Here is a 60,948-nt window from a genome sequence, read left to right on the forward strand (position 1 = left end):
GCGAAAGAAAGCAGGGAGAAATCAAGTGATTTGCACACAGAGAAGGAGCGCATCAACGATGGGGTGCAAAAACTCAAGCCTCAAAAAGTGGCTCTGGAGGAGCCAGAAGTGAGGCTGCAGCCTTGGGCACTGGATGTACTTGTGTGCTGAGGTCTCCCTCTTGGCGTGAATGAGGGGAGGCCACAAATACACCAGTGCTCACAGCCGTGTGCAGAACATTCCTGTTTCTGCCCCCCAGGCCGTGGGACCAGGTCTGTACCCCTCATCAGGGTGTTTCACCCTCACTGCCAGCTAAAACATCCTGCCACTTCATGTGGGAGTGAGGAGATGGAGCAAGTGCAGCACAAGTGCAGAGAGATGCCTCCACAGCACTGTTTGGAGGTGGAGGGGCTGGACGTAAGACCTCCATCCTACTGCGCTTGGTGAACCCTCCATCTGAACCACCAAGGCTGTTCCTAAATTCTTACCCTGACTCCAGATGTCTCCTGTCCATCTTGCTGTTAGGAGAATCATCTGATTTCTGTGCCTCCTCTGTAAAGGGAGGAAGATGGCATTTTTGTCTAGCTTGTATGCTTTTCTGGGCAGGGAGAGCGGGTCTGTTATGTGAAGGAACAAGCATAATGAGGGTTTTGACTGCAGACCTCACAGCAGCTTGCCAGACCAAAGTGCTAAACACAACACCAAATAACATGTTGAACTTGAAAAGTCCTGCAGCTTTATTAATTGTCCTGGTTTTCAATTGTAAGGCATTTTCTAATAGCAACAGTTAACAAATCAGCAGTGCTTCCAATCAGGGATTGGATCTCAAAAATTCCCCAAGGAAAAGTTTCCATAAAACACCAAATCTCTCAACCACACTCTGCAGTCTCTGCAACACCACTTCTCTAATACTGTTCTTCGACTCAGCGTCTCCTCTCCTCTTCCTTGCCATTCATCCTGCCCCACTGACTGCCCCTCACACCAGACTACCTTCGCTTTACCTTCACCCACAGCACCAAAGCAATGCCCTTACACCACTGATGGTGATCAGCATTCAACTGTGAGTGACCTCGAGGACTCAGAGAGGGCCCTTCCCCGTGCCCTCAGTGGCACGGTCCTTCATGCCTGGCTGCGTCGCTCTGACACATGAAACAAAGCCACAGCCAGTTTGCACCAGACGCACTCCTGCCCCAGACCCACATGGCGACTATGGCTACAAAGACCTCACCCTTCTCCCTGCTCTGCTGTGTAGCACTTGCTGGGGTTGCTATAATTAAGGATCTTTGATAAGATCTGCTTATATAACCGTGGCAATTAGTGAAGTATAGGCATGGAAGTAGATTAGATGAGATTACTAGCTACAGCTCTGGTCTAATGTACACAAATTGCCTTCTCTGATTAATTTTTTGATGTTACATCTTAAATTGGTTCTCTTTTCTTACAGTTGTGCCTTGTTCCAAGAGATGTCAAGCACAGAGCTGGCAAAATGGTTCAAAGGGCTTGCTGGCTGTGCGTTACTAATTACCCTTACACACGCACTGTTTGCAAAATCCCTTTAACCTGAGAAGCCAAGTCCTACGCACTGGCCTGGAACTCCAGGTACCTCTTTAATTAACAGAGAGTTCTGGGCACCAGAAACAAGAAGGTGCTGTTTTCCAGTGAATGCGTTAAGTACTTTATGTACCGACCCCCAGGATGTGTTTCTGTGTTTCAACCTCTTTTTTTTCTATATCCAAGCACTGCAGTCTTTTGTTTCACAACTATTTTTTCCTCTCCTTTCACCCTTGCTCTGCCTCTCTTAAAACTGGCTGCTTCCCTACTGCCTTATTTTTTCTCTCACCTCTTTGTCTCCAAATCAAATCTGGGTGACACCATTTTCTCCTCACCATGTGTCATTGGTATCCAGTGATGGTACTGGGCTTAAGAAGACAGACCAAAACAGAGGAGGGTTCGTGGCAGCATTTAACGCAATAGATCTGAGCAAGTTGGGGTGGGGGAGTAACCTGGAGTTAAGTCACTAACCAGAACCCTGTAGCAGTGGAGAGGATGTGTAAAGCCCAGCAAGTCCTGCAAATGTCCTCATTTAGATTTGGGCAAAACGAAATACACAGTAATGAGTAGTTACATGGAATTCTGCCTTTGATTCCTGCTTTTCTCTGGAGACCCTTCACGTTTCCTTTGCTTTGCTGGCTCCTGTTTTCCACCTTTCCGGCTGTGCTGTCAACATTAACTTCAGAGGGTCTTCTTCCTTCTCCCTATCTTCTCACACTCCCTAGTTTCTGTCCCAGGTCCCTCTCTTTCTTCTAAGCTTGGCCCTGTATGCAAGCTGAAGTCACTCAAGGAAGCTGAGAAACAGCCTTTTATCCTCACCGTGACATGTCTACATGATGTTGCCTCCAGTGTCTGTAGGCTCTGTCCACACCGCTGCCCTTCCGTTAGGCAGATGCACCACAGCATCTCTTTCTTCCAACCATGGTTTGGCCACATTGACACAAGGGGAAGATATCCCACTTTTCAGACAATCAGTCGCAATACTGATAATACCTCTAATGTAGACGGCTGTTTGACACTGGATTAATTTCAAGCTCATTGACATCTCATGAACTCACACACAAAAAAACCCATTTTGTTTCATTTCTCGGTTCATTTTTAGATACCTATAGAAGAAAGAAACGTGTGGAAAGACTGGCTGCTATTCCTATGCAAAGCACAGAGATCCCTTCCCCTGATACATCATGGGTACCATGCAGGCCCAGAACCCTCCAGCTCTGGTGTGTTACGGTGACGGTCTTCTTGTCAGCATGCGCATGGCCAGGCTGAGCACAGGAGGGAAACGGGATGCCGAAAGAGGCAGAGGGTTATAAAATTCTGATGGGGATGGACCTCACTGTCCCCAGTGTGAGGGGCACTCCTGGTACACAGGACTGCTGAGAAAATGAAGAGCAAGACATGAGCGGGCTTGTTTTTCAATAGTTCCATGCCCTGTGAGGCATAGCTGGGGTCCTAGGACTACTGTGTCACAAAACTGAAAAAAGATCTTATTAGTCAAGCACTTTCTACCCAGCCAACCATTACTACCACCGTACCAATTCCACAAGCCATGAAGCAGAACTCCGTGCAATTTGCTCTTTCAGCTTGTGCTCCTAATGAGTTATTTTAGGCATCTGCTTTTGCTGGAGGCATCGTAAGATTTCTGCTTGTCATGTACAAAAGCATATTTCCAACACAGGAGCAGCTGTTTTGGTTTGTTTTCTAATGGCATCTTCAGCTCAGGTTACTTCTCTGTAAAACACGGATCCCGGGGTCAGCAGACTTCGGCACAACTGACTTGGAGTGTCTAAGTTAAAGCTATCCTCTGGAAAATGTTTTTTGCCCTCAGCCGCACACTATGCAACCTACAGCAAAAGGAAATCTAAAGTGAACAGGGCATTTACAAGATAAGGAGTAAAAACCCAGTGCATTTCAAATAGTGAAAACAGATTTTAATTCCACAGGAGGAAAACCATATTTCAACGTATTTTAGCTGAAGGCTTTAACAAAAACATTAAAGCAAAAATCAGTGCAATTTTGTTCTGCTTATTATGTAAAGTATATACTCTGCGAACACACATTACAGGCTGCTTTCAGGGATGAATGAAAACCACCAGGGACTTCTGCTTTGACAGAGCTCACTGCAGACCACTGCAGCTGTAGTTCCCTTGAGGACTTGGGATAGGTCAAGACTCACAGCAGGTTCCCACTGGGTGACTGAGGTGACCTAGCAGCACGCTGCTACTGGAATGGGGTTGTCCCACTCCTTCATTGCCCTCGCTCCAAGCTACAACTGCGGCAGTCCTGATCTTCCCTCATGCTAGCTCTGAAACTCCAGCTCAGTGAGCCAGTTCAGTTCACTACCCGAGCAGGAAATCACTCTTTGCAGGGTTTGACTTCCGCTGGTTTAGTGAGTTTAAACTGCAGCGGTACGCCCACAGTGACCAACTGAGGCACAGAAAGTACATCCTCTAACACACAAACCTTATTGGGCACATACACTGCAAGGCAAAGATAAGCAGCAGTATCTGTTCTCTGGCAACAAGATCTTCTCAGACTTTGCCAGGGATTTCTACTTCTAACACCTGGATCACAATTGTGAATTTGAAGGGAAGTCGGTGCAGGAGGAAGGAGCGATGGGAAGTTAATCTGACTGTATGTGGCAGAAGTTCTAGCACAAAGCTTTTGTCATCTCAGCAAGGATGAGAATGGAGAGCAGGTGAGCTTCACCTCCCAAGAGTACGTACAGAAAGAACATGGCAGGGCATACAGTGGTGCCAAGAGGAGTGTCCTTGTCCTGTGATGAGTCACTGTGTCTTTGAGTCAGCGTAAACCAACTGAGGAATTCCAGGGGGTGTCATAAAAAGCAACTAGACCGATCTTGCTGTTAAGTGTCAATTGTCTTGTGTTAGGGCACAGTGCAGTGAGCACTTGTGCTTGAGAGTATCCTACGAACTGGGGCTGTGAACACACTGCACAATAAAGCATAATACTAAATGTTTCAGGAAATTCCAAACTCTCTAAGAGATGTATTTCACTTGTAATACACTGAGCACTAAGTCTTGTTTTCTGCATCAACAAAATGAGTAAGTTCATTTTCCTGCCATGATTTTCAGACTGGAACACCACTTTTGCTGCAAATGTTGATCAGGCTGTATAGTAGCAGAGACTTCTGCAAACATTACCGTTCCATTTAAAAAAAATTCAATTTGCTTTGTTCAAATTTGCAGCTTTTGCCCCATAATTCCATGAAGCTTCCCAGAAACACCAGAAATAATTTGGCCTTACCCTCTGCTCTGCTCTTAATTAAAATGCGTATTTTTCTTTGCAGCTCATTCAACTTTTATTTAAACTCCTGCAGAACCTACACCTCCCTGCCTTTGAGCAATTACTTTATTCCAGCACTTGAAGCTGTGATAACGAAGGCCTAATTCGGATTTCTTGTCAGCGTCTTTTGTACTGATGACTAATTGCAGGAAGACCCTTTCGCTTACAAGCTGCATCCTTATCTTCTCTACAATCATATAAACTTCTGCAAACACAGTGCCCCAGCAAGCCCATCTTTCACATCTGCCTTCATTTTTCACACTGCCATCTTTTGAGCTGTCACACCCTTTAGCCATGTGCTTCCATATCCATCAGGGTCTTCCCAATTTCTTTGAGCCACTGGCTAAGCTGCCTTCCTTCTGCTCTAACTTTATTCTGGCAACACTCAGGCTGCTTCAGAAGTTTGGGAGCTGACTCTTTCCTGCTCTGAGCTTACCCTGGCAACGTTCAGGCTGCTTCAGAAGTTTGTGGGCGACACTCCGATGGCCACGCTGCCACCATGGAATGGGAGGCGGGTGTCATTAGGCAATGTAGACACACATCTGGACATGGAGGCGCAGCGCACCTCAACAATTCCCCCAGCTCTACGTACTGACCCAGCGGTCCCGCACACATACGTGCTTTGCGGGCATACGAGGGCCCCCCGCCTCCCTTTCCCACAGAGCGGCCTCCGTCCCGCCACAAGCCGCTGGCTCCCTCGCTCGGCCCCTGCTCCTCCCCCCCACAGGGAACCGCGCCACCATTCCCCCTCCTACACCCAGGACACCGTCCCGGGGGGTGAGAGAAGCGGGCTGGGGTGATGGGAGCCCCCCGCTGCGGCCGAGCCCGCTCCGCGATAGCGCAACCTCCCCACCAACCCCTGCGCACGCGCGGCAACGGCACCGCGTGGCGCGATCAGCAGCCGCGCGCCGCACTAGCAGGGGGAGCGGAGCGGAGCAGGGGCGGGGAGGAGGAACCCCCGCCGCTCCCCCAATGAGGGGGTCTGGCGGCCCCGCGCGCATGCGCGGTGAGCACGTTCCTCCCCCTCCCCTCCCTTGCTGGGTAGAAGTGTTTCCGGCGCGGCGGCTGTGACGTCCGCGGTCGGCGCCGGGCTGTCCGGCGGGCGGGCCGTGGGAGATGGCGGAGTATCTGGCCTCCATCTTCGGAACAGAGAAGGACAAGTGAGTGGCCCATCCTCACCTCTCCCCACCTTTCCCGCGCCGCTACCGCGGCTTCGGCGCCCCGCGGCGGGGAGGGAGGCGGGAGGCTGGCGGCGGGTTCCGCGGGGACGCGCAGCGCCCGCCCGGGCGGCCTGCACCGACCGCGGCGGTCAACCCGCCCTCCCCCCCCCCTACCGCGGGGGAGGATGGGGGGGAGGCCCGGCCCGTTTCTCCTGCTGCCGCTTCAGGGGCCCTGCGGCATCCCCGGCACCGGGGCGCGTGCTGGGAATGTGCCCTCTCCCCACCCCCCCGCCACCTCCGCGCGCTGGAACGTGGCGGCGCGCGGCCGCGGAGGGAAGAGGAAGCGAGGCGGGCGCGCTCCCTCACACCCCATCACCACCACCCCCCCCGTCCCCTCCCCCCCCCCCCCCCCCCCCCGCGGGCCCGCGGCGACACTCCTCCCCTCCCCCCCACCCTTCGCTGGAGCGCGCCTGCGCGCGCCGCCAGGAACAGAGCGGGAGGGAGAGGGGGCGCGCGCGTGCTCCGCTCGCCGCGTGGGGCCCGCGCGTGCCCGCGCCGCCGGCCACGCCCATGCGCTTCCCTCTCCCCTTCCCTCGCGGGCCGGGCTGGGTCTGTGCTCCACGGGGACCTCCTCTCTCCTCTTCCTTCTCCTGTTCCCCCGCCGCCATGCGGCCGTGCCCGCGCCTCGTGGCGCCTTGCCGGGTCCTCCCCGTCCACCTCGCAACCCACCCACCCCACCCCCCGCCCTCCCGGGACCGCGCTTCTCGGGGGCGGCCGGGTGCCGATCTTCCCGCCGGAAAAAAAGGGCCTTTCTCTCCTTCCCCTTTTGTTCGCGTCCCTGCCCCTCGCAGCAGCAGCCCCGAGAGCTTCCGCTCTGCTGCAAGGACAGCGACTGGTTATTTCTCCCCCCTCCCCAGGGTGCGGAGGATTTGCCCGACTGCTGCATCCTGATCCTCAGGCTTCTGCCTGCAGCCTTCCGCCCGTCGGGAACGTCTCTAGTTTCTCTGGTTGTTGGAAGCGTACTTACAAAGCCCTCCTAACGAGGATTTATTTGGTCACCGTCGGCCTGACCAAACCAACGTGTTTTTCCGCTCCTAAAAAATGAAAGGGGGCATCGATGTGCTGCTGCTGGACTAAATTACTCTTGTCAGCCCCTGGCCGTGAGGCTTGTGTTTTCCTTCTGCTTTGTAGTACTACCTGCCAGTTCCAATTCACTCGACTGTCAGAAAAGCAGTATCGGCAGCCTCTTTCGAGCTCTGTTACCGTAGCATCCTTTCTGATAAAATGCATTGCGGTTTAACAGTATTAGTATATGCCAATACAACACGCATGAAATTCCTGACCTGGTCTTATTTCCTATTCAAAAAGCAAGCAGAACTCTCCAGAAAAGTCTTGAAGTTGGAGGCACTATTGAAACTTTATAGTTAGGGTTTTTTTTTTGTTGCAGGATAGAATTCAGAAAAGACAGTAAGTATTTTGTAATGCTAAGTGTATATTTTTAAAAACGTAATGAAGAGTAAGCATGTCACAATTTTACAGTAGAATGTTTTGCTGCAGATCAGATATGCTTTAGTACTTTAATATTCCTCCTCTCTATGAGTTTATGTTGGTTACACAGGATTGTGGAAAGAATTGGTGTTAATTCTGAGCATGGGAATAATAATCTTTCTTCCAGGAGAATTGTTATGTTTCAGTTACCTATATATAGCTCATAATAGTTTTCTTGCCCTTCAGAATTTTGCATTCAGTTTTCCCAGTCAAGGTAACTAAACTCCTTATGGTTTTCTTCCATCATTCTCTGTGAATTACACTTACATGTGAGAGTTTCGTTGGCATTCCTAAACCAGTATAGTTTTGAAGGTGTCATGAGATGGTAGTTAATTCAAGAAAAGCTTGTGGTTTAAAATAAATATTAAATGCTTCTTTTTAAAATTATTAACTGTGTTCATGGAAATAGCTTAATAAAAAGAACTTATTTTGCTTCTGTGCATTCTCTCTGTAACATGATTTTTCTCTTACCTAAATTATTTCAAATACTGTGTTGGCAGTGGTCTGAGTTACCCTTAAAGTATAACTTTAAACAGGTGGTTTATAAAACATTAGGTAGATGCAACTGTGTCAGCTTTAAAGCAGGTTATATTGCTTAGACTAGGGGATTGCATGAACTAAGACACAACCATATGGCTCATAGCGTACCTTTTCAGACTGTTTTTCACATTATTTCCCATCCCACCAACCAGTGAAACTGATAAAAAGACAAGAGTGGAGAACCAGAAGGGTAAAACAGTAGTGATTGATTCTGTCCATGGTGGTGTCACGAATGCACTTTGGGTTTGAGTAGCAGGTGAAATTGGTTAGATGACTTCCTATAAATTAGGAGTAAAGAGGAATGAATATGAACAGGTTTGCTATAATGCTTTCCTATACTGTTTTAATTTTTTTTCCAATGTTACTTCTGTACATCAAGGTAAAGGCATTTAGGGCATATGTTTTATAGGAATTGCATATTAATGTTCTGTATTCCGATATGTAACTACTTCATGTTTTTTTACTTGCAGAGTCAACTGTTCATTTTATTTCAAAATCGGAGCTTGTCGTCATGGAGACAGGTGTTCTCGGTTGCACAACAAACCAACATTTAGCCAGGTTTGTCTTCCTTTTGTTTTCTCTTTCTTGTGGAAGTATATTCTTACTTTAAAATGTAGATTCTCAGATACAAGTGAATAATTACCGAGCTCCAGATTAAGTAGTTCGCTTTTGGCCCCAGTTTATATGGGTTTTTGCTTTTTTTGGGGGTATTCCATTTACTTCTCCCAGCATTTCTAATTATCTCCTGTCACCCTTAATGGCTGCAGGAAGCGATGCTGTTGTAAGCTTGCCTGTAGTAGAGACCAACCAGTGATAACTCTCAGGTGAGTGTGCCTTCTCAGTGGTGTTTAGGCACTTAAACCATCCCAGATTTTTTTAATCACAAACAATGGCAGCATGTTCTGCCTGTCTCAAAGGTGTGAACTTAAATCCTTTATGCATATAATAGAAGAAAACTAATTAATAAATAAAAGCGACTCTCCTGACGTCATATTTGCTCTCTGACCCAGGCTGCTAAGTTTCAAGAGTAACTTACTTGCTTTGAATGTGAAAGAATTGTTTCTTGAAAACGACTTGCCTGGTTGATGAGGGTGTATACGCCAGTTGACTTGACAAATTATTAAATCTATGGCTTGGCGAATATTTTTAGAGGCATGATGTGTGACTGCCAAAAAAACAAAAGGTGCAGGGAGTGATAGGGTTTTTATTATTATGAGCTCTGTAGTTTTCAGAAGTTACATTCCTTGAGAACGGTGTGCTTTGCCTTTTTCTATCACCGCTGATTGTTAAGGTATACAGTTAAATAGATTTCTTTGGGAGTACCATGTATGATAAGTAGTGGCTATGGAAGTTGTTGCATTATCAGCAGGTTTACCTACAAAGGTAAAGTTTACGTAGTGGAGTCCTCTGCAAGTTCATTTTAGCTGACTTGGAGCAGGATCGATTAGAGTGGTGGACTGGTGTTGGTTTGAGGAGAACAGGGAGGCTAGTACTATCCACATGACTGGAGTTCAGAGCAATGGCACTCATGAAGTTTGCGAGTGCACGAGCGGACAGGGTTAGTTCAAGGGAGCCTGTCTGGGTTACTAATAGATAGGGAGGGGCTACTGCTGGCACTTTATCTACAAAACCAGTTTTCCACTTCTGTGAATGTAATAATTCTTAATGTAAATATTGTATTACAAAAAGAATGTTGTCAATTTTCAAAACTGCTCCATGTTACTGACCTACATGGAAAGTGTGCTGAAATGTGATCGGTTATTTAGAGACCAGAATTTAGGTAATTGGCTACTAGAAAATATTTCTAAATTAGACAACTTCCACAATAGTTGTCTTAAGTTTATAAAAAAACCAACCAACCGAAAAAAAATCCCCAACACTCTTAACAATCTTTTTTTTTTTTTTTTTTACAAAAATCTTTGTGTGCAACAACAGTTTTCTCTGTCAGTGCAGAGTCTTTACCTTCGCTTTAGAAACTGCAGTTAGCAATGCCAGCTGAAGTGGGTCAGCAGTGCATGTCAGATTCATCCAGTGATGTCTGGGACTGCTATGGCATCGCACCTGGCAGATGTGCTGTATTGTAAGGTCTCAAACGTACCTGGCAAGTCTGTAGGGTTCACCACAGAAATCTTTATTTGTATGCCGATTGATAATCAGCTGTGATAGAAGAACAGCTATCTTGCTAATTGGAAGTTACTGGCACAGTATTTTTATCTTATGTTGCTATTGCTGGTGCAGCTACTTTATAGAAGAGCTGTGTTAGGAAAGGTCGTGCAATCCAGGGTGATCAAATTACCGCGAATCAGCAGAAACGCTGTAACTATATGCATGTTTCTGTCTCTCTCCAATTGTAGCCTAAAACATAGATATTTTAAACCTGGGCCACAGAAGCACAAGGCTTTGGTTAGTGTGACCATACCCATGATAAAATAGATGTGTGATTTTTCAAATGTGATGTTACAGACTTAGTTTTTTTTTTTTTACATGTTAAATGGGCAGGATATGTAGGTATGATATTGCTGATCCTGTGACTTCTTTAAGCTCTGAATTCTTACTGTGACTAATAATATGTAAGTTAAAATTATTTGGGGATTGTGATTTGTACTAACTAACATTGTATTTTAAGTAATCAAATTTCAATTTTTGAGCTGCTTACAGTGATGTGGACGTTTGGAATTTTTTTGTAATATTAGTTTACTAACTTAAACATGGTTTGTTTTTTCAGACAACTTGATTTTAAGAAGAACGGTACAAATGTAAGGTTTCAAGTCTGCCTGGGCTAATTCTTCAAGTAAAAAGCAGAAGGGCTAAAAGGATATTGTCCTTATTTGAAGGATCGGAAACATGTGAACCTATGATGCTATTATATTATTTAAACAGAAATTCCACCAAGAAATTCCTGATCCCAAAATGAGATGTAGCTCTTGCCTAAAAACCTTACTGTCTGGTGTAACATTTTAGACTCTGTGGCATTACATATTATATGCTGTGCACATAACACTATTTTTTTTTTCCCCCTAGACTTACAATAATGAATCTGGTCTTGAAAGCTAGGCATGTCCATAATATGTAGTTTCACAGCTTAGGTTCCTGTGCCTCATAATTCCCATTTTGAGGATAGCTGTTGAGACAAGTGCAGCTCTTTCTTGGTGGTTAATTAAAACTGTTTTCATAATATGATGGTCTGGATGAAATTTTGGAAGATACTCTGCAAATACAAAAGGAAGTCTTAAAGAATAAAATATTATTTAGCTGTTTGCAAACAAGTTGTCTCTTTGCAATTGTCTATTATATGCACAGCAGCCAGTAGAATTCCCCTTTTTATTTTTTTTCCCCGCAGACCATCTTGATTCAAAACATCTATCGTAACCCCCAAAACAGTGCACAGACGGCTGACGGCTCACACTGTAAGTCCCACAGTTGGAGAAATTTTTTTAAAGAATGGTGTTAAAGAGCCCACTCCTAATTATGAGAAAATAATGTTGGCTTCTGAGCTGCTGACATAAAGCTGTTGCAAACAGGACAAGTGACGGAACTCTTCTTGCGCATAGATCAAGAACTTGTCAAATGCGTGCGGTTCAGAATGCAGAATTGACTGCATAAATTGGACTTGATGCAGATTCTCATTTGCACTGCAGAGTGAACATCATTTCTTAGTAACACTGCATTCTTTTTAAAGGGTTAATCTGCAGGCATTTCTCAAATTCTTGATTTAACAAAAAATAGGTATATATGTGATGTACGGTAAGTTTCACAAAACTGGATTTTCTCTCATCTTAACGTTTTTAGGAAAATGGAGATTTCATGTTATGCTGTAATTATTGTATTACTTCCTTTCCTGGGGTTTTGCTACTAAGAAAATATTCAGTAAAACCAAATTCAAACAAATTACTATGCTTGTAATTTGAATACTGTGTCTCAATGCCATCTATTACATACCTACCTTAAATCTTGCAAAACTCCTCTATATTAATATTGGTGAATAAAATTAAAAAAGAAAATACAATAATGGAGTATCATGAGATCTCTATTACTTTACAGTGTTAGGTTGATTCAGAAAGGTCACAGATAAGTGAAAGTTCTCCTTCTTAGGAGAGAATAACCACCTCTCTTTTCAGCACAGACTCGGCTAAAGCGACCCTAAAGGAAACCGGTTTCTTGTTAAAATTATTTTCCATAATATAAAGTTGTTGCGTTTTGTATTTCAGACCATTGCCCTCTTGAACATTTACCGTAACCCTCAAAACTCTTCCCAGTCTGCTGACGGTTTGCGCTGTAAGTTCATACAAGTTCCTTCACTGGTTCCCTGGGCTTGATTGTCAGAGCTCAGTGTCGACTTAAGCTGGTCTACCATTTTAGTTTAACAGATCAAACTGACCACGTTTCATTAAATGCGTCCAAAACAAACACACCCCAAAAAAAAAATCCAAAACTTTTTTGTGCTGCTCACCTTCCTCTCTACTCTGAAAACTATGAGGGGAATCTGAGTACCATCTATTAAATCAAAAAGGGTTGAAATTGTACTTCCCCTGTAAAGCAGTCTTGGTTGCACTGCTTTCTTCCCTCCGCCTTTCTCCCTGCCAGTTGCCTGCATACTAGGAATGCTTTTCTGTATGTTTTGTGCCATCCGTTAGGTTCCACTGTCTAAAAGAGCAGGACAATGACACATGTTGACTTCATCCAGAACCAATTTCCTGCTCTGTAAATATAAAGAGAACTTGAATTCGAAACTTTTCAGACTGCATGCAGAAATTTGTCCTAGGTTAATGCAGTTTCCATTTAGAGTCTACTTTGGAAGAATACACTTTGACTGACAAACACTTCCCTTCTGGCAGCTGTCCTTTTTGGATAGGTGCATGTTTAAAATTCCTTCCATGCTTTGAAAATCCAAATTGCAAAACCAAGTTGCATATTTACCTAGGAAAATTCATCTTCAAAAGTACTTTTGAGGAGGGGAAGGCATTTGGGTATGGTCATGAACTAATTTAATGATGCCTGATGAGGTAGGAATGGGTGTAAGAAAACGCACCTACTTTGAGACTGGCAGAAGTTAAATGACCAGGATTGTTGATCTGCGATTACCGATACATCATTGTCATTGAATCATCAATATTAGAATAAGATTTTAAAAAAAAAAAAGTTTTAGGACCAAAAAGGATCGGTGTTATTTTCTAACTAATATTTCTTGTTGAAGTGAATATTGACTGTGTGGTAATAAAGCTTTGTTTGGTTATTCCTTTTTTTGACTGTTGGATTATAGACTAGTTCAGATTAGTTACCAGCATTTGATTAGACGTGCTTTGTGAAATCAGCCACTAACTTAAAAGTCAACACTGTCTCTGCTGCTTCTAAAAGTAATAATGGCCCAATTTCAGTAATTTGAGTTTTTTGTCACACAATCAAGTTAGATACGTAATGAGCTATGTAAGTTTGTCTAGATGCTTAAACAGTTCTATTGGTTTGTAGGCTTTCTTGTTGCGGATGCTGAGTAGTTAATGCTGTTTCAGTAGACCAAAAACTGTACAGTTATGTATTTCCACTCTGTCCCTACATTCTCAATGCGCTGGTAACTAATTTGCACAGAGTTACAGCAGTTTGGTCTGTGGAGCTGTTTAGATTGTACAGCTGCAAGAGTCTTGAACAGATTCTCTAGCGTTCTAAATGCTGGTATCCAACTTTAGTTTTTCTTGACAAGCGGGTAGACACTTAACAGAGCCCAACTGTACCTCTTGGGGTAGAGCTGGAGCTCTGTTATCAGTAGATTTGCTGAAACTCCTGGCTCCCTCTTTTGATATTTGTCCCTACTTAAGTACTGCATGTATTTTAAATGGATAACTTGGGTAGCTATTTAATGCTTTTGTTGTTGTTGCTTAACTGTCTTCCTTTCTATTGCCGTCGTAGAGGATTAACCTTAGTTTTGAACAGCAGTAGTTTTCCTGAGTATTTTGAGTAGTAATTGGGCTTCTCAAGGTTCAGATACCAGTAGCCCTGGAATATGAATGTTTATAAAGCCTGTTCATATGTATGCTTCCCACATTAGAAGGACATTCAAGTAGTCATTAACTAACTGTTGCTTATGATCTCCTGATTTGACAATGGAATCTCCTTATAAGTTTTTAGCACTTGTCCATCTGGTAAAAAGTAGTTATTCCCAGTGTGGCTCACAAAGCCCCTGTCTGATATCTTTAAAAAAAAAAAAAAATCCTTACATATTAGTAAGCTGTTATCAGTGGTGTTGGCAGAACCTCGGGAATATAGTTAAGTATTAAACTGTCTAGAAATACTGGTTTAATGTTTGATATTTGTTTAATTTGCTATATAACCATGGGGAAGAAGAAAGCTCTTAAAAGCAAACATAAATGCAGAAACATTGTTAGCCTAAACTATATAACAGATGCCCCTTAGCCTTCTTCAGGAGGTGAGATGGGTGGAAGAAAAGTAATTAAAGTTCCAGAGCCAAAAATGACCGAGACCATAGCATTTCTTTTTTTCATAGCAGCCCAAAGTGAATAAACTCAGCTTTGTTGGCTCAGTCTCTTTGTCTTTGACATTCTGTGAACTAAAACAGTAGTGTTTGTAATTTAAAGGCTAGAGTATTTTTTTTATAGCATAAAATGCAGGTGTCACTTTAAAACTGCTCCGCTTGATCTTAATAAACCACTTAACTACTGAAGAGCCAGTACATGAGGCTTTAATGTATACAGCTTAATGTAGTTTAAAATGCTGTAGACTGGAAGAAATAAATACATTTTTTTATATTCTTAAAGCTTTGAAAAAATCAGCTAAATTATTTTTTTTCATAGCAGCAGGCAAGCAGCGCTCATTTGTGAAGTCCAGCTTGGAGCATGAAAATAATCTAACCTGAATATACAGCTGGCTTGTCTTGCGCTAAAAGGTGTTCTGCAGGACTATAGAAAAATTGATATTGCTCTCTGTTGCAAAGGATTATGGTACCCTTCTTTGAGGGCACTGAGAAAAGTGTGTCATTTCAATAACTATTTTGAGAAAATTTTTAAAATAGAAAAATTCTGGGTTATGTTACGTTGTGAACTCTGAAATTTTAGTGTGTATGCTGGAGAGGTGGACGTGTTAAAATGAAATTCTGCCTTTAGGAAGAGGAACACTAAATTCTTATCATGCTTTAAAATATGCAAATGTGACAAAGCACTTGCCTTCTGTGTAGGTAAAATTGTTGGTAGATAGAAGGTGGGACTATACATTAAATTTAAGTGATATTTCAAAATAATTCCTTTCCCCTTCCTTCAAATTTGTGGCATACAAGTTTGGTTCTGATTAAAACTTGTTTTGATTTGATCATGTCAATGTAATGTTTTGACATATTACTTTAGGGACTCAAAGCTCTTCATGCATACTTATTTTTAATATTCCTATTAGTTAGCTCCATGCTATATGGTGTCTTTTACGCTCCAGACGGCCTCTCTAGATTGTTTTGTAGTATGATCAAAATCTCTTCTTCCTTATTTATAGACTCTAATTGATATGACTCTTGATTTTTACAGGTGCTGTGAGTGATGTTGAGATGCAGGAACATTATGATGAATTCTTTGAGGTATGTAAAAATGCATTAAAGTGTTTGTGGATTTGTTGACACAAATGAGCTATATTCAGTGTATAGCGCAATTAGGTGAATTCAGAGAAAAGCGCTTGTTTCCTCAGGTGTTCATAAAAAACTCAAAACTTTTGGTGCTAGATATTTCCTGGTATAACCTTTGGTTAGCTTAGCTTCAGCTTTACTGTTTGTAATAGACTTCATTTAAAAATCAGCAACTTAAGCCATGTAGGATTTTGATTCCATAATCCCATTCTTTCCTGTAAATTTAAAATAAACTTAATTATTTGTATAGAAACAAATTAGTAAAACTGTAGCATCAAGGTTTATATGTGGTGTTTTCTAGTGCATTTTATGTATTCTGTAAATACTGAATGCTTACTGTTTTCCATAGCTTTTTATTGTATCCTGTTAGTGTTGTACTTACAGATGGACACAGTACAGGCCAAGCAAGTACTAATTTTAAAATAAGAAATTAAAAAAAAAACTTTCTAATTTTGCTTTTTTTAAGGAAGGCATTCTCTTGTACTTACTAACTGCTAAATGCAGTACTTCTGTGCTACTGTGCTGCAAACTTTTAATGGGTTGCTTTGTGTTTAGGAGGTCTTCACAGAAATGGAAGAAAAATACGGTGAAGTTGAGGAGATGAATGTTTGTGATAACCTTGGAGATCATCTAGTTGGAAATGTATACGTAAAGGTAGGATAGAGACACGTGTTTATATAATCAATAGGGGTGGTATTTATTGATTTATAATTTTGAAAAGCTACCGTATGCTTGTAGACTTTGTGAGAGTAGCTCTTTAGGATATAAGCTCATCTTGCACTTCACAATATAAAGTAGAAAGAGTGAAAATGTGAATAGAACTAAAAGAAATTTTAAGATATGAGAAGCTTTCTTGATAGTCAAAATCTGTGTCATTTTCATAAAGATTAACACTTCTTTTTTTACATTGTTACAAACACAGTCACCACTGCTGGACTGTTTAGTTTGCCAGGATTAATTTGGGGTCTGTCTGCCCACTGCACTGCCTTTTAAGCACTTCATTATGAGAAGAGGTTTATTCGCAACAGGTGTGTTTATTTCCAACAGGTGCATTTGTTTTCTAACTTACCAGTTAAACAAAACATTTTGTAACCAAGTTATATTTGGCAGTAGCTGGGTGGTTTAAGGTGCAAACTGGAGCACTTAGGTTTGGCTCTTAAAAATCATTGGTATCTCTTCAATAATGAGTACAGAGCTGTCACCTGCAAAAATTTTATTGGGTGTACACAGTGTTGGGGGTGTGTGAGTTCGTTTGAATATTTTTACTGTACGTTCCCTTAAGTGGAAACTATTTTCACACCTAAAATTCTCATCTGTGTAGGTCACAGTCAGAAAGAAAAGTTGTTTTTAAAAATTTTCAAGTGGTTAGCTGTGAGAAGGGATTTCAAATTTTAAGTTTTACATTCATTGTAAAACAAGATCAGATTTTTGTAAATTCTGATTTAAGTGAATGAGAGCTTCAGTTCTCATGCAGATTTCTCTTAAGTGTTTGAAAAAATCCATTACATCTAGAGCATATTAGAAAATACTCTTAAGCATTCTCTCTGTTTAAAGCTGTACTGAGAAAACACAATGTATTCTATCATATCTTTTAATACAAGCCACAAAACTTGAAAGACCAAATAGAACATAAGAGAAAATATTGATGTTGTGATTAGCTCTGAGTTCTGATTAATGAAAAGCTAGCATCTTTACCCTTGATTTGAGGGACTGTCCCAGGAACTCTAAAGTAGGTTCTAGTTTGATTACTAGTCCTAAGCCTCAGATATCGCACAACTGATTTGATAAGTATCTTTGATTTACTTCAGTTGCTTCTCTCTAACATAAGAACCTGTTAATTTTGCTTTTAGTTTCGCCGTGAAGAAGATGCGGAGAAGGCTGTGATTGACCTGAACAACCGCTGGTTTAATGGACAGCCCATTCATGCTGAGCTTTCACCTGTGACTGACTTCAGAGAGGCCTGTTGCCGTCAATATGAAATGGGGTAAAGAGCGACTTCCTGTTTGCCTATGACAGTATCTTTGAAACGCATGTGCAGACTGGCTGCTTGCTTGGGTGTGGCTTTTATGTGTAGTTTAGTGCAAGAAGAAAACCACTTCAGGTAATGTTATTATAGAGGACCTGGAGTCAACCTCTTGACTTTTGCCACCTTTTTAGGATTTTGATCTAGGAGTGAGTCAGTGTCAGTAAATGATGCTTGCAATTTACTGGTTTAAGGTTAGGGGTGATTAACTTTTACATGGCTAGAGGTCCACTAGGGCTTAGGGCAAACAGGTGCGGTGTAGAACTGGGAATTTTAACTGAACTGTCCCTCTTGAATTCTGTTTCAGAGAGTGTACACGAGGAGGCTTCTGCAACTTCATGCATTTGAAGCCCATTTCTCGAGAGTTGAGACGTGAGTTGTATGGGCGTCGTCGTAAAAAGTAAGTTTGCTTTTAAACATGATTAAAACAAGTAAATTAAGGATCAGTTTATGAAAATTCTGAAGGGAAATCTTTAAACTTAAGTCCTCTTGTTTTTTTTTTCTAATGCAGTTCTGACACATACCAATGAAAGGGCATCAAGTAAAGCTACCAAGTGGCTAGTTCAGAACAAAGGAATAGGTCTGTCCTTAAAAAAAAAAAAAAGTTATAGTGCTTCTTGCTATGTGGTGCTGGGGATGCTGAAGTTGATGTGGCTTTAAGAGAAGGCAGGCTCCAAGGAGAAGAGTATTCACTAAGTACATAGGACCTGTCTGTGGTTCAGATCTCCAAACTGCAAACTGTTATAGGTGGCCCTTGTTTGGGAGAAGTATTGCTTTACACCTCTTCTCTATTTTATTGTCTTCTAAATGTATTTGCTGGTGGCTTCTGTTAGAAGCAGGCTACTTGGCTAATGGGCATTTTGGCAGGATCAGATTGGCCACTTCCAGCATTATGCAGTCAAGCTTATCTATAGATTATATTCAATACCCAAACTTAGTTGTTTTTAACAGTTAATGGCTAACTCTTCTAGCCAGTATTCATTCCTTAGTGTTAGTAACAGGCAGTCACTGTATTGAGCTCACTTTCTACTAATGCTAGCCTCACAATGTGACCCTTCTTGATAGCAATTCTCAGTAGGGCAAAGGAATGGTAATTTTGCTTAATGGCAAAAAAGAAGATTGTGAGAAATACATTCTATTATTTATATTATTTATTAAGGTACACTGTAGAAAGGCTTATAGAGCTGCTGTTAATGTGATACTTGTCTTGTGGATGGTTCACTTTGAGCTGGATTCAATTTGCTTTCTTTTAGGACCTTGCTATTTAGGATAGGCATACAAAATTGTTGAGCTTCCCTTTATATCAAGCACAGTTTTATAGGTTTCTCTCAATCACAGAAGGAGCCTGGGATTGTGAACATGTTTTTCCTATAAATGTCTCTGGCAGTGTCTTAGAACTTGTGAGGATGAATTTAACTTCGGAAAAATGTAGATTGTGTTGCTTAGGCATGTGTGTTTGTGCCCAAATACTTTCCTAAAATAGCCCAATTAATATTAATTTCAACGAAAATGTAAGCTTTTAAGGTGAATGATGAAAAAGACAAAGTAGGCTCTTGTGTTAGCCTTTTGGTCACTTCCACGAGTCTGAATCTGGATCTCTTGGACTTAGTAAGGCTAATTAAAAGGTACCACCTTTTATGGCAAGAAAGATCAGACTTGTATGTTTGGCTTTGGAATGTGATTGTTTTACCTATAGCCCAATTTCAGTCTGCGGTAAACCAAATGAAATAGCGGAATCCTGCATCCAGTTTTGTCTTTATTTGCCTTATTTAAATTCTTTGTGCAGCTAAAGCTGTCACAGGTTAGGCAGTAAGGCTTAATATAAAAAAAAAAAATCAGTTGTCAGTGGGGTTTCACAGGTAGATTGTATAAACTAGACTGACCTGAAAGTAGTTCTACGTGGAATTAAATACATTGGAGGGTGAACCAGAACTTTTGAATAATAGGTTTATTTAGTAATTCTGGACAGCTCAGTGGTATGCAAGGGTAACGTGTGTGTGTCTGTCATAGTAAAACTTGTCACCACACACACTCCCACCCCAAACTATCTCACCATGAAACAATATTCTGCAAACTTAAGACTTGTAGCATTCAGTTCCCTGAGCGTTTTAGTTCTGCTGTAATTTCTACACGTATTTAAAACTGTACTGTTTACCTGTCTTATAAAATTAACTTTTCCAAAAATGCCTAAAAACATTCAAACCACTCTTTTGCTTGACAAGTGCCATATAAGCTATAAATCCATAATAGCTGTGTTAGCAGTACATTCTGGGTGCTTTTAGCTTTCTTCCTGAATTTTAAGTTATTGACCTCAGAGGCAGGGAAGACTTATTTGCAAATGCTGATGGCTTCTGGAACGGGTGGGGTGTAGGAAAAAAAAAAGAAGGAAAAAGAGTTGTAATTGCTAATTAATGCAGTTGATTTAACAGGAGTGAGCTTACAAACAGCTGTAGGCTTTTGCTATGTGTTTAGAGCAACTCAGAACTGCAAAAGCAGGTGTCCCCTTCTCTTGCTTCTTTAATTAACAGCTGTGTAACTGTATTTGGTTTTTCTACATGCCTTTGCTTAAGGTTTGCATGCCTGTTGGATGACTGGCAGTGAACAGCTGAGTCTTTTAACAGTATGTGTTGACTCCTTGGTATTAAGGTTTTTTTCTGTTTGTGAATACGTGGTTTGGCAGCCTTGAGTGACAATTTACTAATCCTTCTAATACCACATTGTCTTTCTTCTCCCTCATTACTTACATCCTTAAGCATTCCACTGTGTGGTACTGCAAGTGACTTGCTGAATGTGATGAAACAATAAAATATTCACGCTTTCTTTGAAGGCATAGATCCAGGTCGAGGTCCCGTGAACGTCGGTCTAGATCCAGAGATCGTGGTCGTGGAGGTGGTGGTGGAGGAGGAGGACGTGAACGTGATAGGAGGCGGTCAAGAGATCGTGAAAGATCTGGTCGATTCTGAGCCATGCCATTTTTACTGTATGTCTGCTAGAAAGTGTTGTAGTTTGACCAAACAAGTTCATAATGAGATTTTTTTTAAAGATGGGCTTCTGAATAAAAAATTTGTAGTGATACAGTATTCTTTGTGTAACTTGTTTCTTGTGGGGGGAGTCTTTTTAACTGTCATTCCTCTAACTTGACAAATACCTGGATTAACTATGCCTGAGGGAAAGGTGGCAAATGTATTGGAGGAGCGCCAGTTTTGGTTTTGTTTGGTTTTTTTATTCGGGTATAATTTGAACTGTTGATGAAAATGTGTGTGTATATAATATAAAATATTATATACATAGTAAAAATAATATACTGCTTAAGAAACAGTTACTCACATAAGTTTCCCTTTTCTGCTATGCTGTCTGCTTATTTAGGTTAGTTTAGGCACATTTAAAAGGAAGGCTGTGCGAAATGCATTTATTTACCAAGTAGAAACGCTTAGTTACAAAAATGTATGTTTGTTTGTTACCAGAAGTCTGTGCTCTGTCTATCAATGTGACTGTGGCATTTACAATAAATCCAACTTCTTGGTGTAAAATCTAAAGCCTATTTTCTAAGCCCTCTGGAGTAGTTGAGTTGCTACTCCTGGCTGTGCCAGAGTTCATAGCTTAATTTTTTTTTCTTATGATTCTTCACCAAATTCCTTTTCTTTGGCTGGAAAGAAAGTTGCCTAGTGCAGTGTGGGGAAAAAATTAGTATTTTTATTGCAAAGATTCATAATAGGCAGGTGAAGTTTTTAAAAAAAAAAAAAAAAACAAAACCCCAAAACCAAACAACTCATGCTCCATGTACATGAGATACATAGGATCTATTGAAGGAAATGCAAGGTCCTAAATGCAAGGACCAAGCTTCTTAACAGACTGATTTTTCTTTTCAATCTATGTTCTCTTAGTTGTCATTTAAGGAAAAGCATTTCTTTAGTGTTCAAAGTCATAGGATACTAATTGGATGCTAGCGGAAAATAATTTTTTTCCACTGTTACTTGCTTTGTGGTAGTCTGAAGTATGATAAAAGCTAATGGATGTTAGCTAGAAAAAAGCTAATGGCAGTTTCTTCACAAACAAGACATCTTTTTCTCTGAGTTTTAATTGAATTGTGCAAAAGCTATATATTGTAGGTTGTGTGTCTCTTAAGGAGTTAAAGCTGTAACAGAAATGTTGCTAGAACATCTTGAGAGACAGTTTGCACAATGGCTGACTTGCAGTTTAACCTAATTCATGTCTGCTTTTGTTCAAAGTGTAACGTAAGAAATTTTGGTCAGCGGTCGTATATCTGCACAATACAACTTTATGTACGTGAAGCTACGTAATACAATATAGCTTGCCAATGGGGGAGAGAATTTGCTAGTGCTTTAGTTCTGAGTCAGATAACTTGCAAAATGGTAAATCTGCTCCTTGATTATTATTTAAAAGAAAAAAAAAGGGAAAGAAATGGAAAAGATGTGGAAGCATTACATAGCCAGACTAAGAAACCAGCTTCTCTCTGGTTCTCTCCAGCTTCTCTCTTCTGGTTTCTCTCCAAAATAAGTATAAAACCATTTTGCTCTCCGGAACTTGAAGTTGGCAAACAAAATAATACTGAAAAATGAGCTTTTATAAATGCATCTGCTTTGGCTCTTAAAACTAAATTCTTGCACCAATTCAATTTGAATTTATTTTGTATGCACTGGATGGTTTGGCCAACCAGATTGTGGAATTTATTTTGCCAATAACCTTTTTTAAATAAATATATCTCTCTATGTGAAGATAGCTTCACTGATTAATGTTTTGTTGCAAGTACATAAGTCAAATTATGTTTTCTTCTCAGTGGAAGAAATTGAACAGTGCCTGGCATTAGATGGCTGAACTGAAACCTGTGGTATTTCTGCTAGGCATTAGGACTTTAACATTGATTTAGTTCTTGCAGTTTACAGGATATTAGTCCCGTTCCATTTCCTCTTCAGTGTGATTTAGGATTATTAGTGAGCTAATTTAAATCTTGAGGTCAAAAAGGTGAGGATAGTCTTTCTGTTTTTTAAAACAGTATCTAGTATAATGCAGATACTATTTAAAAAGGTTTAAGATCTCTTTTTTTTTTTTTAGACAGATTAATTGCAGAAGCTGATTTGCTCTATAAAGAAGTTAATTTTAAACTAATATAAATGTGTCCCTGTAACAGCTTTCATCTGTTTATCTAAACACTGTTAAACTGCAGGTATATTTGTGTGTGAACAGATAGTAGAAGGTTGATTTCTCCCTCTCCCCCCAATATTCTCCTTGAATCCCCCCAAACTCATCATTTTATGGTCTGCCTATACAACTACCCAAAAATTAACCATGTAACTGGAATATGTCATAATAGGCATTGAAAGCGATGGATTTTACTGGATCCTCGAAGGAAAAAACATGGGCACCAATCACTACCTGATCATGTAATGAATGATTATCTAGTGACAGCATTCAGCATATAAACTAAGCTCACGATGTATCTTCAGTTAGGCTCACCTTTTAAGACTATACCACCAGGAAAATTCATCAAACTTGAAATTTATACTGCACAAATTTGGTTGAACACTTAGACATGGTAGTCCAAACTGTATTGGTTTACCAATACAAACCAAGTGGAAATTCTACCTCCCCCTCCTATTGTTGCTCACAGTGTCTTAGAGTAAAATTTTTTTCCCCTCCTTCCCAAACGTACCTACTTCTCGCAAATATTTCATTGTTGGCTCTTCTGTTAAACAGTGGATCTTAATTTATGGAATTCCTTTACCTCAAATAAGTGACAGCATACAGTATTTTCTGAAGTCTGAGTCAATTAGGTTGAAACTGTTAATCCCAAGTGGCTTCCTCTTCTTTGTATTTGGCTCTTATTCTGTGAAAATGCTGCTTGTCCATGAATATGATGTATGCCGAGACTGTAAAACCAAATGGAGAAAACTTGTTCAAAATAAAGCCTTTTTTTATAAGAATCTGACAAAAATTATCCCTTTCCTTTAGATGGGATGCTGCTCTTTAAATGACTAATGAGGACATAGACTACAAGTTTCAAGCTCTTGTCTTGAGCTATTTTTTGAGTGATTCTTTGCCTTCTGTTTTGTTTTTTTTTTTAGAGCTGGTGGAGCATGTCTTCAACTAAAAAAAAAAGAAAAAATATCAAAAAACAACCTCTCCATAGTTACTTGATAAAGTTAAGTATCAGGAGTGCAACTTGGGGTTAGGAGTTGGGGTTTTGTGGTTTTTCTTATTTTTGTTTTTTTGGTGGTGTGTTTCTTTTTTTCTAAATGGTAAGGGTTCTGGTTGAGAGACCCTGCAAGTTTCTGTTGCGGTGGTCTGTAGAGAATAAGGCAGCTCACTTTTGGCAGAAGGAGCACACTTAGTTGAAGAAATGAGTAACTGAGAGGGGTCATGGCTTTTTAAAGATGATTCTTCCTTACGTTGCACTGCTCCAGCTGTGAACCTTTGGGCATTGACAACTACGTCCATTGCCACTAATCTATAACAGCACCTTAAACTGAATGTACTGTCTTCTAATCTGTTAGAAGTGAAAGCGGGGGGATGGTAATTGCTCTGTTCTCCAAATGCTTGTAACTGCTGATGCTGCTGCGCTCACTGATGGCTGCCCCAAAAACCAGTCTGCTTCAGGAAAAGGCAGAGCTAAAAAACAACCGAGTTGGTGTGCGCTCACTTCAGCCGGTAAGGAAATTACGCCTCCTAGGCAAGGCTGTCAGAGAAGAGAATCTTTGAGGCTGTATTTGCCATTTATTGCAAGGAGGAAGCTGAGCTGCGTTGCTGTAGAGCACAATTTTACCTTGGAGTGGATTTTGAAAAAACCCAAAATTACAGCTAAATGTCTGTAGGATAAATCACGTTGATATCTTCACGTTGAATTGCTGCGTGATACATTCTGAAACTACGCACAAGTGTTTCTGCATTAATCTGATTAGCCAAGGTTACTTTTTTTACAAATGTCTCCAAATTCTTTTTGCAATGTTCAATTTGTTAAATCCATGCTTAAGGAAAATGGAGCGATTCTCCTCAACTATGATGGAAAATGAAGCAATTCTCAACTATGTGGACAACCCTTCCTTGTCAGCGAGGTGCTTATCAGTCATAAAGATCTAATCCCCTGTTAATGCATGTCATGTTTTGTTTCTTATAAAATTGTAACCTCCAGCAAGAAGAACCACTGGTGAAAGGACACTGCTATCCTATACCACAGTCCCGTAGTATTTCTCCAGCAGCGGCTGGAGGTTCCTGCCAAAATAAGGTGTTAATTCAATTGATCTAAAGTTTCAATTGTAAATTGGATTTGTGGAATCCGGTTTGAATGGTGGGAGCTAAGAAACCAGATCTGCTGCCAACAGACTACCTCTGGGAGCCCCTGGCTTCGTTTCACCATATGCAAAGTGGGAAGGGTATGCTTATCTCCAACTGTTAAGACGCAAATGCCTGCTTGTTAGCAGTGCTCCGATAATCGGGTTGGGTGCTTTCTCATAATTTCAGTTTGGGTGTTTGCTTTCCAACTAGATGGTTTTGACAGGAGCAAAGGCGCGTTTGTGCCTCAGCAGAGCAGAAAGGTGGTAACTTCTGCTGAAGTGGTGGGATGCGGGTGAGGCCGGAGGCCTGCAGTAGCTTGCGTGAGCATGGTTGCCTCTTTGATCCAAATACCTTAAAGATATTTAGAACTCTGCACACTGTGCCCACTAGGAAGAAAAAATAATTATGATTCCGGTGTTCCTTTGGGACAAACTCATGCATCTTTGACGAAGGTATGGAGTGCTGTTTTCCTGAGCCCTGTGAAATCAGTGTGCTGTATCATGGAATCATAGAATGGTTCGGGTTGGAAGGGACCTTGAAGATCATATAGTTCCAACCCCCCTGCCATGGGCAGGGACACCTTCCTCTATACCGAGCTGCTCAAAGCCCCATCCAGCCTGGCCTTGAACGCTTCCAGGGATGGGGCATCCACAGCTTCTCTGGGCAACCTGTTCCGGTGCCTCACCACCCTCACAGTAAAGAATTTCTTCCTAATATCTAATCTAAATCTACCCTCTTAGGCCACTTCCAGGTCTCTTGTTTCCAAAGCTGCTCTTTTAGTTAGGTCTGGAGGAAAAAAAAATAATAAAATTCTTTCTGCTCTGTTTTCAGTGAGCCGCAAGACTAAGTGGGGAGAAAGGCAGGCAGTGATCAAACCAGTCTCCCTGCCTCGTCGTTTTTCACAGAAAAAGCCTTTAGTCTACCAGGCTCAGGCCTGCTGTGCTTTTGCCAGCATCTGGCTTGATTTCAAGTCTTGCTACCTATGTGACGGAATATTGGCCGTGTTTCAGATCGTTCTTGCTTTCTTCCTGGAGCTGTCTTGGATTCCAGCCAGGGGGAGGGAGGGAGGGAGGGAGGGAACTGCCTCCGCAGCAGCCTGTGCACCAGCCTGTCTCCTGGGCCTGAGAGCTGTGGAAGAGCCAGGGGGAGCCACTGCTCCTCCCTTTTCTACCCACCCCTGATTCCCTGGAGAGGTAATACTGCTTGTGTCTAAGAGGCAGATGAGAGAGCACTTCACGGATCAAAATAGTCCTGCATCTTCCATCATTTCCTCTTCCTTCCTCCTTCCTCTCCAGTGAACACGGAGCATGCTTCCTCTCTGCTTCCTCTTGTCTTGGTGGAGGAAAAAGTCCTCCTGGAGCTCCAGGAGGAAGAGACTTGAAAAAGAGACTGAGGCAGCGAGAAGAACTGATCAGTGAAGAACTGATTTCTGGACAAAGCACAAGTGGGAAGTGAGCAGACTGCATTACTGACTTTGGGATTGCATATAACATTAGTTGTTGCATTGCTGGGCTGGACATGGGCAAGGGAAATTCCGAAGTCTTAAGACAGGCCAGAAGCCAACCAAAGTAACAGTCTCATTAATGTCTGAGCCTGTCTTTTCATTCTGGAGGTGTTTGACTCATGATTTTTGACCCTTTCGTGTGACTGTGTTGACCACAACAAAGAGACGTTTAGTTGCAGTTCTTGCTCAGCCCCCAAGGAGACAAGCCTTTGGTCTTTTGGACAACTCTGTGATTCTCAAAACACACATGTGGTGGCAGCTGTAACACCTTACAGAAAAAACATCTTCAGCAAAGGGAACAGATCTCTAGTGAAGGGAGAGCAGCAGATTACGTCCTCCTTGCAGTACTAGCAGATGACTTGAGTGAGGTTTCTGACAGTTTCTCACTCCACCCCAGTATCCAAGATGGGTTCTCACAGTCTGCACGGGTGGCTTGCCAGATGAGAGAAAAACTGGCTGGATTATTTGGCTTAGAGGGCAGTGATTAATGGTTCATACCCTCCCTGGAGACCAGTTACAAGTACCATATGAGTCTGTGCCCGTATCTGTCCTTTTTTAATGTTTTTTTCTCAGTGACTTAGAGGAGAAAATGAATGTGGAGGACACCAAACCGGGTGGTGTACCTGACACACTAGAGGGCAAGGCAGTCATCCACAAGGACCTGGACAGGCTGGAGGGATGGGCCAGCAGGAACTTCGTGAAACTGGACAAGGACAAAGTCCTACCCCTTGGGTGGGCCAACCCCTGGCAGGGCACAGGCTGGGGACTGCTTGGCTGGGGAGCAGCTCTGCAGGTAAGGCCCTGGGGGTCATGGTGGGCAGCAAGCTGGACGTGAGGCCACTGTGTGTCCTTGAAGCAAAGGGGAGGAAACTGCATCCTTGGTGGGATGAACAAGGACAGTCAACAGACTGAGGGAAGTGATGATGCCCCTTTGCTCGGCACCGATTAGACCATAGCGAGATACTGGCTACTGTTTTAGGCCCCCAGGAGGGAAAAGACATGAATAAGTTGGAGTGAGTTGGTGAGGGGTGGGCCTCCAGAACAGTCAGGGGCTGGAGTGGTGGCCCTGTGAGGAGAGGTCAGGGGAACGGGGCTTGCTTAGCCCAGGGAAGGGACAATTGTGGGAGAACCTAACAGCCACCTCCTTATGCCTACAGGGAGGTCAGCAAGAGGAAAAGTCGGGATCTTTACTGAAGTCATAAATCGAAAGAGGAGAGGTTCCATCAGGGTGTAGGGAAAACATTTTCTCCATGAGGACAGTCAGGCACTGGACTGGCTGTGCAGTCTCTGTCCTGGGTGGCCTGCAAGACCTGACTGGAGAAGGCCTGAGCAACCAGGGTTGATCTCTAGACAGACCCTGCTTTGAGCAGGAGGCTGAACTGCAGACCTCAGGATGTCCCTTCCAGCAGAGCAGTGCTGAGGTTCTGATGTTCGGCCTAAATCCTCCTTACTGTAATTTTAGCCTTTTCCACTTTCTCCTATTCTGAAGGAACACGAAAAATGGTTTATCCCCTTCCTCGTTGCCCTTTAGCTAAGGGAAGACAGTTCTGCCTCTTTTCAGTTTTCTCTTCTCTGAACAACCTCACTTCTTTCAGTCTTTCCTCCTGGGCCATGTTGCTCTCTACATCTTCTTCTTGTGCTCCTCAGGCCATGTCCCACACGGGCCGTATCTTTTTTGAAATGCAGCATTCCAGATGGGCCATGGTACCTCAACAAAGCGTGCCAATGCCAAGAGTGCCATGTGTCCTGCAGACTATATTCCTGTTTGCATAACCCTGTACGACATTTGCTTTTTTCACAACAGCAGGGCCTTGTTGACTCACGTTGAGTTTGCATGGCACTACAGTTATACCTTCCGCTCTACGCAATTGCTGTCCAGATGGCAACTCAAGCAGTTGATCGCTCCTGCCTGGCTGTAAAATTTTGCATTTGTCCTTATCGGCCAAGTTCCTATTTTAGTTTCTCTTCTCATTTCTCCAGTCTGTCAAAGATCATTTTGAACTATGATTATGTCCTCCAAATTGTTTGCAGCCTCTCCCGTGCAGTTAAAATACGGAGTGGCTCTTCTTGGGCTGCTTTTTCCTCCCTTTGTACAAAAACATTTTCACGAGCTTATGCGAAAGCCTTGTGCTCTCCCTTGGGCTCTGGGTACCACCAAAGCACCACTGGTTCTTTCGGTGACTTCATTAGTCTCTCACAAAAAGCCTTCTCCACCTGATCTTCCTCCTTTAGTGATCCTACCACAACAGCTTTTACCTTTTTTTTTCCCCCTTCCCTTTCATCACTGGTTGCACTTGTCCAAGGGATCTTCATTTTCAGCATGTCTACTCATCACTGATACAAGAAACAACATTCTCTGCTTGCCGCTCCTAAACAAACTGTTTAGTTCTATGTTAATATTCCAGTTGGCATCACATCGCCACTACACTGATCAAATCATAACTTTGACTATAGACCAACCTTCACCATGACTTCTCTTGTTCCTTGGGAGAAAAATAATCCTAAGTGTTGTCCGATCTCAGGAAATGGCTTAAGTGGCTCCACTTATGAAATTGGTAGTGACCTGCTGATTTATGGGAGTTATTTGCAAGGCTGGGTTGAAGAATAATCTAAGTGTCCTACTGATTTGGCTCAGCCATAATGGGTCTAATTAGCGGGCAGTGGGGTGGAGAAAAGCTTTGTGCATTCATTCCCAGCCACAATGACTGATTTTAATGTCACTGATGCCAATGGCACAGTGTGGGTCGTTGTTGCTGTGGATATCTTTTAAGTCAGTTTTTTAAGTCAAAATTCCTATTTTCTTGTAAGTGTCGCTAGCTTACCTTCACCTGGCTGCTGACATGGTGAAGGAGACGGAATTTTGAGTGCAGAACTGTGCTGCAGTTACAAATCCCTCTCATTAGCCTCACACATTATGTTTAGATAGTTTCCAACATGCCTAGTGCTGTCACTCTCTGAGGTGTCTGTTTTACATTTTACAGGGTCTGGCAAATCCATCTGTGCTGCTGATTTCAGGTGTCGACGTCCATCTGCCTGAACTCGCAGTGGTTGCTGCGAGGCTGGCACTTTTTCAGACAGAAGAGCTGACTCAGTCCCTCCTGAAAGGCATAAAAGGTGTGGTTATCCCTCCTTGAGTACCTTCTGTGGGTACAACTGCAGTTTTCAAACACTTGCACCCATTCTGTTCCAAATATTCATGGATTTTTGCTTCGCTGTGCTTTGCGACTGGGCCTCACGCGTGCCCTGGTGTCTCACCGTTTTTCTGGTACCCGTTTCAAGGCCCAGCTCTTCTTAGCATTACCATTTTCACACTCTGCATTCTTCTTGCGTCTTTCTGTAATTTAGCTGCACCAGATGCAAGCTAGAATCTGATTCCACGTGCTTTTGCAATTGATGGTTTTCCAGTGGGGCTAATGGTTACTTGTGCAAACCTCACTTTACATGCGTATTTCAGACATAATTAGCTAGGCAAACTGTGATTTAAAGTAAATAATTGTCCTGTTTAACAGCAGTATTTTCTAGTAAATCTTTAGGAAAATGAGGATAATAACATGGGATTCGAAGTAGGTTTACATCTACTTTGATGCAGAAATGGGCAAGGAAAAAGCAATGTAATTTGTCATCAACCCGTGAATTTTTCTCTATAATTTGTGTGTATTTTTAGCATACGTAATGAAACAGCTGCCTCAGTGTCACTGTTTATTTAAGGCCAATATAAAATACCTGTCTATTCTCTTGATTTGTTTTTAATTGCTCTGTGCTTTTCTTGTGTTTTTTCATAAATTTCACCCCATATTCTAGTCATGGTCCATTTCATCACCAGAGAGACCCTTGACTTTGTAACCCTAAGATCGGTCATTCAGCTTCAGACCAGTCATATCCAGTTGTAAAGTCTCCTTTTACCACTGGATTAAAACATCCTGTTCCTTTTTATTTTTATATAGCATGCCATACTCTTCAAACAGCTACGCTACGTAGTATCTATATGTACAGATGGAGGCATACAGTTGTCTCCACTCCTTTGATTACCTAAAACACACGGAACACTTCAGGGTGAATCATGTTCTAAAATAAAGCTACCTCGAATTGCTTTTCTCTTTACTGGTATTTTTCATAGATACAGAAGAAATTGCTGCTTGGACTTTCTACAGCAACAAGCTATGTTCTTGAGATGTTTCACTCTGGTAAGCCTTTTTGGAATCTCGTGCTTTCATGCAAGGATTTCTGTTTTGTTTTGTTTTAGCTTTCTGCACAACCTGGAGTACCTTGTGGTTGTCAATAATTATTCTGAGACAATTTGCACTGAGTGTCTTAAATTCACCTGCACACCGTGCTACACACTGTAAAGCTCTGTTCACAACAGTGCAGATGGAGCCAATGTGACACTGAGCGACTTGCCAGCCGAATACCTCATCACATTCTCAGGCACCATCAAAAATGTAATAATTACATCAGGGCATAATAACGATCCATTGCACTGGTGCCATAAGGACTCACAGATATGAAGCCAATTTGGCTAGGGGACAGCCCCCCCACAAGGCTCGAGGTGGCTGCTCCTTCTCGTAGAATCATAGACTGGTTAGAGTTGGAAGCGACCTTAAAAATCATCTAGTTCCAACCCCCCTGCCATGGGCAGGGACACCTCCCTCTAGACGAGGCTGCTCAAAGCCCCATCCAGCCTGGCCTTGGCTCCTTCTTCAAAAGCAGTGTACAGCCTGCCTCTGTGCCAGCAAGCACACCAGCAGACAAATTGCAGGCAACACGGGAGCTTCAAACAGAGAAAGCGTCTAGGTGTTTTCCAGAGTCATGCTTAGGGCTTGGCACCTTTTGGGATAAACCCATTTCCTGATTCATGGCACAACTACCGCTAGCGAAATGATCGGTGTGGGTTTATTTCAGTGAGAGGGTCACGCTTACTTTCTGTAGCACCATTTCCAGCTCCCAGCTCGGGCATTCACCACCTCCTCCCTGTGCCAGGATGGGTATTTTCAGCCTTTGACACCAGACCCAGAGACGCCTGGGTCGTCTCTCTTCCCCCTGATGTCGACTTTGGGCAAGCTGAGACAGGGCCGCAAAGCCGGCTGGCCGGCCGCAGCACAGCCCTGAGGCCTTTTCAGAGGGTTCGGCTGCCGGGGGGGGTGTCTGGCTGCAGCCCCACCCGTGAAACTCCCCTCACAGCAGCCCCTCTGATGCGGTGGGTATTATTTTTCCCCAAATCCAGCAGGCTGCCAGTAACACCTCCAGCGCGCGGGGTGTTACAAGCAGCCCAGGTGCCTGTTCCTTCCCTCACGGCCACGGCCTTCGAAGGCCGCGGCCTGGCTGCGCCCCCTCGGGCCCACGCCCCCGGCAGAGACCTCTCCTCGGGCTCCGCGGGGCCCCTTTGGGGAAACCCGCCCGTTTTGCCCCTGGTTTTCCCTCCGAGCTCCGGCATCGGGCCGGCCACGCTGCTCTCCGCCCCGCCCGGGCCCGGCAAGGGCCCGGGCCGGCCGCCAAGCGGCTGCAGGCGGCAGTGCCGTGTGGCCGCGCGCCGCCTCCCCATTGGCTGTCCCTGACTCGCCAACTCCCCCGTGGCGGCCAATGGCCTCGCCCGCTCCCGCTCCCTCCCCCCGGGGGGCGGGGCCGACGGCGGGGCGGGACCAAGGGGCTCGCGGGCTCTTTTTAACCCCAGGCCGGGGCTGGTCCCTTTCCCTCCTCCGCCTTCGCCTCCGCCTCCTCCTCCTCCTCGCCGGTGTGCCGCGCTGCAGCGCGGGTGGGCGGCGTCGGCGTCCTGAGGAGCTCGCGTGAGTAAGGTGGCGGCTGCATCCCCTTCGCCGCCCGTTGCATCATCCGCGGGTGCGGGGGGAGAGCTGCGGGGGGAGAGCTGCGGGTGTCCGCATCGCCTCAGCAGGGGCGGCCGTTAAACGGTCACCGTGGCGTGGCGTGGCGTGGCGGTTTCCCCTCGCTGCGGGGAAGGATGTCGGGCTGCGGGCTGGTGGGTGGATGCGGTTGTACTACATGGGTGGGCTTTTATTTTGTGATTAAGAAATGGGAATGGGGGGTTTCAGGCCTGTTGCGGGCAAGCGGAGCCCTGGAGCTGGCCTGCCGGCGGGGAGGGAGGGCAGCGCCGGCTTCGGGAGGGTGCCTGTGGCCTTCCCGCTCCTCCGGGCGGGAAGCCGAGGGAGGAAAGGCCGGCTCCCTGCTTCTTACACAGGCTCGCAGGATGATATTGTGCCTTTTGTTGTTCTCTCTGGGTTTGGCACCAGCTCTTTGGCTGTTCTTGGCCGTTCATCCATTGTTCTCGTAGGTACCGTGGCGGTCTCTTGCCAATGTTTTTTGCCTAATGCAGTGGACTAAGAAGATTTTTCTATTGCACTTTATTGTATGCGTTGCCCTTCCCCTATTAGGAAGGGCCTGATATTGCCCGAGACCTGTGAGACCTACTTCAATAGCAATATTAGTAATGCTGGTAGCGTATTACTGAACTAGACATTACTTGAAAGACAAGCAGTTCCTCTCCTTTTCCTGTTTATCTACTCTTCTGTATATCTTTTTTTTTTTTTTTTTAAAAAAATCCTAAAGCCTTTGACCGTGGAGATTTTGGAGCGTTGGGCCCTGTTCCAGCAAAGTTACTCAGAGTGTTTACCCTTTAAACGAGTCTGTTTGCTGAGTTGAGGCACAAGAGCTCTGTGTTCTGTAAAACTTGTGCTGCAGCAAGGAGGGAAAACTCAGAGTATGGAGATAAGTGAAATCTGGGGATTTTGTGTCAGAGGAGGAAAAGTATTTCCTGTGAAACTAAGACCTGCTCAGAAATTGGTATTTCTTAGCAGGAGAATGGCTGTAGTGAGATTGCTACTGATGATCTCCGTTTAGGTGCTAGGTTAAGTCCAATACTTGGGGTGTTTGGGCGGGTTATCCTTTTTTGATATTAGTTGGTGGCTCTTTAATATCCTATCATGACCCTTCTGTGTGTGAATTAACTAGCCTGCTTTCCTGAAGCCAAAGCAGTACTTCTAAAAACTGTGGTTGGTAGCAAGGGTCATGGGGGCCCCGTGTCCTGGAGCATGCATGCTGGCTGAGGTATGTCACTTAGCTGGCACTGGCAGCATAGCAGCCTGCCAGTATGGCTCAGATGCACTGGCCTCTGGCTATTGGCAGGTGCCTGCTGTCTGCATGTGAGACACACAGGAGCTAGGCAGGCAGCAGGGTGCACCCTGCTCATGGTTGGACTGTGGATACCTGCCAAAAGCTCTACAGATGTAGCCAGAGTGGGTGGCAGCTGATCTTTCCCACAAAACATGCATCAGCTAAAAAGCTGGCTTCCTGCCCAGGCACTGGTGACCAGTGTTTCTTTGCCAGCCTTTATCAGACGTCCCTGGGCTAACAAAAGATGTGATGCCTCGTAATGCTGGGGAAGGGGAGCTGTGCTTCTACCTGTTTTATAGACTGGATAGAAACTGAGAGCAGAACTCCAGCTCCTTCTTTTTGTCATGCTGAGCACCCTGCGTAATCTCTGTGCTTCTGTTAACCGTGCCTGTAATGCTTTCCTCCATGTACTTGGTGAGCTTAACAGATCAAGAGTAATGTTGGTCCATCTTTGTGTGAAAGGGAACTAGAAGCAGGGAAAGTAATAATGAAATTTTCTGACTGCAACAGACGAAAATGCAGATAAAGACATCCTCCAGTCTTTTTTCTAATGCTGTTGTGCTCCTCGAAGACTTCAGTCTTCATTCAGAAAACTTATCAGGCGAGCCTGGACAGGGTTGGACTGAATTCAGGAAATGGAGATGTCAGAGGACACCTGAGTTACAGCTGCGTGCACAGCTTCCCTTCTGTGGGGAGAAGGCAGGCTGAACACTTTAATGTTTTTACAGGCTCATCTCTAGTGTAACAATTGCCTTAACGGTTGCCTTAACTTGCTTTGCTGTTGAAGTTTTAACATCTTTGCAGTGTTACGAAGGCATTAAAGAACTACTCATTTCATATCAGGAGGCTTCCAAGTATGCCAGCACAGCCTTGAAAGGAAGAGTGGTTATTGAGAGGACACACGTGTGATCATCTGCTCTGGCAAGGAAAATAGATAAGATTCAATTCTCAAAGTATTTCTTCCCAGAGCCACAGTGTTGTTAATTCATACCCCAGTTACTTCGTGTCACTTAATATCTCCTGACACAGAAGCGATGGCTGCCCACTACTGAGGAAGTAGCAGGGAGGAGCTGGGGGGAAATATGAAAAAAAAAATAAAAAAAAACAACACAAAAAAACAAACCAACAAAAAAACCAGATGCAGATGCATCACTTACAGCTGTGGTGTTTCTGAACACCATTGAAAGGCTGGATGGGTACTGCTACATCTTTAAACCTGTAAAGATCTTAAAGCTCTCTTAAGACCCTGTGATACTCAGAGTGAGCAGAACTGGTCTGTAGTGGTTTACTTGTTCACGAAGTAAAGTACTTGCTTAATGTCAAAGTTTCCCGTTCTCAGGCCGCAGCATAATGAAATCCCATATCTCATCTCCTGCTGACTAGTTAGCCCTTGGGGCATCTCTCTCTGATCCACCTCTTACACCTGCCTTTTAGGCAGCTTTGTTTCTGCTTCAGACAAGAGTTGAGTTAATTAAGTTCTGGCATACATGGTACTCTTTAACTGCCTGCATTAGTGCTGACATCATATACTGTAAACAGCCTTAGAAAGTATAGCTCCTAACATATCTATGAAATGAGCTCAGCTTAGTATGGCTGGGGATTAATTTCACTCGGTGACCTTCAGTCCTGTTCTGTAGGAGTTGAGAAATAGTTTAGGTCTTTAAGGTCCCATGGAGATGGATCCAGAGGTGTGAGCCTTGCCCATGAGGCTTTCTGGATTTCATACTTCTGCCTATCCCCCAATCCCCTTCGTGACTTTGTAAATTGTCTTTCTGATTTTTCTGCCTCATGCCCTCTGCAGATATAATGGTAGAAGTTAGTCAGACTTGTCTAGTTAGACTCGGCCCACACCCCTAGCTAGTTATGGGAGTGTTCCCTTTTACAGCAAATTTAAATTCAGGCTGACAGAACTTCTGTCATGAAGATGAGCAACTCTTCCTGCAGCTTATGTCCCTCAGACTCTTCTAAGCAGCCATCAATTGCAGCTGGAGCAGCAGTCACCATTCTCCTGTCCTGTCTCCCCAGTCTACATTCCCAGAAGAAAGACTGAGAAGAGGGTCAGGCTAGTGAAGAAGTTGCTGTCGTCCTCTGTTTTGTCAGTTTCTGCTCACCCCCTTTCCTGGGTCCCCTGTGCCCCCCAAAGATCTTCCTCAGTAGGAAGCATCAGCTTCCTATGGCCCAATTTGGGCCTGTAGGCAGGATCATGGGTCTTGGGAGGAATTTGGGTGTCCTAGGCTGACCACCTCTTCCCCCTGTTTTGCTGAAGTTGCATCATCTAGCGTTGTAAGCACCGGTTGCATGCTCTGGGTGGTGTTCAGGGAGTTCATCAGTAGCACTGAAGGAGCTTGAAGATCTGAGATCTTCCTGTTGGTACTGAACATGACAAGTCACTCTTGGGCTCTTGACTTGTTTCTTAGGTAGAACAGTAAGCCATCACAGATGCCTTTATCTGTCTCTGCTGAGTGCTGCAGTAATAATTCCCCATGGAGAACAACCAACTCTGTCCTAGAATTTTGTCCTTCTTCAAAACCCTAAGATGTTAGGTTGAACATAGCTAAGACTGATTCTCTACTAGCATGATTAGAATTTGACTTTATAAAGGTATATATGCATATTTATCTACTTTGGCCTGGGTGAGTGTGGGGTTATTTAAAATAATGCCTAATAAAATGTTTTGAAGGGATTTACTGAAGAGGATCTTATGTTCCTTTCAATGAATGATGTTACTTCAGGTTAGTATTTGGTGACAGAGTTTTTGTTGGCAGTGCTTGTGGTTAGCTTTTTCTCTCTATCCTCGCTTTTGTTCAGAGTTCTGGACCCATTATTGAAGCTTTGATGAAACATCAGAGTTTTGCCGTTCTAAACGTATGAGAGAATCTCACAGCTTAGTTGAAGGTGATAAATATAGCTTTTCCTCCATTTCTGCTGTTCCTAATTCAAGAGGTGATGGGTGATGCTGTTAGTGGATTGTGGATTTTTTTTTTTTTTGCCTTACAATAGGGGAAATGAGATGGTATTGTCTTTCCCAAATTGGAGGGAATCCTCCAAAAGGCAGCTTTTGAAGAGCACCATGTTAATTTCTTTCTTTCCTTCCTTCAATACAAAGAACAAATACTTATTTTTTGAAACCTCTGAAACTTTTCCTGCAACAAATTTCTCTCCCTTCCTCTGCAATTTTGGACCCTCTTGAACAACACTGAGGACTGGTGATTTAAAGCTTTTAAAGGTTTTGCCCTCCTATTTTATCAGAACCTAGAAGATGACCAAAACCTGCTGTTTCCTGTCTATAACCTGTTGCTGCTTTCTTTCTGAATGTTGAAATGGTTTGATCCTTTGGCAGCAAGGTACCCTTATTAGATGGACTTTGTAAATATTGTCAGTGCTACCTGTGAGCAGAGGCAGTCAGTGTCAATGTCCAGTATCACATGCCAGCTGTCTAAAGGAGCACGTGAATGCGACTCATAGAAAGACTTGAAACTTCTTCAGTGGTTTTTCTTTGTTAAAAAAAATGCTGATATTCTGAACTGTGAACCGGGCACCTTCTAGAAATAGAAATGGAGGCTGGGTTTCATTCTGGAACTAAACTAATTTCTGGTAACAAAGACTGGTTGATGTTATTTAGATTATGTGTATTTATGGGATATTAGCTTTCTTGGACTGGTGTCTCTCAGTCTAGCCCTGGTCAGTAGCCTATGACAGGATGTAGTCCATCTTGGCTCTTGGGCATGTAGTAACCTAAATAAAGGAGAATCATATCATTTTGGTACCATGGAAGACTTTATATGCGAAAGGAGAATTATTTCAAGCCTTAATCTGGAAAGTTGGTGCTTTTGGAGGCTTTTTTTCCTAAAGAAGGGCAGTTTAAATGCCTTTGGCATGCAATAAATGAATTGGTGTGTGCATAAGGCAGTCGTGGTTAGTGGTGCATGTTAACTTGCAGGATCAAATGCTAAAGTTCACTGATCCTGTGGTTCAGCTTTTTTTCCAGTGTTTTACCAGACCATCAACTCTGATCTAAGCTGTGTCTGTTTTGTGCGTGTTTGTCAGAAGAAGGAGGATGAGACCAAGGACCCTTTCCAGGCCTAGCACAATTCAGTAATGGAAAGAGCTTGAATCTTGCTGCTAAACGGTGATGAGAAAAACAAATACTAGGAAAAAAACCCCACACTGTCCAAGACTTCAGCCAGATTTTTGCCTTCAATGGAAAGGAAACAGGCAGGCTCTATGAACAACTAGCTGGAGTAGGAGAAATGAACTTACTGCTTCTATTTTATATTTACTAATTTCTAAAACAAAAAGCCTGCTAGAAGGCTTCCTTGCTTCCTTGTGGTTGAAGTGTTTACTGTGTGTGTTATATCCAGCATCACTACAATTGTGCATGCAATACTGATTCAGTTGAGGTAGGAACTTGTGAGGTTTAAGGTCTCCCCAAAGGCAGAGAGGCCTCTACAAGTGTTCCTATATGAAGTCTTTTCCTAAGTTGTGTAGAAGGTCTTTTGGTGATGGCCCCATGAAGCCCTTTCACCCTCGGTGTCCCTACAGGTATATATCCTGCAAACTGGAGTATTTTCTATTACTTTGTGTGGCTTTCAAGCTTATGGAGTTGCAGACAGTCCAATAGAGATATTTTCTGCTTCCTTTACTGGATCTGAGCTGTGGAAGGCAGGGCAGGGGAAAAATCAGGTAATGCGAGAAGAACAGGGTCAGGAGACCCTTCACTGGTCTTGCGCAGTACCTCTGCCTTATGATCATTTTTGTTTATCCTGTTTACACAAGACATTGTCACTTCGTTTTGCAGCTTCTATTTTTCCCTATGAAAGTGGGATGTTTGTCTTGCCCCTGCAAGAGGCTCTTTCCTGATTTTTATTTTTTTTTTTAATGATCTGCAGCTTTGAAGAAGATTCCAGTCTTGTGACCCACAGTACTTGATCTTCTGAGGAAAGTCCGATCTACTGTGCCGTCACCAAAGAACATGGAGAAGTTGATGTCAGAAAGGCCTGTTTCTGTGTCTAAGGTACTCATTGGTCTTTGGGGAATACTGTTTGCCTGCCTTTCTGTCACCAGAATTTGGGAAAGCCCTACGTGTTTTTGGAGGGAGTTCTAGGTTTTTTTTTTTTCTGGAATGCTATGGAAGTAGGTGCTACTGAAACCAGTGGCCTTTCTGGAAGAGTTCTCCTTCATGACTACAAGTAGCAATTCAGAGTCTCTTGGCACCACGTAGTCTTACCCTGTTTCTCTCTGCTTGGAATGGGGAGGTTTTATTTCAGAGAGCTGTTTTTTTCGTGTGGGAGGGGTGTCTCCCATGAAGTTAGTCCTGTTTTCTTGATATTTATGGATGGTAGTTACAGTAAGCACATGCTTCAGTGTGTTTTAAGTTCCCTTCATGTAGGGCACTGCATTGAGCTTTTGCACTCAGCATTGCAGTGCAAGATTCTCATTTTGGAGATAAGGATTTGGCAAATCAAAATTCCGCTGAAATGCTTTCCCATCTTCACAGTGGGAAGTGAAGTTCGTTGTGACCTTTTTCACATAAGGGAAAAACAAGGTGGACATTTGAGGATGGGATTTGTCTGAGACATACTATGCTCTCTCCCTGAACACCTGAGTCTTAGGTACAGTGATAGGATCTCTTGTAGTCAGTGGTAGAACCTGTTCTTGGGTGTTAAAGGCTAACTGTTGCCATTGCTCTCTTTGGCTTATAGGCAATACTGCTGTCTTGAAAATTGCCACCAGGGTAGTTTCTGTTGAGCTTCCCTCAGAAGAACTGCGTGCTGAACCACTAGACTGGAAACAGATACATTAGTGAAGGGACAGAGACAAGAATAATGACTCCTTATGAGTAACATGATTTTTAGCTATTTTAGGAAGGATGGTGATATGAGTGTGAATGGGTGGTTTTCCATGGTGCCGAACTTGAGTAACTTTGATAGTCTCAAAAGATGCACTAACTTTGTTACAGCAAGGCATACAAATCACACTCTCTCTTCCCCCCTCGCTTCTTTTGTTTGTTTGTTTTCTCTCTTTTCTGTCCCCCTCCCCCAAGGATGAAATGCCTAGACGTCCTCCCCAGCAGAAGCCAGATATGAACTCATGCCCTCATGCACCTGGCAAATATTTCCTCCCTGGTGGGATGGACAATGAGAACTGCAAGTCTAATGACAAGGAAAGGGAGTGGATCCGCCCTGATGCACCTAGCAAATGCACATGGAAGCTTGGGAAACCCATCTCTGCCTCCCCCCATCGTCATACCACTCTGTAAGTATTACTTATATTTGCTGATTTTCAGTACAGCGCTAATCCAGGTCCCCTCAGAGCCACGTGGACTTAACAAAAGATGACTGACTTAAATTGATGCTGTTTAGCATGTGAATACACTGGTGCTTCTTAATTTCCACGTATAAGCAAAGCTAAGAACCCAGATTAAGGGACCTTGCACCAAAGATGTGAAACTACATGAACTGGAACTAACTTATTTTAAGTAACCTGGCAAGCAGTTCCCTGACTAGATGAAAGATTGCACTGTTAATGCCTTTTGCTTATAAAATAGCTGACTGTCAGCACTGCTAAACTACTTCATGCCAGGAGGAAGTGCAGAGCCCTTCATTCTTGCCTCAGCACTTGGCTTGATGTCTGATTAATCCTTGTTTTGGTTAAGGACTTGATGTTTTGTGAATTTATACCCAATGGACATTCTTTTAAACTAAAATATCTAAAATAACTAGCCTGGTAAAGGTGGGGGAGAAAGCTGGTTGAATAAAAAGCATTGGAAATGCTGTGTTGCTTTTGTGTGATCTGCCTGTGGCCCCCTCTGTGAATATGCTGACTTTTTTTGTATGTGTACCAGGCCAGAGCCTCTGAAAATCTTGCCAAGCATCCTCAATAAAGTTGGCAATACACCCTTGGTGCGAATCAACAAGATTGGGAAGCAGTATGGGCTCAAGTGTGAACTCTGTGAGTATTTCTGCAAGCAGAAAATCAAAATAAGAAACACTGTTTCAGAAACTTGGGTAGTCCTGGTTAGCAATGGGTCCACTGGAGTCCCACCTGGGCACAGGAGGAGTGCAGGTACCCTACAGAACATGGTGAGAAAAATTCCTCTTTTTCTGTGGCAGTTTTTCAGATTTTTAGGATATGGTCATCTAAAACATCTTTCAATTTGTACTTCATGAGGGCATTCCCTGTAACTTTTCCATTTTTGTAGAAAAAGTAAAACTTTTTCCATAGAAAATAACTTTTAAATTTTAAAAATGTTTTATGAAGTTTTTGACTGCTTCATCAGTGTGTGTACAAATGCAGATCTGCAGTCACCACTAAAGATCATGGAAAATGATGAAAGGGATGAAACTTTCAGCGAATGTTTTTGTTTGTTTTTTAAATCCAGCAATCGTGGAGATATCTGGAGGCTCTGATCAGACTCCTGAAAGGTGGTGCTTAACACCATTGAAGGGATTAGTGCTGTGAGTACTGAAGTGAAAGTGTAGACTGAACAAGGGGAGAAACTTCCAGTTTGATCAGAAAGTCTTTGGCTGGAGAATGTAGCAGGGAAAAGAGGCAAGGCATGTTGGTAGAGTTCTGTTTCCCCCATGCTATAGCAGTGGAAGAGCCCTGGGGCTTTTCATCCTAATGCCTGGGCTGTAATAAAGAGGAAAGATGAAAGGAGAGGTCATCTTTTGAGACTGACAGAGTGTGGGTTCCTGGCTTCTGGGGCCAGCATCAAGTACCAAACTTGCTTTGTTGTTGTGACTCTTAACATTGGAGATGCTGTGAACTGAATCCCCCATCTCTGATGTAAAGTAGGGAGGTCAATTGGGCAGACATGTTAAGAGTTGGTCTTGCAGATACGTTTGGGATCAGCAGCCTGTTTAACAAATGACTGCTGTTTAAGAACTCTGCTTTGTTTCTTTTTTTCTAGTGGCAAAATGTGAGTTCTTCAATGCTGGAGGCAGTGTGAAGGACCGAATCAGCCTGAGGATGGTGGAGGATGCTGAAAAAGCTGGGATCTTGAAGCCTGGGGACACTATCATAGAGCCAACCTCTGGAAACACAGGTAGGGGATGGAGAGACCCTAGTAAAGTGTGTGAGGAAAATGCTGTGGTGCTTTTCCTGGAAGAGGCAGACTTGAGTTTGGTGCATGGAGGCTGCCTATGCAAGGAAGAAAAGGGATCCCTTCCTGCTTGTATGGTGTAGGGAGCAGTGCCTCTTCCATCTCACACGAGGAGCAATTCTGCAGTGCCTATGCTGAGCAGAACAGCTGGAAAGGAGGTCTGCTAAATTTGCAGAGGCCTTTTGCTTTAAAAGAAAATAAGTGTTAGGCCATATTCACCAGGGTCTTCAGGTCCTATTCAGGAATTAAAGTCTGACTGAAATTATTGAGGAAAAAAAAAAGCACCAAAAGACTGGTGTGAATCTGGATCTTCCCATTCTATTTGGGAAGTCCTATGGTCCCTTTGTCAGGTGAGGTGGGCCTGGTTTGAGAAACGGCCTTTCCCATGTTGGTGCAGTTGAGATGGGAGATGAGCTGCATCCCCACAGCACTGTCTGCTGGCATACCTCTTGCACACCTAGATTTTTCAACAGATTCCACTTGGGTCAGCATCTCCTCCTTGGAGGGCAGGGGGAAGGAACAGTCCCGCTAATTAGGGGCCAGGGCAGAGCATCTGATGATCCAAGCAGCCTGGAGTTAACTCGGGGTTCCTGTGTCATGGCTGTTGTACTTCTGTTAAGCTGTTCTGTTGGTGGAGAGTAAACATACCTGGAATGCTCTCCCTTAAGCTAGTTCAATATAAAATATGCTGCTGCTATTAGGAGGATCCTGAGCTGAGCTACAAGCTACTCTCCTGCCTGATTTGTTCTGGAGAGGTGTCTTGTCCTGTTCTTAAACTGTTTCCTGGGCATCCACTGTTGCCTTATGATAGACACAGGCCAGGCAAATCTTTTGTTCTCTTGATCCACTTCAGCTTTTGTTAGTGGAGGGACTGGGATGATGAGCTGATCTGTGACCAGTTCTCCTGCCTTCAGCAGAGAACTGTGAAGTCGTATCTGTTGCTGTTTGATCAGCAGCTGCTCTGTGGGGGGTGCAGTGCAACTGGAGCCCTTGTGACTAACACCTCTTGCCTGAACAATAGCATGTAGTGGAAAATCTCCATATTCCTTTCCTCCAGCATCTGAGGTCAAATTATGACATCCTGCTTTCTGGGTCAGTACCTGATAAATGGTTCTCCTTGCCACAGAATCCAAACGACAGAAGGCAGAACTGAAGGAGATACAGGACAGTTACTTCAGAAAGATGTCTCTTTTCATGTAAAAGCAAAGGCTGGGGCAGATGGTAACCTGAGAGAATTGGCTTTTTCTCTAGGCTACTGTTCAGAGCTACTGATTATATTAAATGTGAGAGCTAATGTGTTACATTTTTGTCATCTCTGCATCCCACTTTTTCCTCAGCCAAAGTCCTGTTCTGATGTTTGCTGCATTTCCAGGTCACTAGCAGAATGTACAAAGTGTTAGAGTTCAGGTCTCAAAATGCTTTCTTCATCACAGACCATAAGGGAGAGTGCTGGATGGCTTCTCTTCAGGCTTTGGCCTTAGCGAGGCAGTGAGGCCTCTGCTTTTTTTTAATTGGGCATCCATATTTGACTATAATAGACTGGCAAAAGTTTCCCCCCCACGCCTGAAATATTTAACTTCTCTTACAGGAACAGTTAAAAATTTTTTTTTCACCCCTACACAATCCAGCACCATGTAGAAACAGTGCCAGCTTTGAACAAGCAAGTCTCTGTGTAGGGTAAACTGCCTGGGAGGCGTTCTCGTGGGCATGTGTTGGTACTTTGCCTTGTACCCAAAACAGCAGGGGAGGTGCCGTGCAGCCCGACCTCAGACACATATCAACTAACTTGATCTGTTTAGCTTATCCAGCAGAGAGGTGATTTGATAACAAGCTTCTCTTCTACAGGGGAAGCACTCTGAGCTTAGCTTTTCAGGTAGGCAGACAATAACAAGCTGGAAGGCAGAAATCAGGCTGGAGGTACAGATTTTTAAAGTAGAAATGAGGTGTCTGTCTCTAACAGTCAAGGTACTTCACTGTGGTAGCAAGTTGACATAATGCATTAGAACCTCAATCACAAACAGTGTTTAATCATAGAATCATGGAATACCAGATGGGAAGGGACCTCAAGGATCATCTGGTTCAACCTCTCTTGGCAAAAGTACAGTCTAGAGAAATGGACTGTTCTCATTGTGAAAAAATTACCTCTTGTGTTCAATCGGAATCTCCCCAGGAGTAACTTGTACCCTTACCCCTTGTCTCTTCCATGTGACCCCTTGTAAAAAGGGAGTCTCCATCCCTTTTTACTCCATCCCATCTCTATCTTCTTTGTAGCCACCTTTTAAATACTGGATCATGGTGATAAGGTTTCCCCTTAGCCGCCTTTTCTCAAGGCTGAACAAACCCAATGCTCTCAGCCTTTCCTCATATGGCAGGCTTCCCAGTTCTTTGATCTTCTTTATGGCCCTTCTCTGGGCCCTCTCCAGCCTGTCCACATCTTTTTTTTTTTTTTGTATAGTGGGGACCAAACCTGAATGCAGTATTCCAGGTGTGGCCTGACAAGCACTGAGTAGAGTGGGATAATGACTTCTTTACCTCTGGTGGTGATGCCCTTGTTGATGCAGCCTAGCATCCTGTTGGCTTGCTTTGCCACCGCAGCACGCTGTTCACTTGTATTGGGCTATTTGTCCACCAGGATCCCCAGGTCCCTTTCCACAGAGTTGCTGCCCAGCCAGGTAGATCCTAGTCTGTGCTCCACTCCTGGATTATGTTTTCAAACATGTAGTCATGTCTTTTAGAAAGGACTTGATTTTGGCACACTGTAAACTAGGGATTTAATGCAGAAGTGAGTCAATAGAGGCTCTAATGCTCTTCTGACAGTATCAAAACAATTGCTCTAGTCTTCTTTAGCATAAAGCTCATTCTTTTCCCAAATTACTTCTGTAAAAATGAAGTGGGTGAGAGAGGAAAAATGTGACGTGCATGTGGTAAAACTAGCAGTTCGCACATGTCAAGTTTTACCACCCTTGGCTAAACTTTCTGTTGGCTGTGATCCTCAAAGTACTAGCAGCATCTGTATATCCAGTTCTCCCCAGTAGTCAGAAACATCCCCTTTGCCACCCCTCTAGAGACACTGTACTCAAGCCTCTGGTGAAAATCTGATTAAAGCCAGGGCATGCCAAAGCTAGCATTGTGGGTTTTGTTCTTTGTTGCTCCTCACTGTATGCTCTACATGTCTTTGCTTGCTTCCAGGAATTGGGCTGGCCTTGGCTGCAGCAGTTAAGGGCTACCGCTGTATCATTGTGATGCCAGAGAAAATGAGCATGGAGAAGGTCAGATCTGCTTTTATTTTCAATAACTTAAAAGTAAGCATGTTCTCACTTGTAGAGTTCGTGGTGCAGATGGGTGCTGTGGCTTTAGCAACAAAGGTGAAGCCTCTTTGTCTTGAAGTCATTGGCCAGGCAGAACTCTGCTGAGGGACTGTTGCCCAGTGCCCAGAGAAATCCAGGCTGGCCAACTATGGACAGAAAATGTCTTTAAGACCTGTCCCCACAGCACTTTTACTTGGAAAACTGTCATTACTGTCAAGGGAACTTGACACATATCTAGCACGCTGAAGAGACTACCTGTCCCTGGGTTAGCTGTCCCTCACTGAGCAAAGAGTAGGAAGGAAGGCAGTGCTGAAGCTTTGGATATTTTTCTGCTCTGCACTGGGCTGAGCAAGGCTGTGAGGAAGACCATTTACCTCCTAAAGTTACACTGGGGGGTACTGGCAAGCATCTGAGTTGTGTCACCACAACAACAAAGGGGAAGGAAAAGCCATCTGGGTAATGTCCATTTACCTTCTCTGTGGAAAGCACAAAACAGCTAGCTCTAGAGCAAGCTCTGTCCTGTGGTGCTGCATCTGCAGCTGAAACAAGAGAAGAGAGTAGAGAAGGGATCCCCTCTGTTTCACACTTGAGGCAGCAAACTGCTGTCAGCAAAACCACTTATCTCAGTTCAAACACTTCCAGTGTTCCAATTGAAAGGCAGTGGCACAGAGGAGAACAACATCCCCTGAAGGGCTACACTCATTGCTTGCTCTTAACGTGCTCTGGAGGGAGAGGTACCGCATGATCATTGCCATGTGCCACACAGCACCAAAGGCCTCCCTCCCCTCTAAAGACAGGCTTTGCCTTAGCTCAGTGTCATAAACCTTCTTGCCCTTATAGCAGTTGAATGGTGCATAGGGCCCTGGAGGATCTCCTTTGCTGCCTGTGTCCGGAGGAGGAGGTAAATATATATAATTTGCACTTAAACATAAAATATTGGGCTATAGCACTGTTGGAGTGCAGAACATACGTGACTGGCATTGAGAAGAGATGGTGTTTTGCCTGAATGAGGCTTTGCGATGTGTACTGACAGTCCCTACTGGCCTGAAGGCCTAGAATAGAAATATGAATTTGACATCTAGCTCACAAGTAAAGCTTAGTTAAGACCAAATGACATTAAGGATTTGTACCCGTGGCTCAGTGATGTGAGGCTGGGGTTTAGGAGAACTGTTAAGGAGGCTATTACAGACCAGGTAAAAGGGAAGATGTTTTCTTTCCCCTGCATCTTGATGAAGTCTCTATGCTGGGAACGTGTTTGGGGTTTTGTGATCACCTTTATTTGCTACAGGTGGATGTCCTGAGAGCTCTGGGTGCTGAGATTGTGAGGACCCCAACTACTGCTAGATTTGATTCTCCGGAATCTCACGTGGGAGTAGCATGGAGACTGAAAAATGAAATCCCCAATGCACATATACTAGACCAGGTAAGAGCCAAAGTGTCAGAGATGCAGGTGTAGCTTGGGAGGAGACGTTGCAGCCTTGCTCCTTAGTGTCCTTGGTTGACTGTTCAACAGCCTAGGTGTGTCTCTGGAGGAAAAATGTCGCAGGTCTGGGGCTGTAGTTGAGGCATCACCATGCTGTAGGGTAGCAAGCTTTTGTAGTCACTAGAGGGCAGCAACAAGCCTATTTTTGCAGAAACTGCGAAACATGGGTGGCTTTCCACTGACTTGCAGTCCTGCCTGGAAGAATAGGTACACGGGTAGTGTTGTACGACTGTCCCACAGACAGGACTGATCTTGGCATTGGAGGGTGCTGGCACCTTAGCACTACTCTTAAATTAGGTCCCTTAGGAAGGTTGCACCTTCCCTTGTGCATTCTGCCTAGGTCCAGATAACGAGCAAACCGACTGAAAAGAGTGTACGTAGCTGTTGTGGGGCTTGGAGAATGTCATGTTCTTGAAATGCCTCACAATGTGAATTTTGTTGTCTTTCTAGTCTGCTTAATGGTTCTTGTATGTTTCAATATAGTACCGTAATGCCAGCAACCCCCTGACGCACTATGACACCACAGCTGAAGAGATCCTGCAGCAGTGCGAAGGTATGTTCGATCTACTACTAATCCCCTCTTCAGTGAATCCCTAGTATTCTCTTATTGTTAGGTACTTGGAGAATGGGACCCAAGGTGGTTGAGAAATGCATGGATTTTCACACAGCAAATCCCATACATATGCAGTGTGTCATTAGAGAATTAGTTCATTTCAGTAGTCATAATAATGATTTCTTTTTTTCCCCCCCCATTAAAGGGGGGTGCTTTGGTTTTTTAGATTCCTCTGCCTGAGACCAGGTGGAGAAAGCAGTGATGCTTAATTATCTTTAAAAAAGCAACAAAAAAAGACATGGCTAGAGTGGTGTAAAAGAACAGCATCGCTTTCTCGGATCACAAATACAGAATCATAGAATCACAGAATCATTTAGGTTGGAAAAGACCTTTAAGATCATCAAGTCCAACTGCACACCTAACACTGCCAAGCCATGTCCCCAAGTGTCACATCTACATGTCTTTTAAATACCTCCAGGGATGGTGACTCAACCATTTCCCTGGACATCCTGTTCCAATGTTTCATAACCCTTTAGGTGAAGAAATTTTTCCTAATATCCAATCTAAACCTCCCCTGGCACAACTTGAGACTGTGTCATCTCATCCTACCTCTCGTTATTTGGGGAAAGAGACTGACCCCCACTTTGTAACAACCTCCTTTCAAGTAGTTGTAGAGAGCGATAAGGTCTCCCCTTGGCCTCCTTTTCTCCAGGCTAAACAACCCCAGCTCCCTCAGCCGCTCCTCATAAGACTTGTGCTCTAGACCCTTCATAAGCTTCGTTTCTCTTTTCTGGACACACTCCAGCACCTCAATATCTTTCTTGTAGTGAGGGGCCCAAAAGTGAACACGGCATTTGAGGTGTGACCTCACCATTGCTGAGTACAGAGGAACGATCGCTTCCCTAGTCCTGCTGGCCACACTATTTCTGATACAAGCCAGGAGGGTGCTGTTGGCCTTCTTGGCCACCTGGGCACAGTGCTGGCTCATATTCAGGCAGCTGTCAACGAACATCCCCAGGTCTTATTCCACTGGGCAGCTTTCCAGATACTCTTCCCCAAGCCTGTAGCATTGCATGGGGTTGCTGTGACCCAAGTGCAGGACTCCGCACAGGTATTTTTACGTTCTCAGACCAAATACTCCATTACCCTGGAAGCTTCTTCACTTAGGAGTCCTCAGGAGTACAAACTGTTCTGTGTTGCAGTTGCCACCAGAAAGACCTGTTTGCTCGGCAGAGGTCGCTTTCATGTTAGTTGTAGGCAGCCAGGTTGGAGTACCAGAAGTGACTGAGCTGTGGCAGCAGAAAGCTTTAGCTGGGCTAACTCACCCAGTGGAGGAATTGGTTTGAGAGCTACTGGAGGCATTCAGTGTGGTGCTGCAGCCTACCACATAGGCATTTGACATACATAGGTGGTAAAGGAAGTCTTATAGGAGGCTACTTACCTGCCTTATAAAACAGTACAGTTTCTGATGGGGCCCTCTAATAAGAAACTCGGCTATTAAATTCCATCTCATTAAGGTGAGGACCACTTCTCCTCCCCACCCCCCAAAAAGCGACTCTAGTTGTTCAGAGGATTTGGCTTGTCCTTCTGTGACAAACTTTCTTTAAGTTTGACTTAAAATGAGTATACTTTAACAAACTGACGGCCCACAAGCTGAGAGTCTAGATGAGTTCTAGCTTTAGGCTTCTTGGTTTTATTTACTTTTCCTCATAGGCCGATCACTGTTCAGTTATTACTGAGCTTATAGCCCTGCTTGGTAGGGTGTTATTCTTTTGATTGGCAAGCATTTGGTTTTGTGCGTGAATTGGTGCGTGTATTTTTTATTAACAAAGCTGCCATGTGGATGCACTATGGAAACTGTAGGGGGTGGCAGAAGAACAAACTATCATACCTGCACTCAGTCTAGGTGCCCATGACCAAACCAGTATTTTTCACATGAAAATGAGAGAGTAGTTGTGTTAACAGTTCTCTCAGTGGGTACCTATCCCATGCTCTTGGCACTCGTTCAGTAAATTAATGTAATAGGCTGCTCATTCTAAATTAAAGAATGAGCTATCTACATCAGCAAATACAGTAACAGGAAAACATCAGGTGTTAGTTGTATGGGCCAAAGTACCACAAATTGGTGCCTTGCCAGGCTGCTGGATGGATGCTTCAAAACCACTGTGGCAGTAAATGGGGATTGAGCAAGGTGGTCTCAAGGGAGGTCTCATAACACAGCTCTTGGGCAAGATAGGGGTCTTTGCTTCACATTTTTGTTAGAGAAATTCTATACTTGGATTTAAGTGGGTTATTAATTCATCATTCTGGGGGAGATTTCACAACTGCCTTCTATCCCTCGCCTTTAAACAGGAAAAATAGACATGCTGGTGGCTACGGCTGGCACCGGAGGTACCATCACTGGCATCTCCAGAAAGCTAAAGGAAAAGTGTCCAGGTTGCAAAGTAAGTGGTAAGCCTAAAGAATTTCTCTTTAGTGGTGTGAATCTCAAATTGCTCCACTTGGCACATCCCATTCTTTGCAAGCCTACCCTAGATCTCCTTGGGAACCTCTTGGATGTTCACAGTTAGAAGGTAGCTCTGAGCAGCAAAGAAAGGTTTTCAGACCCTCTTAAATCATCATGCTCTGGTCTCACTGGCTACCAGAGATCAGGTTTGGCTCAGCAGATGAAAACTGGCCCACAGATCCCTTCATGGGGTGTCTGAGAAACTTCTTTCTCTGGTGTGTACTGCAACCTTCTGTTTCCTCTCTGAATGTGCCTTCACTAACTTGTCTGGAGCTGCTGAGGTTTTACCAAGTGACACTTTCTCTGAACATGCCAGCCTGTGTGTCTACCTGTGTGCTGTGTTAAATTCCTCACAGAAGTTGGTATTGTGTTTCAATCGTGAATATTTTCCTACATAGGCAGGGAGCAGTAAACAAAATAAAACTTCTCTGCTTACACTTGGCACGAAATATATTGGCTATGATGACATGTGAATGAGGACAATCTTGTCTTGGGGAAACCCTGTCCTCTGTTTAAGCCAAACAAAACCCATATAGAACAAGTGATGCCCCTCAGTGTCCACGGCCTCAGGAGACAGGATGGGTTGCCAAGGGGCCAGAAGCAGCAAAACATTTTGCTCACAGGGGAGATGAGTGTTGCCAGGAAGAAGTGAATAGGAGACTAGGTTGCTGTTAACTTGGCTGTGTGTGCAGCCAGCATGACACCAACAGCTGTAATGAAGCCAGTGCTCATGAGTAAATAGCTGTGTTCTCAAAAGCAGTGTGTCATGGTATCCAAAGTGGAAACTGCTTCTCCAGATTATAGGTGTTGATCCTGAAGGCTCCATCCTTGCTACACCAGAAGAGCTGAACAAGACTGACAAGACAATGTATGAAGTGGAAGGAATCGGATATGATTTTGTCCCCACAGTGTTGGATAGATCTGTAAGTCATGCTTCTTATTTTACTGCCCTTTGCCCTCTGTTGGGTTGCAGAAGTAAGGTGAAAGGTGGAGGAAAAACTTGTGGAAGTATTTCTTCGAGCTGAAAGGGGAGGGCTAGCAGTCAGAACTATTCCTGTTCTTTCTGTCAGCAAAAGTCCTTGGGAGTCTTTTGCGCTGGCCGCATTTTTTTTTTTTTTTTTTTACAACGCTAGGTGGAAAAGCTGTGAGCAGATAACATTTTTCCTAGACCACCGGACTTACTTTTTTTTTTTAAGTTCAAAAACTACACCAAGCAACCAATTTAAAACAAAGAAAAAAAAAAAAGCCCAACAAAGCACCTTAACCCCTCTCAGCCAAAACTGATATGACTATGTCCTTTGCAGAGCCTGTGTCCCAAGGATGCCCTCCAAGAGGGGAGGAAACTAATTGATACTCTGTGGATGTCTCAAAACAGCCTGTTCTCATAGTGAGGTTTCAATAAGGAGTCTATTGTGTTAATGTGGTAGTCTTTACCTTGGCCAAAAAAACCCACAAAATACTTGGCATTTGGAGGATGGAAGCCCAGGCAGATGACTCAGTGGGGCAGCTGTTACCTCCAAGAGCATGGGTTGAATTCACAGTAGTTGTGTCACTCCCCTAGCCCTCCTCATTTAAATCAACCCTTGTTTCTGTCTTCCTGCCCCTTCCCAGACAGTGGACCAGTGGTACAAGAGCAATGACGAGGAGTCGTTTGCTTTTGCGCGCATGCTGATCCGAGAGGAAGGACTGCTGTGCGGTAAGAGCAGATGTGACTCCTTTGAGTTTTTCTGAATAATATGTGGGAGGCGAAGCCTTGTGCAGGTCAGGGAGACCTTCTTCTACTTCAGAAGCTCCTCACCCTGGGTTCCTCTACTTTCTTTCCTCCTCTCTCCCATTCTTTCTCATTTCACTTCTGATTTGTCAGTTTTGTCCCTGATCTGTGTTTTGGCAGGTGGCAGCTCAGGCAGTGCCATGTCTGTAGCTGTGAAGGCAGCCAAAGAGCTGAAGGAAGGTCAGCGCTGTGTTGTTATCCTCCCTGACTCTATCCGGAACTACATGTAAGAACCTGTTTTCTGTTTGGGAAAAGGATGAGGCAGCCCCTCAGACCTCCTTACAGCAGTGGCAAGTTGGATACATATTTCTTATAGCACGCAGTTACCAAAGCAAGGAATGTGTTTGGGGCACAACTTCTGAGGTATCTAGAAAGGCTCTGACATGGAGTAGAAAGTTGCTTAGCACTCTGAAAGCTAAGCTTCTCCGTGTGTCTGACTTCAGTACATAACCATCACTGGTTAGCATCTTTCACAGGAAAAGACTTACTTCCCCTGCTTTATTTACTGGGGACGATTGCTATTATCCCATTCCTGGAAGGGTCACTGTAAGGCTGTCCCCTCTCTCTGCTGGTGTCCACAGCAGAACACAGTGCTACTGTAGCAGTAGCCAGTATTGGGGTGAGTTTACAGCTGGAAGTGTGAGGGCTTTGAGCTGTGCTAAGAAGTTGTTTCTCTCCTACTGCATTGAAATATGTCCCAAAACATGATGTTTTTAGCTGTGTTTCCCGACTTCCCTTGCATCCAACACAATGCTAGATGACTAGAAACTGCAGGCAGGCCTTGCCTGAGTACAGGTTGGCACTTTTCCTTTCCAAGCTGTCTCTCTATTGTATTGCAAGGGACTGACGTAGATGAGACTTAGTTTCCTATGGGATTCCTTTTTCTTACTATGAGTGTTTCTTCTCAATGTCCATGGCTGGTAAGCTTGGGTGGCAAACCGCAGTATATTTTCAATTACTCTTTAGTTTTTAGTGGTAGCAATCTGTAAACAGTTGCCTTTGTGTTCTACTAGGTTTGCTGTGAGATGTTCAGCCTGGTAATGAGCTTTTCACTTCCCAATGCTTTCAGGTCCAAGTTCTTGAGTGACAAATGGATGTTTCAGAAAGGGTTCATGAAAGAAGACGACCTTGTCAAAAAGCCTTGGTAAACATGTCAGATCCATTTGGATTTTCTTGAGTCTATTCAATCGACTTTATGGCAGTTGCTAATTTAAAGCTCATTTCAGTTTACATTACTTCCTTGGATTTAGCTAATCTTTCATGCTATTGTGTTGATGTATAATTGCAGCTGTTAATTAAATCTGCTTAAACTAGTTGATTTCTTTGAGTTGCATGGCAGCAGAAGAAAATGGTACTTAATGATTTTATGTATTTTTTCAATGAAAAGAGTTGTATCTGAAATGGAAAGGTAGTATACAGAGAACCCTTTCAAGATCAGAGTTCTTGAGTGCAAAGCACTGCAAGCCTACATAGGTGGAGGGGGATATTCCCTAAATTGCTACCTATAATGACTGTAAATATGGCTAGCTCTTTGAGTAGGAGCACAAAATTTTCTGTGTAAGATACAAATAATGGAACCTGGGAGATTAGTACTCTCCACTATCTGTAATTCTAGAAAGTAGATGAAATGAGGAAAAGAGTTTCGGCCTTAAAGCCTTCTCACACTTCAGTGACTTTCTGATATAGGGGAGAAAACTTGAAAGCCTTGAAGCTTTACTGACTGTGGCTGAATCCTGACTTTTTCTTGTAGCCTTCTTACATTCCTGTAGTGTTGAAGGCCACTGTACACGAACAACCGGTTCTGTTCTTCCCAGAAGACTTGCATAGGCTTGGTTTTTATTTCGTCCCCAGGTGGTGGAACATCAGTGTTCAGGAACTCAAACTCTCTGCCCCTCTGACTGTGCTTCCAACTGTTACCTGTGCAAAGACTGTTGAAATTCTCCGGGAGAAGGGATTCGACCAGGTACCAGTTGTTGATGAATCTGGGTATGTCCACATATATCACTATTCATCCATATGTATCACTTGCCTTACCAGGTCCCAAGGGATGTCTTTAAATACTTACCAGAAGTATAAAATCCTTTCACTCATCTTTCTTCAGTTATAGTAACACAGTTCAGAAATATTACCTTAAACACGCAAATGCTGGACTTAATATACTGTTATGGTTTCAGCTGGGAAAAAGTGAATTTTCTTTCTAGTGATTGCTGTGAAAGGAATGTCAATAACAGTTGTTGCTAAATGATGTTTACGCTATTCAAGGACTTTTTTCGGCTTCCCATAGAAGCATAAACAGAGCAACGGAATGGCCAATGAAATATCCCATACCCTAGATATTATGCTTAGTATATAAATGTGGATTAGCCGGGGGCAGTAATCCGCGATCACTGCTTGAGATGGTGGCAATTCACTGAGCAGTGAGAGTGACCTGTGTCATTGTTATTATTGTTATCTTTCCCTTTCTGTTATTTCTATTAAACTGTCTCTGTCTCAACCCACAAGCTTATTTTTCTCCCTCTCCCCTCCTTTTTTTCCCCCCTCTTCTCCCCACCCTTCTTGGAGGGGGGGAGGGGTGTGAGCGAGTGGCTGCATGGTTCTATTTGGCATGATTCTAGTTAAACCGTGACATACGCTGTCATGCCAGGACTGTCCTGTGCTTCACATAATGAGCTTCTAAGGATTATTATGATATATTTACTCAGTGTGTCTCTGCAGGATAACTTCATTATTTTTTATAATAACTGTTTAACTTGACAAAGCAAAAATTCATATTTAAAACAAACAACCCTAAACCTATGGATCTCCACCACAGCTTTTACCCGGTTTCTTCAGAGCATTGCACTATAGCGCAACGTTGAAGTGACCCCTGTAAACCAGGGTGTCCGCAGCAAGCTGGTACGCCTTATTGCCCTGCAAGTCTCATATAGGACAGGCTGAATAATGAGTCGCTCAGTTACTCTCCATTTACTAACCTTGCTAACTCAAGGGATTAATTGTTGCAGGTCCTTGCAAGATCATTGCAGGGAGAAGGGGAATAAGCAGAATTGAAGTGAGTATGTCTCTGGCCTCATCACTCCTTTCAAAAGAACAGATGAGGGTGTAAAATAATGAAGTTGTGTTTTTGAAAAGTGCTCTCAGATTGCAAGAAGGTCTCCAGTTGCAAGAACTAGAGGTACAAAGAGCTCAGGAGGGCCAGGCACCCACAGCACCTGCTGACTTCTGCGTGAGTCTCCAGAATTTGAGAACTGGACTGTGTCTCCTGCAGAGGCAAAGAATTCAAGTATACTGTCAATAATGTTGCTTTATACCATGAAGCAGTTCAACTGACTTCTCCTGGCTGGCTGAGAGTGTACGCTTTTTTTCTACAGAACACCTGAAGCTTTTATGTTGTTTAGCCCTATCTTCTCTCTCTCTCCTTTCCCAGAGTGATTTTAGGCATGGTTACCCTGGGTAACATGCTTTCTTCACTGCTTGCTGGAAAAGTTCAGCCTTCTGATGAAGTCAGCAAAGTAATCTACAAGCAATTTAAACAGGTAAGCAGGTATATTCTACAGTTCCTTGTTCTCTGGTTTAAAGTTCTATTGTGGGTGTCCTAAGACAACAATGGCATCAGGCTGGGTAAGGTTTACCTGGGACCATGCAGAGCAGCTGTCACTGAGCACAGACGTGCTCTAAACCCTGTCCTAGGTCACTCAGTAGCTCCCAGGTTTGTGTTGTGGCTCTATATTGTGCTGTTCCATTACTTTAACAGGCTTTCTTTTAGCATGCTTGTCCTTTCCTCCTTCCCCAAAAACTCCATCACAAACCTGGGCAATGTAACTATCCAGAGGAAGAGAGAGGGAAATGTTGAAACAGCTCTTACAAATAATTTCTGTATTGCCTAAAACCAAGCAACTGTTTACATTTTGTATCAGATGCCTTGCTGAAACAGGGGGATGGCTGCTCAAAGCTGATGTTGTCAAGATAGGTGAATTTTGATGTTAGCCAGTTTCACCTGTCCATCCAATGTGGTGTGCCAAGATACCACAGCTTCCGAGCTGTATAGGTGCTCTTCCAAAATATATAAGTACTGTTGCTGTTGCTTTTCTCTTGCAGGAAAAGGATTTTGTTTTTTAACATGGAATGCTTGACATAGTTTTTACCAGGCTTTTAGTTTCAACACTGTCTCATAGTAGATGAGGTGCTCTATTCTGGAAGTATGTGTAATGCTTCCGTTCAGTCTACAAACTACCAAGTCCCTGAGATTGAGAAAGGATGCTAGTTCTTTATGGACAAATGTAAATATATCTTTTCCTTCCCAGACAGATAATCAAGCATCAGGTGGAAATGTGGTGCGTAACAAAACTGCTTAGTTCATGTTCTCCCTCACTTGGACACCTTAAGAGTTTCTGGGCTGGTTGTGTGCAATCATTTCTGTAGCTACACTGGTGTTACTGTAGTAGCCAATTCTCTGCGCTTCTGAGGTTGTGGCTTTTTTCCATGGGCAGCTTGAAGTTTCTCATGCTTCTTCAGTAAAGAAGAGCTTAACCGTTTCTTTTCTCTTTAGTTCTGGCCTTTTCTTGGTGGAGGATGGAAGGGGAGTGACACAAAAGTGGTGGTATTGCTAACGTGCTAACTCAAAGCATCATTCATTGGTTATTTTCCATTTGAATTGATAAGTTAATGGAGAAACATGGTTAAATGCACATAACCTCAGAGGTATTGTGGATTCTGCTCTTCTTGCCACTTCAGTCAAGCTTATTTGGCTTGTTTAATGGGGAAATTGAGAAAACGGATCATCTGTGTTACTGAAATGACTTGGGATATCCTACAGTTAGGATCCATACTACAATGTGCATCAATAAGAGGTCAATTTAGCCTGTGACTACCAAGGCAAAGCTATCTTTTATCAACACAGGAAGCTTTCTTTGGTATGATCACTGCAATTATTTTGTGGTGATCTCTTGGAATGGAAGAGTAATGGTTATAGCTTTTTTTTTTTAAATTCTCTAGTAGGATAGCACGCGAGGGCCTTGAAACACTAGTTGTAGGATAATTTGCTAGTCCAAACAAGTGCTGTGTGTTAGTGGAGAGGAGGGCCATTCTTGTGGAGTCAGATATTAGTTCCACATGTTTATTCCCCAGTCACAAGCTGAGCTCACTGCAGGATAAAGGCTTTTTTAATTTGCAGTGCAAGGCTTTTCTTTGCCATAAATCGCTTTTAATCCCCTTTAATGAAAGTATATCAGATGGTGGGTGCTGCTGTTACCTGGAGAGTGTCACCTGGGTCATAGACCTGCTGCTGCTTAATATGTTAAAGCATGTAGGAAGAACAGTTTTATTCATTCTTTAAAATGGGTCCAGCAAGTGATCAGCTAAGTGTTTCAGAAGGATCTGTATTGTTTCTGCAGTGAACACAGGGTGCTTTCTTGTTTAGTCTTAGCAAAGTTGAACTTCACTAAAAATGAATTCTGAATTCTCAGTTCCTTGATTTGCACCCAAATATAGTGTTAGCTAGCAATCTTCACCCTTGGTTTTGTTATTGGCTTGTTCGGGCTTTTCTCTTCACCTGCTGCCTTTGCAGATCGTACTCACTTCCACAATGATTTGCAGCCAGATTGATTCACTTTTTCCCAGTCTTGCTGGAGTAAAATCACCAAGTATAATGAGTTTTATGGTAACTTCTTTTGTTAGACACATGGAACACTTGACCTTCTTCTATCATTAACATTTTTCAGATATTCAGTATATTCATTGTGTTTACAGAATCAGAATTAATAGCTTCATATAGTGCTTCACTTTTTTGTTCTTTTTTTTTAAATTAGAAACAAAGAAAACCGATCTTTTATGTTTGCTTTGATTTGTTAGTGTTGTACAATACTTCACATGGAGAGCAGCGTATAAATGCTGACGTATTGTTTTTAATCCCTATATACCTCGTGCAGTATTATCGACCACTAAACATGTAAAGGACTTGTTTTATTTAAGTTTGTAACTCTCTCCTCAGATAAACCTGAAAGACAACTTGGGGAAACTCTCTCATATCCTGGAAATAGACCACTTTGCTCTAGTGGTTCATGAACAAATTCAATGTGAGTATGATGTACTGTGCCTCATAAGAGATAATCTTTGAGTGGTAACAAGAAGCAAGTACAAGCGTGAGTGCATAAACAAGTTCTGAAGAAGCCAAATCCTCTCTGTGTATGTAACTACGTGCTACTAACACTTAGTAAGACACTAGCGCTGTAATTCTTGTGGAATAAATGTTAAATCCATTAATAACCCTACATACTGTAATGTACCTGCTTTTGGAGCAAGTTACTGCTCAGAACTGAATGCCTGAGTCTAGTTCACTGGACAGTGGCTTTGTTAGTAGCAGTAACCCAAGGAATAAGCTCCTGCACTACAACTGATTTTTGCTTCTTCCTATTCCTGACATACAAGTCCCAGCAGTTCCATCACAGGGAGCATCCCAGGTTAACTACACTTCAATTTTTTAGCCTTGCTAAAGCGAAACCTTTAGTATAACTTCATAAAGTTTAGTAAGATCTTAATAAGATCTAGATGTCAACACTGACATAACTGCCTCAAGACAGCTTAATATTTCTTTTTTCCTGTTTATTTTGTTTAAACTAACTTACTCCCCTTCACCTGATGTTTTTCCTCCAAACTCTACTTTTCTTCATCCTTCTCAAAAGTCTTTACACTGCCTTCTTTATGAACTGGAAATGGCTAAATAAATCTTCAAAGCTAGAGTATATCACTGTTATATATGAATAGTATTTTTTCCTGTTTTAACTTCCTTATAGCAGGCAACTTGCAAGATTATAAACACTGAGGAACTAGACTAAAAACAATATTAAGACTCACCAGATAGATAGGTTTATCTGGCAGGTATCTCAATTATGACTGGAAATGAAGAATAGCAATGAAATTTGTGCTTGTTCATGATAATCTCCGTAAGGATGTACTCTTGTCTCTGTGCTAACTATTTATCAAATTAGAATCTCAGTGGAAGCTCGCAATGGAACAAAGATTGAGTAAATAGAAAGGCCAGGAAAATCCAGCTGGCTGAACAAACTGCGTATATAAGTGGGTTAAACATCTCAATACAGCCAGACTTTAGGAACAGAAAACTTGGACCACAGATAAAGGGCCAGAGGCCACTTGGCCGCTTGGTTCCCAGGTCAAAAGCTTATGCTCATGATGAAAAAATCACTTGAACCTGCACTCTCAATGTGGCAATGATTAGATGGTTAATAAGTTTTTTGGATATAAGTGGGAAAATGTTGTATTGTGATTTTTATACTAATTCTGTATTTGACAGTGGTGTAGGAAGATGGTAGTCACATGTCCTCTAGTGGCCCCAGGTTCTGATGGGATAATAGCTGTTTGCAGCTGTTTCAAGTAGAGCTACAGAAGCTAACGTATGAGGGAAATATGTTTTATAACAGAGGACTTGGTTTGAATTTTCGTGTCAAGAATAAATCTGATGGATCTTACCCTTCCTTCCATGATGTTTCCATTTCTAAATCCCTTTTGTCGAGGAGCCTTTCTGAAATTAAAATCCATGCCACTTCCTGTGTGACTGTCAGTCAAGATGACTTTTGGGTTGTCCCTTGATGTACAAGGGTCATCAGTGATAACCGGCTCCACCAACAGGCCCTGACACGCGGAGCTGGGTTGGCTTGGCCACCTGCCTTTACAAACAGTGCCATGAAAACCAAGTGGGATGGTGTGTTTTTGTGTCTCCTAAAGCCAGAATTTCCTCTTTGTTTCTGTGTAGATCACACTGATGGTTCCTCCAGTAAGCGGCAAATGGTGTTCGGCATCGTTACAGCCATCGACCTGCTTAACTTTGTGACTGCACGAGAACGGGAAAGAAAGTCCAATTAACATCAAGTAGCAATGTGGAGCCTCTTCAACAACATTTTGCAATCTCTAACAAAGAATCAGGTTTATTTCGTAGGTATAATTGTCTGTCCTTAGGGTGTTGTTTTGTTTTTTTTTAAGTTCTGAAAATAAGCAGTTATCTATCCTGGTGTTAGCTCTACAGCCAGTGCATTTTGCTGTATTGCACAGGTTCTGAGTACTTGTTTCTTAATCAGGTTAGACATATTTCTTATCAAGACAATTTATTTTTTTACCGATATATATGTGTAAAAAATATTGCCTAAATTAACTGGTATATTCCTTACTTGTTACGTCTGAAGTCTGGCTTTCCAAAACACTGTTTCAGATTCATATAATGTGTTGAAATAAAGAGTTACTGAAGCATGGGCCCAAGAGAGCTCTGGAAAGTTTTGGACTATTTGTTTGGTGGTTTTTTTTTTTTTGTGCAAGGGTGTTAAGTTAGACAATACCTGTGTGGAGACAAAAACAGATCTGGGGCATGGAGAGAAAAAAAGGGGAATTTCCCTTTCGGTGACATCAGTGTAAAACAGGAGGAAATCCGGAGGACTAGATTTGAGGCTTGATTCAACCAGCTGCTCTGAGGAAAAACTGACTTGAGTGGAAGCCTGACAATGAAGTGATAAACATAAACTAATGCCTTTGTTTTGCACAGTGTACCAGCTTTCACTGCAAAGGCAGACTTTTCTTTTTTCTTCCCAATTGTAAGCACAATTGAAAAGATAAAAACGTAAGATCAAGCTTCTTGCCTAAAGGTTTTTGAAAATCACACTGTTTTATCTAGTACCTTTTGCTTCAGCTTCACACCCTCTTATTCATCTTAAAGTGCTGCTTTTTATACCTGTTTTAGAAGAGCCAAAGGTAATCTGTCGAGAGCTGTAAACTCTTTCAAGTCCTGTTCAAGTGCTCCTATACTGTAGTGCCTTATTCCAGGAGAAAAACCCTACTATTAATCGAATTCACCGTAGCCAAGCTTGGAAGTAAGTGGCAAACATGGTCTGGGCTGGTACTGTCAAGAGTACACGAGTAACATGAAGTAGGTGTGTGCAGATACAGCTATTCACTGCTCCTGTACCTCTGGATTCTTCAGTAGTGTTTGACTTGCATAGCCGTGGCAGAGGTTGTCACTCGCAGCCCCATCCATACACAGCTGTGCTCAGGCTACCGGCTGCTGTAAGTGGGAACGATGAGTGGAATCACCCTGTGGTTACAGGAGAAAAGTAGCTGTTCTTCATCTTCATAAAGACCAATGTAATCATCTTCTGACTGGCCTTCTGTCAAGAATGAAGTTTTCGATCAGTAAGAGGGACACTTCTCTTAGCTTGTCTCTCTTTCCACTGAAGTAGAAAAATACTACTTAGGCTGGGGCTATTGCTGATAGGATAGCAAAGTTGTTTGTGTTTTTGTTTTTTTTTTTTTTTTTTTTTTTTTTTTAAAAACAAGCTGAAGGGAGTTGCGAGTCAGCTAAGAGAAAAGGGGTTATTTAAAAAATCGCATTTACTACCTCCTGTATATGGATTTCTTTCTACCTTGCTGGCCTTCCTGTGGCAGCGGAATTTGCTGTACGTTTTGGAAGTGTGTGCTCAGAGGCGTCTGTGTCACTGATGGTGGCAGGGAGGGGTTGCTTAAGTATTTGGGATTTTCTCCTTTTCTTTTTGTGCCTGTAAAAGCTCCATGTCCCAGCCTAACTGAATT

General features: G+C 43.2%; 2 protein-coding genes across 11 annotated transcripts; both read left to right on the forward strand.

Annotated features, from left to right (window-relative positions):
• The first annotated feature begins 5,741 nt into the window (after positions 1-5,741).
• On the forward strand, positions 5,742-20,802 carry U2AF1 (U2 small nuclear RNA auxiliary factor 1). Of its 8 annotated transcripts, none has more exons than XM_054191979.1 (11): positions 5,742-5,996; positions 6,914-7,463; positions 8,555-8,642; positions 8,852-8,908; positions 10,810-10,840; positions 11,425-11,491; positions 15,605-15,654; positions 16,255-16,353; positions 17,550-17,683; positions 18,030-18,122; positions 20,550-20,802. In XM_054191979.1, exons 3-11 carry the CDS (start codon positions 8,596-8,598, stop codon positions 20,683-20,685), a joined length of 714 nt encoding a protein of 237 aa, XP_054047954.1. In that variant the 5' UTR covers positions 5,742-5,996; positions 6,914-7,463; positions 8,555-8,595; the 3' UTR covers positions 20,686-20,802. The 8 variants fall into 8 exon arrangements, 7 of the variants coding, with proteins under 7 accessions (XP_054047954.1, XP_054047947.1, XP_054047973.1 ...); XR_008464917.1 differs by lacking the exon at positions 6,914-7,463 and adding an exon at positions 18,234-18,302 and having other exon boundaries at positions 5,749-5,996; positions 20,550-20,684; XM_054191972.1 differs by lacking the exon at positions 6,914-7,463 and having other exon boundaries at positions 5,743-5,996.
• Positions 20,803-32,170: 11,368 nt separating this feature from the next.
• LOC128905615 (cystathionine beta-synthase-like protein) lies at positions 32,171-60,683 on the forward strand. 3 transcript variants are annotated; one of them, XM_054191937.1, is made up of 18 exons: positions 32,171-32,296; positions 38,528-38,652; positions 39,682-39,893; positions 40,483-40,589; positions 41,551-41,685; positions 44,932-45,011; positions 46,339-46,473; positions 47,017-47,086; positions 49,439-49,530; positions 50,390-50,515; positions 51,204-51,288; positions 51,484-51,589; positions 52,433-52,507; positions 53,215-53,349; positions 54,788-54,896; positions 55,665-55,694; positions 57,350-57,434; positions 59,129-60,683. In XM_054191937.1, exons 2-18 carry the CDS (start codon positions 38,611-38,613, stop codon positions 59,236-59,238), a joined length of 1,734 nt encoding a protein of 577 aa, XP_054047912.1. In that variant the 5' UTR covers positions 32,171-32,296; positions 38,528-38,610; the 3' UTR covers positions 59,239-60,683. The 3 variants fall into 3 exon arrangements, with proteins under 3 accessions (XP_054047912.1, XP_054047933.1, XP_054047922.1); XM_054191947.1 differs by having other exon boundaries at positions 32,206-32,305; XM_054191958.1 differs by lacking the exon at positions 55,665-55,694.
• The last annotated feature ends 265 nt before the right edge of the window (positions 60,684-60,948 follow it).

This window comes from Rissa tridactyla, chromosome 1, assembly GCF_028500815.1.
Source record: "Rissa tridactyla isolate bRisTri1 chromosome 1, bRisTri1.patW.cur.20221130, whole genome shotgun sequence".
Lineage (NCBI taxonomy): Eukaryota > Metazoa > Chordata > Aves > Charadriiformes > Laridae > Rissa > Rissa tridactyla.

Excerpts from the sequence above, each read along its gene's own strand:
- LOC128905615 (XM_054191937.1), top strand. The coding sequence starts at position 38,611 with ATGGAGAAGTTGATGTCAGAAAGGCCTGTTTCTGTGTCTAAG. Across the intron at positions 50,516-51,203 it reads CCACAGTGTTGGATAGATCT|ACAGTGGACCAGTGGTACAA; the intron begins GTAAGTCATGCT and ends GCCCCTTCCCAG. Across the intron at positions 53,350-54,787 it reads CCAGTTGTTGATGAATCTGG|AGTGATTTTAGGCATGGTTA; the intron begins GTATGTCCACAT and ends CTCCTTTCCCAG.
- U2AF1 (XM_054191979.1), top strand. The coding sequence starts at position 8,596 with ATGGAGACAGGTGTTCTCGGTTGCACAACAAACCAACATTTAGCCAG. Across the intron at positions 8,909-10,809 it reads CAACCAGTGATAACTCTCAG|ACAACTTGATTTTAAGAAGA; the intron begins GTGAGTGTGCCT and ends TTGTTTTTTCAG. Across the intron at positions 16,354-17,549 it reads TTGGAAATGTATACGTAAAG|TTTCGCCGTGAAGAAGATGC; the intron begins GTAGGATAGAGA and ends TTTTGCTTTTAG.